The 71,388-nt window shown below is 51.2% G+C and overlaps 1 protein-coding gene across 2 annotated transcripts; it reads right to left on the reverse strand.

Moving 5' to 3' along the window:
• Window positions 1-741: 741 nt before the first annotated feature.
• On the reverse strand, window positions 742-45,990 carry TWIST2 (twist family bHLH transcription factor 2). Of its 2 annotated transcripts, none has more exons than XM_033112392.1 (2): window positions 45,323-45,990; window positions 742-1,395 (listed from the first exon to the last, which is right to left on the reverse strand). In XM_033112392.1, exon 1 carries the CDS (start codon window positions 45,838-45,840, stop codon window positions 45,358-45,360), a length of 483 nt encoding a protein of 160 aa, XP_032968283.1. In that variant the 5' UTR covers window positions 45,841-45,990; the 3' UTR covers window positions 742-1,395; window positions 45,323-45,357. The 2 variants fall into 2 exon arrangements, with proteins under 2 accessions (XP_032968283.1, XP_032968284.1); XM_033112393.1 differs by lacking the exon at window positions 742-1,395 and adding an exon at window positions 34,159-34,848.
• Between the last annotated feature and the right edge of the window lie 25,398 nt (window positions 45,991-71,388).

Consider the following 71,388-nt stretch of genomic DNA (forward strand, 5'->3'; position numbering starts at 1 on the left):
AGGGGGTGTGGGCACCCAGCACTTCAGGAGCTGCCATCCTCTGCCCACGTGGAGCAGCCTCCTGCCAGATTCTCCTTCTTGGCCCTTGGCAGGCAGTGGCTCTTTTGGGGTTTTTGATCAGGGCTCCATCTTTTCCTGCACAAATGGCTCTCCATCCTAACCCCAGGCTTGTGTGGACAAGGCTCTGGGCTGGGCAGCTGCATGTGGACATATGGTGAACATGGGGGCTGGCCATATTCAGGACAGATAGCGACCCATCCAGACAAGTGTGAAGAAGTGGCATGAATGTCACATCTGGGGACAGTCGGGAATGCCACGTGGGCTGAGGCAGTGGGGGAGGCTTTTCAGAGCTTGCACTGACCCTGGACAGCAGGGATGGGGCACAGGAGGAGTGAGTCTGATCTACAGGACAGGACATGGTCAGGGGAGCATAATCTGTAGCCGCTGAGGCTGCTGGGAAGGTGGGCACACAGGAGGGGCTGAGGCCAACCTCACCTGCTTTCCCAGGCCTGGGGCCATTAACACTCTCAACCACATTAGAGATGGTAGTTTCTAGAAAGTTCTGTGATTACATGTGGCATTAAATGTCTCACATCCTTTCTTGTCCTCTTTAAAGTGAAACGATAGTCAATTTTGTGACCTGTTCCAACTTTCTCAGGTGGCTTCCCAAGCTGTGAAGTTGAGGAGAGAACAGACGGGAGGCCAGGGCTGCAGGGACGTCTTTATTGTTCCTGGGTGGGGAGCAGTATACACAGCCATGCTGCAGTCACTGAGCTCGTTAAAAATATCTCAATAAATAAAACAAATAAGCAACATATACACTGAGACAGAAAATATAAAAAAATGGTTAGCTGAGCAAATCATGGAGAAAGAGGAGCGTTGGGTGAGAAGTATTCCAGGCTTACTTGCAAACTTCATGCAGGGGTTTGGGCGGAAGGGAACAGGAGGTGCTTGTTCTGAGAGCCTTGGTCCAGTTTAAACAGAATGGTACAGGAATGCATTTCTGTTTTATTAAAAAATATACATTACAAAAGGCACTTAGAGGGAAATGCAAATCCAAAATCCAAATCCTCGTACATGTGTTCCTGAATCTAGAGATTTTCAGAAAAAAATCCCCCCTCCCCCCAAATAAACCCCAGAAGAAAAATCCAAACAGTGGCGAGGATGACGAGGAATACGTCACCGGCGAGAAGGGCCGTGAGCGCGCGGCTCCCACTGTGGGAACCCTGTCTGGGAGAGGAGGTGCGCCGCCTGGCCTTGCTGCCACTGCGGTCCCCTCGTCTAAGTGTCTTGCTGGAGAGACGAGTGGGAAGCATGCTTGAGGTTGTTCAGGTTTCAGAAGTTACAGACTTGGACGCATCCCAGTTCCAGGTGCACCACAGCCCGAGGGGAAGTCTGAAAGACAAGGAGGCGGGAGCATGAGACAGCGCGGCCTCCCTTGGGTCGGGCATGCAGCCTCTCCCAAGGGGACCGGTGGCAGCACAGAGAGCAGCCTGCTCCTACGTGTGCCTCTTCTTGTCGGGGCCACAAAGCGTCTGCAGGCCGCTGCCCCCAGGCCGAGCTACCACCTCCCTTCTCAGGACCCTCTCCTGCTGCTCCCAGACCCGAGGGCAGAACCTCCTGCCTCCTGCACCCACCAAAGTCTTCTCCTCCACAGGGCTGTGCAGGCGGTAAGGGGCATGGGGAGGGGCCTGGAGATGAGGGGTGTGGGGAGGGGCCAGGAGGTGAGAGGTGTGGGGAGGGGCCAGGAGGTGAGGGGCGTGGCGAGGGGCCTGGAGGTGAGGGGCGTGGGGAGGGGCCTGGAGGTGAGGGGCGTGGGGAGGGGCCTGGAGATGAGGGGTGTGGGGAGGGGCCAGGAGGTGAGGGGTGTGGGGAGGGGCCAGGAGGTGAGGGGCGTGGGGAGGGGCCTGGAGGTGAGGCAATGAGGTGGCCAAGGCAACTTCTGGCCTTTTGCCTGCTGTTGAGGGATGCAGGCTGATCGCCAGTCCTGTAGGACCTCAGGCCTACGACATACCCAGCCAGCTTGCTGCCAAGCCTGAACTGATGGCATCACCCTGCCCAGGACACCCAGCAAGCCTGGCTGGGCGCCCCAGCATCCTGCTTCCCACGGGGTCATTAGCGGTGGTCCCTGGGCCGGATGCCCAGTGCTCACTTGCATGGCTGGTGAGGACACACGAGTAACCAGGTAACCGCAGACCCCAGAGGAAGCAAGGCCCGTCATTGAGAATCCCTGGAGAGCCCTCTGTGCGTCGGGGGCACGTTGGCACCAGGGGTGCCCCCACCCCAGAGGTGCACTGCGACTGTGGACCTAAGTGCTAAGACAGATGGACTAGAACTATGTCTGCACCAGCGGCTGGGTGGGGGCTTGGGCAGGGAGGTGGGACTCGGGAATGGCTTCACCAAGCAGGAGGCGGCCAGATGGGTCACCGGTCACCGTGTCACCGTGAGGAGTTTGCTGCAGGGTGGCAGGGAGAGGTCAGGGAGAGGCACCCAGGTCCTGGGACGAGGATGTGTCAAGGCACAGAAGCGCGGAAGGCGACGTCTGCAGCGGTGGGTGTGTCAGTGTGTTTGTATGTGTGTGTCTGTGTCAGGGTGTCGCTGTCAGTGTAAGCGTGTCACTGTGAGCCTGTGACCCTGGCGCTGCTCAGCGGGGGCAGCAGGCATGTGTGCTTCCTCCCGGTGCCCCCAGCTCCCCGCCCACGGAACCCCGAGCTCCACACGGACACCCGGTTCCTCAGGGAACTCGAGAGCTTTGGTGAAGCAAGACAGATCTGAAGACGCTAAGACACATTTTCCCTACAACCCGTGTGCACGAAACTCTCTCTCTCCCCCCCCCCCCCCTTTCACGTTCCACTCCGAGTATGAAGCGTTTGTAAGTGGCCCTGGGCAGAAAGTCAAAGCCGCTCTCTGGGAGAATGTGGTTGTAATTAGATAATTAATGGGGGGGGGGGCAGCTAGAGAAAGCTAAATGGAAGCCTTCCTCTGTGGGAGGAAAGCATTACAACAGTTTCTGATATATGAGCTGCACCCGCTCTCCGAGGGGAAGTACAGGCTCATCCACCAAACGCCAGAAATGACAGGCGCCGTCCCCAAGCAGTGGTGGGTTTCAGGGTGTGCTCCACATGTCCGGGGGCCCAGGGCCAGGCAGAAACCAGCGGCGGGTTCATTAGTCTTCTTGACTGAGAGCCTCAGGCCCCGGCCCCCTAGATGTCACCCTGACCCCACCATGTCTACTGACATGACCGGTGTTCTCAGCAACAAATGCAAACCATCTGGGGCCCAGGATCGCCCCTCCCCCGTCCCCACGCACTGCACGTAAGAGCCACCTGAAACCCTGTACATTCCCGTGCCTCTGCGCGCGGCTGAGGATTGGCGGCCGGATGGGGCGGGGCCTCTGCTCGGCCCCGCCCACACCAGTCCATCAGGCACCAAGAAGCCGCAACAGGTCTCGTGACACTCTACATCCCCAGGAGTGAGACGTCAATGCCAGTTCTCCACAAAGTGAGGCCGGGGTGCGCTTCCAGGGGAAGCGTTTAATAGGAGGCCTTCTGTCCGTCCATCCATCCACCCACCCACCCATCCAACCAACCAGCCAGCTTTCCTTCCATCTCCCCATGATCGTGTGTCAAGAATGCCACTCCTTGTTTTAAAAGCTCAGAGATGAACCAGAGAGATCTAGCAGGGGGAAGAAAATGTCCATAAACTAGAACACGGGGTACACTGAGCTTTTAAAAGGAGGTGCAGGTAAGACTCTGCAGGCAGAAAGGGAAGGACAAGAACGCTTGGCCTTCGCTGAACTGCCAAGAAAAGCGGGTGGGGAGCAGGGGTAGAGGGAAATGAAGACAAAGGTGACATCTCCTCTAGTCAGACATAGCAAGTGCTCACGTGTGCACGTGTATGCACCCCCCCCCCCAGGGATTGTCAGTGGAGACTGCAGGGGCGGAAGGTGAGGGTCGGAGGCCAGGAACTACCCACAGAACAGACATCAGGGCACTGTCCCAGCTCACAGCCCCTTCAGCAGGAAAAGTGGAGGGTCCTACCTCCACGGGACCCTGAATTTGCCCAGTTCACTCGAAGGGGCTACCACCGGCCAGTCTGCTCTTGCCACCACCTGTGGCTTCTTTCCTCCCACTCACTACATCTGAAACAAAGACCCCTCCACTCCTGGGCTCCCAGGTGCCTGGGGTGGGGGAATGGGCCAGGTAGAGATGAACACCCATGGCACAGTGGTGAGACGCTAACAGCTGCCACCTACCCTGGTGGGTACCCATCCCACAGGGGCATCTGTGGGGCACTGTCCTCCAACTGAGCCCTCATCCCCTCCCCATGCCTGGATGTGGCCTCCTGACTGAGCATGGCTCCCCATCGTGGGCTGGAGGACAGAATCAGCTTCAGTCACACTCCCCATAAATACAAGCAGACAACAGTGACTCACGCCAAGGGACTAGGGCCACAGAGGCCAAACTGCCAAGCAGAGCACCTCGAAAACACCCCAGAAAATGGGGACCAGACTTTCAAAGCAGCGGAATGTATCATCTGGGGAGAAACCAGAGGCCTCTGTGCCAACAAAGTAAGAATAGTTTGCTTTGAAAGAAAAGGAACAAGCAGGAAACAAGAAAAAGGCTCTTGGAAATAACTAAAGTATGGAAGTAGACATTTGAAAAAATAATGGACGCAAAATAGCAAAGTAGACACTGATGAAAAAATGAATACATCAGAGACTGACTTCTGGAGGTCTCCGGCATCTGGGCAAAAAGACACAGGAAGCAGAAAGGAGGGGGCCATGAAGACACAGGGAGGGAGGGACCCCTGTCCTCATCCTCAAGGAAGCCCTGTGGTTTCAGAGAAGGAACACTGAGTTCTGGGAAGGGCCGACAAGACGGGAAGCCGAGCCACATCACAAAGAAAGTTCTGGATTCTCGGAGTACAGAAAACCGCCTACAGGCTTCCAGACATAAAACGAAACCAAAAAGAGCCAGATGGGTTGTTTCCACGTGCTATGCCACCTGCTCACCAACAGCCCCATGACATCCACTCTCTATGGACGACGAACAGCACCCATCGCCAACTAAACCCGCGCACCGTGACCGTGGTGAGGAGCCAAGGAAACAGGTCTGAGCACAGATGGCCTCAGGAAAAGCACACATCAGGTGCTCCCTCTGGGGAAACGCTACTCGGAAAAACTTCCATCCAGATGAAGAGGACTCAGGGTTTCTGTCTCCCACTGCACGCGCACACACACACACACGCGCGCACACACACACGCACTGCAGGCTGCCAGGGAGAGTGAGAGCCAGAAGGAAGAGCCTCAGACTCCAGGCCACAGTGGGGGTTATGGGTGGCCTCTGGGGGCCCGAGCTTCCATCCCCCAAAGCCACAGTGGGAGTGAGTGGTGGCAGCGGGACTGGAGGCCAGCAGTCAGAACGTGGGCGTGGACTCAGGCACTGTGCGTCCCCCGCTGTTCCAGGTCCCACTCAGCCCAGAAAAAGCAGGAGACCTGAATGTATTAATAACTGCGAGGCAACTGACCAGGTCCTCGGGATATGTGTCCGCGCCACCAAACAGAACCAGACTGTTTCCTTCTAGGGGCAGAGCACTCCCACTTAGAGTGCTGAGGGTATTCCCGAGTGTAAAGATGAGGAAACACTTCCCATTGTATTTATTTTTATTTTGTACTTATTTATTTTGTAAAGACTGCTTTTTAGACCCATTTTGGGTCACAGTCCAGCTGAGAGGAAGGTACAGATGCCCCCCCATGCACACTGCCCCCCCCATGCACACAGCCTCCCCGGTAAAACGCTGACACCACCCCGACTCCTGTCCACCTGGCATAAGAACCAAAGGCAATGCCACGTCGGTCTGTACAGGGCCCTGGTGAGGCCGGCATTGCAAGGAGGGACCCTGGACCAGGCCGGATGCTGTGTCTCCACGTAGCTGCTCATGGGGACTGCCGCCCAAGCGAGGACAGTGGCTTCACTTCTCTGAGCCTCAGTTTCCTCATCTGCAGAAACACCGAATGGTGCTCACCCTCAGACCCCCTGCACTGGCTCTGTGGGGGTTCAATGAGCCACATCACACTGAAGCCTTGGGCCTTGCCTGGCTCGTGTTACCACTCGTCACCACGAAAATGGGCACCCCAGGAAGGTGGGGTGCTGTTTCTTCCCCAGCTGGGTTCCCACCCGGCAGACACCTGGGGACCGGCCACCCAGGAGGGAAGTGCAGGCTCTCTAGAACCTCTCCCTCTGTGCAAGCTCTCCGTGAGTCTGCTACTCACAAGGTGGTCCCCCCACAGCCCGTGTCACACACAGCCCGTGTCACACGCAGCCCGTGTCACACGCAGAGAGCAGGCCTCGTGCTGCCCCGAGGAATCAGCACCTGCACTTTGCAAAAGCCTGGCTCTTCTGAGACAGAGCAGGCACTGGGCGGCCTGGCCTGCCTCCCTCCATCCGTTCACAGTGAGCTGTGGCTGGGATGCGGCAGAGGCTGTGACTTGTCAGGCACTCACAGCTGCTTACAGACAACGCTCCAACAACAATTTGGGCATCTTGGTGCTCCCTGTTGGGGGCTGGACCCCCTGCTGGCAGCCAGTCCCTGAGGCTGTGGCTGCCATTCTGCCTGAGCCCCGCTCAAGACGGCCTCAGGCAAGAGAAGGACTGGGGACAGGCGGGACAGGCAGTGGACACACAGCTGTGCAGCCAGCCCGTGTCCGGCTGGTCTGGCTGCACAATGACCACCCATCCAAAAGGGCAGGTAGCTGGGGTGCCAGTGACAGCCTGCAGTCTGAGAAGGGTCACCCACGCAGCTGAACGGGTTCTCTTCCATCTGGGGGAGGGCTTTGAAGACACCACTGGGCCGTGAGTGCTGACTGGCTCCAAGCAGCCTCCCTACCCACTGCCAGCCCCGCTGGGATGGGCAGTGCCAACAGGTGGCTGGCACAAACCTCACTCCCTCAGCGCCGCCTGTCCCAACCGCTGACTGTGTGACAGAGGCCTCTCCAGAGACAGGAGGAAATGAGGGGTTTTCCTCTGAGATGAGAGAATGGGAGCCTTCTTTCCAGGCTGGACTGCGGGCAGCCAGCACCAAACAGGCTGAGCTAGCAGGCACAATGGCAGGCTGTAAACAGGACCGTCCCTTAGCGGACAGGTGTGCACTCACGTGGCAGATGGAAGAGATGAGGGGCAAGGTGAGGGCAGCACATGGAGCCCTGGGGGGGAGGCGTGCTCACAGTTCAGGCCCCACCCCTCCCTGCCCCTCTGTGCGGCTCTCCTGGCTGGGAGCCGGGCCTGGGGGGGAGTGGGACAAGCAATGGCAGTGCCAAACAACAGCACATACCACCCCCCCATGACTGTTTAAGAAACCTCTTCCAAAAGCTGAGACTGCAGGAGGGTGGCGGCAGCCTTCCCTCCACAGGTTGGACTCTATGAACTACAACTTATTTTTCAGAGAAGTTTAAGGACCACGTGAGCTGAGGAGGGGTGAGCAAAGAACAAACTCTGCTTTCTCCTAAGGCAACGTAAGTCAAGAAGCAATTGGACTTGTGAGATGCATCCGTTTTTACAAGGTTCCTCTGCACGGCTGGGCCCCGGCCCCCTCGTCCCCCTCCCAGGTCCTTTCCTCCCGGTACACTCTGAAGGCTGTCTGTAAGTGGTCACTGAACCTTACAGTGGCGATGACAGGCAGGACACGCTGGTCTCTTGTGGGCCTTGGGCCCTTTTTCAGACAGTGGGATAGAGGTCATGGCCATACGAGTCTCAGGCCAGTGAGTGGCAAGGAGGCCACGGAGCCACCCACAGGGCTGCAAAGCAGGTCAGAATTAAGATCCAGGAGCTTCTCTGTGGGGTGGGGCCCGGCCCACGCCCCTCTGGAGAGTCCAGCTTTCCCCGGGAATGGCTGGGTGGGCGGGACTCCCCCACGGTGCCTGATACTCCTAGGACACCGAGCAGGATTGGAGGGGGTTGGAAGGGGTTGATGGGTTGTGCTGCCTTGCAGATGTCCAGGACCAGTGGTGCATGTGGGGAAGGCTGACAGCGGCACAGGCTGTGTGTTCCCGAGGGACTGGAGCTCTCTGCTGCCACGACGAGCCCAGTGTTTGTGGACACCCCCTGTGTGGGGCCCCTGCACTCGGGTCTCGGGGCCTGGGGTCAGTGGGCAGGGGGAGGCAGGTGAGGACAGGCTGTCCTTTTCTCCTAGCTCCCCGATTCAGGCGGTGACGCCAACTCCTGCGTGCGTGAGAAAGGAATCCTGTTGGGAATGACCCCGTTTACGGTGCCAGGGCTGCTCATCGAAGGCTCCCCGGTGGCTCACAGCCGTGCTCTTGGCCTGCCCTCCAGGGGAGTGAGAGTATCCGCCAAGTTGGAAGCAGAGCACTCCCCTCGCTCCCCTCTCCTTGGGCTCGGCTCTGGGCTTGGTGATTCAGGCTGACTCTCTGGAGCGGCCTGCCTGCCAAAGAGAAGAGGCCTGAGAGCAGCCCGGGTGACGGCAAGCTTGCCTCTGCACAACCAGCAGGTCCCTTCTCCTCGGGCCTCCAGGGTCACTGCCTTGGAGAGGCCCACTCTGCGACCCCGCCCCAGGCTGTCCAGGCTAGCTGCTCACTCCCGGGGGTCTGCAGCAGGTAGGCCCCACTCCCGCTGGCAGTCTTCAGTATTTACTTGGTCCAGACTTCCTTGGGGGGAGGCCTTCCCATTTCTTCCCCATGAGTCACGGGACACTGCGAAGGGTTGCAAGATAGTGAGGGCTGGCAGTACTGAGTAACCAGATAACAGGAGGGGTGCAGCCTCTTCCCGGTATGAAGGCCTCCAGACCCGGAGCTACTTCAATCGTTGAGTTATGACTTCTCCAGATGTCACTACATTCAGCTTCCAACTAAAATGCATGAGTAGGAGAGGCTGGAATAAACAGTCACCCTGCAGGGCCCTACTTCAGCTGGTGGTGCAGGAAGTGCCTTTGGAGACGGTCCATCTGATGACGTCATTTCAGAGATGAGGAGATGGGGATGACTTACCCCGAGTCACCAGGCCGGTGCCGTCGCCCCAGGACTCAGGTCAGCTAGCCCTGGGCGGAAACGCCTTCTCTCCTACAACCGACTTTGCTCCCACCACGGCTGTCATGTGGCCCGAGGCCCTGACTTACTCAGTGTCGTGAAGGTTGACAGATGAGTGTGTGAGGGTGCGAGCCTCCCAGTGACAGTGGCATGAACTCAGAGAGCAGGAACCGCAGGCCGGCTGATGTCGCGCTCTGCCGCGTGCTGGCACGCAGTGACGGCGACCTGTCCCCATCCTCAGCCAGTTAACAGTCCACGTGGGGCCAGACGACTATTATAACAAAGATGTCATGTTTCTAATGATGGCATAAGAGTACACAGAGATCTACAACTATTTTGCTATAATATATAAATATGTATCATAAATATAAATGATTACAGCAAAATGTAGTTGTTATAACAAAGGAATAGAAAGGTACATAGCAAAGCATAGAAAAGGCAACAATTTCTGGTGGTTTTGGGGAGCTCTTCACAGACTCAGGGGTTGGGGCTGGGTCTTCGAGGACCCAAGGTGGGCAGGGGTGAGGGGACAGGGCACATGTGAGATGGGCTGGAGGAAGGCGAGGATTTGGGGGTAATGGCGAGCGGTAACTCTGGGGGAAGGGCCAGAGACTGGCAGGACCCCACAGGTCAAGGGAGACAGTGAGAAGTGGGAGAGGAGCACTGGCCTGACCCATCTGCCCTTCAGACGTGAGTGTGGGTGGCCCCTGCAATGGTCCAGGAGGAAGGGGGCTGATGACCGCAGGAAGACAACGGCCATGCTGGAGGATCAGCCAAGGGTGACCCAGGGGTCCGCCTGGGGCAAGGAAGGAGTCATGACCCCGGGAACCTAAAAAGGGAAGAAGAGAGGTGTTCTCAGGACACCCTAAGGTTAGGCTCACTCAGCGGGACGTGCAGCTCAGGTGGGGGGTGTACGGGCGGTGTTCAGACGCAGCTCATTAGGAGACTGACATGATCACCCCAGCTCATTCTCCAGCTCCCCTCCGTGACAGAACTGGGGATACACCCGGTCAGGGGCACCCGAGGGAAAGGAAGTGGGGGAGGCTGCGCCCCAGCAGTCTCGTAAGGCACGCGCAGAGCTGGCTAGCAGTGCCCCCTGCTGGAGGGAGGACCGCCGTCAGAGGGGACGTGGACTGGGCCCTGAGGGGTCAGCAGGCCACCTGGGGCAGGCAGGTCCAGTCCTGCGTGGCCTGGGCTTCTGAGGCACAGTCGAGAGACACAGTGGGTGTGCCAGGAACTGGGGCTGCTGGAGGCCCACTCCTCGTGCCCCTGCGTGTCGGCCCCCTGCGTTTGCTATAGGATTCACCCAAGGCTCTCAGCCACGTCCGGGAGGAGGCGCCCTCACGTCCCACAGGCTCAACACACACGCTGGGGGCGCGGAGGCGGCCGACTGCTCCCGGAGGAACAGCTGGTTGTTAAACCCAGATCCCCTTGTCTGCAGCATGCCACCCCGAGTCTTATGGGGGGGGTGCAGAGTCTGCAAAGTGTGAGAGAAGGTTTCTGAGGCTGTTTCTCACAAACAATGAAAAAGGGGGGTTAGGAAACCGTTTCCAGTAGTGAATCAGCTCTGACAGCACGCTCTCCATAACCACTGCCAGCTCTTGCTTCCCAAAATTAACGTCAGAAAAGTGGCCACTTTTTAAAATGTGCAACGGTTTACAGAAATAACTACATCTAAATCATTTTACTGGGCACTCCTTTTATCGAATGACCCAGATCGAATATGCTACTTTTGAAATATTTGCATATATTCATGCATATTCAGAAAAATGCAAAAAGCTTACTCAGCTTTGGAAAGAATCCTGCTATGATGCCACCCTCCCATCTTGCAAATGTCTGGCAATCCCGGTTTGGGCAGACGCTGAGATATGTGATGATTTGGGAAAACCGGCGGCGCCCAGGGGCCCTGGCATGGGGGATCTGCTTCTAGGCACTGCGGTGTCCCCGCTTTTGGGAGAGTGGCTGGGGGCTTGGCTGCTCCACCCCTTCACCAACAGGGACAAGGCCCATCCTTCCCAAGCTCTGGGATCAGTTACTTTTAGCCCATTTCATACTCTCAAACTTCGGCCCCATGTGAATAAAACTGGTCTCTGTTGGAAAACACGTCATATTTAGAAATCAACTAGCACACACTCAAGTATTGAAGACTCTGCCCCAGTTCAGGTAAAATTGGCGGATTGAAGGAGGATGAGGACAGGTGAGTGAGCAGCCCCGGGCAGGAAGGACGTGTGGCTGTGGGCAGTTGGCATCGGGGCCAGGAAAGGACCGACAGTTCTGGTGGTGGCCTGGCAAATGGCCATCTGGAGCCATGGAGTCCCAAGGGAAGGTGGGCTTGGCCTCTTTAGGGTGGGTTCCACGGACAGCAGGCAACACCCCACTACGTGACGAAATAACACAGAACGTGCACGGTTTAACGGTAAACAAGACCTGAAGAAGAATGATAAACGGCCACCTTGACGGACAATTGGAAGAAGAATGGCCGAATGGCTCATGTGCAGACCCCGCTGTTAAATTTCGGTGGTCCCTCCTCCCACCTTTGTGGTAAAGATGCTTTCCCAGCACCGTCTGATTCTCCTGCTAATTCAGACAGAAAGACACCTCAGTGAGCTCTGCAGGAAAGCACTCAGGTGTCTGAGAGAGCAGGAGAGGCAGCACAGACACTGGCGACAGCGAGGTTTAGTGGACTGGCCGGTCTACCTGGAAAACATGCAAGTGCCTTTCCTGCAGGCCCAGCTCCCACCTTCACCACACTCCCCCAGCCAGGGAGCTGCCACACAGCTGCAGTGACCCCTGACCTTTGAACGTCCCCTTTTCTTATCTCGGGCCTCCACATGCCATTCACGACCTCGCCTTCTTCGTGTGTGGGGGGTGAGGTGGTCGTAGATCTGCCAGGAGAAGGACTTTGACAGACTGCTGCTCTCACCCTCCAGTTCATCCCACAGCTGACCTCACACACCTGGGAGCCCACGAGCCCAGGGACGGCAGACACAGAAACGGAAGTCAAGGCCAAAATCCCATGGGCACAGTGACAGCAGGCCCCACATGAACGCTAGCAAGCCCTGAGTTAAGTCTGAGAGCAATGCCCCAGGACCACGCCGAGGTGTTAACAGGCAGGGCTGCTGTCAGCCCAGGGGGGGCTCCCAGGAGTCCCATCCCTCCCAAATGGTCAGGGTTACTCTGCTGATCTTAGAGAACGGGATTTGCCTCTGGAAAATGTGTTAGATATTTTCTTCCAAAAGGAAGACTCTTTCCAACAAAAACCTGGAACTCCCAACATTTCGTTTTTGAGATTCAAACTTCCAAATTCCAATGGCTTCCTTTGTCTGCATTGAATCTAGAAGGGTCTGTGAGGGGGGTGGATGTGCCGAGACTCCTAGCCCACAGATAACCTGCAGGGTCGCCTTCCATGTGGGCGAGTGTGTACTGTGGTGTCTGAGAAGGACTCGGACGTCCTGGGCCAGTCGTGACTGGTGGGAGGGCAGCTCCCTGGGGAGCAGATGCTTTCTAGAGCCTCCTCGGCCATGACTGTGACCACCAAGCAGGAGTTTAGAGAGGGATGCCCTTGTCCCAGATGGCTCTCAGCCCCAGGATCAAGTAAAGAGATATAGAAATAGGTTCACTTTTGCTCAATTTTTAAAAATCCAACATTCCTGCATTGAAACCTCACATCTATAAGTTAGAGCAGGCAAAGATAAATTTTACGGAATTTATTTTGTTTTCAAACTATTTTTGAATAGGAAAAAAGCCCAAGTCACTCTGTATTTTCCTAAACAGTGAGTTTTTACAGAAAGTGACATGGCTGAGGAATGACCATTCATGTACACACATTTCTGGTCCAACGTCTGAAAGAAGAAACAAAACCTGCATGGGAAACTGTCCCCTAGGTTGTGCAGTATCTGGAATGTGCTCCCCCTTTTTCATAGGCTTTGTGACATCTCAGCGGGCTCCTCCTCGGTGGAGGACTGTGAGAGCAAAGCATTGGAAAACAAACAAAGCCCTCCCTGGGTGTCATGCGGAAGTGCTGGCTTCTGTTAGGCTCTGCTGCAGGGGATGTGACCCAGGCCTGCCGCTGTGACGCCCTGCAGGGATCTGTGAGCATACAGCCAGGTCCCGTCTCCCTTGGCAATACTTTTCTCACTGGTAAAATAGGCTGGTTCTACCTGCCCCACAGGTGAAAGAAGACCTGGTACACAGGAAGGGCTCGCTCACTCCGTTACGAGGTCTGCAGGGAGTGCATTCAGGTTCAGAGTGGTCATTCCCAGATGAGGCCACTGTGTGAGCAACAGAATCCTGCCCCATGTCACACGTGCTGACATCACTGGGCTTTGGGGTGACGACACACTGCAGGGCAAACGACTCACAGAGCCCGATCTTATGTTATAAATACAAAGAGAGTTTTCTTTGAAATGCAACCAGTCCACAACAAACACAGAGTGGGCGTGGAGCTCTGCTCTAGACCCAGGAAGCGGGGATGCACAGAGCACAGCAGGCTGGCAGCGGCTGCAGGGCCTCGGTCATTTGTATACTGGGGATGCCAAAAAATGTACACGCATTTGAAGAGATGTTATCTATGCTCAAGCAGTAGTTCGCCGTCATCAGAAGTGTCTGGGTACTGAAGGGAACGACTTTGAGCACCTCTTGTAATTGCAGAAGTCAAAAGTGACTTGTATTCATCTTTTGTTATCGGTATATATTGAGTATTACAATTTTAATAGTTTTTTCCTTTCTTAAAATGTGTGTACATTTTTGGCACCCTCTATATATTTGATATTTATATATATGGTATATATGTGTATATATATATATATATATATATATAGTGTGCATATGTGTGTATATAAATCTATGATATTATAGATTATATTACAATCTATAATATCATAGATTATATTACAATCTATAATATCATAGATTATATTCCATGTATGTGTATATATGTAGGCATATAGCCATACACACTGTATATACATATACCACACACACACACAGACACATGCACATTCTCCTTTAAAAAAGGTCACCTTTGTCTCAAGTTTGCTCCAGTCATTATCTACTGAATTCATGGTTTGAAGGTAGAGATTATACTCTCACATCATTTCTAACTGGCCCCTCACACAGAAATCAGTGTAAATCCAGAGCATTGAGTGACAGTTTAGTCAAACCCAGCCACTCTTGTCAGCCTGACTCTTCAGATGCCTCCCCAGAACCTCTGCTGAATCCAGGGTTCCAGGGACAGCTGAGGACCTGGAAGCAGATGGGGGAGCCCCACAGTCTGGAACCTGCTGCAGCACTGGCAGGTGGTGGCCAGGACAGCCCAAGGAGGGCGTAGGAATGATCCTCTTACAAGGACAGAGTGATCATCTGTTTTCTTCCTTTCTGGCATAATCAGCTTGGGGTAGCCTCTTGTGGGAATCATAGATGTACAGTTGTGTATTTTCCCAAATATTCCTCAGCATTTTTTCATTGATTGCAACAATATTCCTCAGTTTGGAAGCCAAAAGCAGCTACGTTTATTTGAAAGCTAGCAGAACAAACATCGAGAGATTCGGAGCAAGACTCTGGAGTTATTATCAAAGCTGACCAGCTAAAGTCTCCGAATATTTGCTATGATGTTTCTGATAAACCAAGGGCTACTGCTCCTTCAGCGGGAACCCTCTTTTCCTTATCTGCCCATTTTAAACACATTTAACTACCATCTGAACTCCAGCTTAACATCCTGACCCTAAGACTATGGAAAGCAGGGTCAATGTCAGTGTTTATGAGGGAATTCAGCCATCTACTTTCAATCCTAGATCCAGAAATCATCTGTTCCCTCTTGACTCTCTTTAATCAAGCTCTGTCAATAAATAGATGTGATACAGATGTTCTGTGTCATCTTAAAGAAATGACTGGTTGAAATTCATTTTCAAATGAAACACGACCTTGTAAGCAAATACAGAGGAGCAAAGTCAGTAGAGAAGAAAGCTTCAACAAAACGTGAAATGGAGGCAGCACTGAAAATAAGCGAATACACCTTGAACCAGAGATAAGAATTCAAATAATGCCTAAGGGAAAAGTAAGATGACTAAAACATTGTATCATCTAATATGAGTTACTTTAACAAAATCTGGTGTGTAGCGATTCACATTTGGTAAACAAATAGATGAAGCCATGAGTCCACCCTGGAAAAATTTTACGATTTGTGAAAAACTTGAGTGAAAAATGCCTTTTAAAAATGAGCTCCTTAAAAATGAATCTGAAATGACTCACTTTAGACAATTTTCCTAAACAAATACCCATTTCATAAAGCAAAGTCAACCTGCCTAAGGCCCAGGACAACAAGGGAGAGATCCGTGAGTTGTTCAATTGTCTCCCTTCTTATTTCAGTGCTGTACCAGTCAGGGCAAGTGAGGTTTCTTGCAGCAACAAACAGGCCCCTACATCTCAGTAGTGAAACACAACCAGTCATTTTCGTCTGGCTCTTTCTTCTTGCTCAGTCAGGTTGGCAGAGGCTCTGCTCCATACAGTGACTCAGGACTGAGGCTGGCAGAGTCTCCACCGGCTTGGAGCTGCACCATTTGGGGTACACAGCCTTCCTTTCAGTCATTGGGGCAGTGGTAGAGACTAGAGTGCCCCACACGGTTCTTCTACACTTCAGCCTGGAAATGCTGTTGTCACTTCCTCCCAAAGCTTGTTGGCTGGGACTGGTCACATGGCCCTGCCTCACTGGAGGGGCCCTTAAGAGTGGGTGTGCCACTGAGTCTGCCTCGAGGACCAAAGTAAGGGTTTTAAACGAAGCTTTGTCCAAAACCACACAAAGTAATTTGTAGACAATCACTGGAGATCATTTAGGTTAATTGTATTATTCTCTGATAAATGTTGGGATCGGACTCCTGAAAATTCACTGACTCATGCCTGGGGAAGTTCAGTATTTTGGGGGAAAATGGTGCAGAGAGCAGTGAATGAACTTCACTTTTTAAAAAACATGCATTGACCTCAACAATAAGGGCAAAACACCAAGACGAATATAATGACACACATCCACCTTAAATTGGTAGCAGTGGGATCCTGTTCACTAGCTCATGTCCCTATTTTACGGAGGTGACGTGTTGGGCTGAGAGAAGGTGGGTTATTACTGGGCTGCAAAGCACCACCCCTGCTTTCCCCACTCTCCTCTGAGTGACTGGTTCTCAGGAGGCAGCATGATGTCCTCGGTGAGGAGGTCCCATTGTGTCCAGTAAGTCCAGGAGGATGGTCCTGGTGGAGCGAGCTGCAGTGTCGCTGCCTGACACACCAGTGTGGAAGAGAGCTGCAAGGGGCACAGTAGGCTGGCCGTCACTAGAGCCCTCTCAGTACCCCTGCCCCGGGTGTCGTACATCGTTCAGTGTGCTCTGGACGTTGCTGACCCATCTACTCCAAGTTCAATCTCCCAGGGCTGCCTGGACCAATGCCTCCCCCTCCTTTCCCAGCCTGGTGACTTCAGTGGGAGCATTACGGAAACCTCCCTCATGGGGAAGCTTCTCTTGCTTCTGGGAATCTGGGCTGAGAACAGATCTCCTGCTGACCAAACACAGGGCCCGCCAAGCCAATGTCACCCCCTTCCCGCCTTCCCTCTGATCCACATCACCCAGAGTCCCCCGTGGGCTGAAGGCGCATCTGGAGTGTCACACACACCAGCGTCCCGGGCTCAGGGAACAACCCGGAAGCATGCATTCTCCAGTTCTGAGGAAGGCGAAATCGGGGTTAGATGAGGGATTACCACCTACGTTGTGCTCATCTTTAAAACACCAGAAACCCTACGGCATCGCTGAGAAGAAACTTGAGTTCCCTCTCAGACCTTGCACTTGGGACTAGAGAACCCTAAATGCAAATTTTGAGTGAACCAGAGGATGGGGGAAGGAACCATTTCTCCCCTCCCCCTCCCGAGATGGGCTAGCTGGAGTTTCAGGTCTTTTAATTGTTGAGCTGAAGACATAATTAACACTAAGGAATGCTGTGCCCTTGAATATTTACAGGGGTGCAGGGGTTACGTCATTTCACCAGCAGCCAGGGACTCCGACCCCAGAGGAGGATCTTGGCAGGCAGTAAAACAGGGGAGCTGTTCTGCTGGCCTTTAGAATAAAGGTCACTGCACACTGTCTGTCTTAGGGGGAAATCATTAGTGCCACAACTGGGAGCTGAGATCACAAACATACTTTAAAAATGGAGAGCCCCCTTGGTTCCCTTTAGGAAATGGCCCTGAAGCGTCCCAGGGCTGTGCAGGGCACTTATAACACAGTCTGCAGGATTCCTGGAGATCTCCATGGTGAGTTCTTTCCATCGCCCTCAATACCATCAAACAGAATCTCACCTGCTGTGCTGGCACCAACCCCCGAAACACAGGAGGGGACGGTGCCCAGACCCAGACCCGGACATTGTCGGCTGGGCTGACACGACGGATGGCAGAAAGGCAGGCACAGTGGACATTTCTGGGCTACATTCTCCCCTTGGTCAAATGTGCACAACACCCAGAGGCCAGCGTTTCATTGGCCAACTCTTCGCCTGGACTATATAAAATGGGCCGAACCAGGCAGCACTGACCTTGGAGGGGCATATGTGGGCACTGGGAGGGAGCAGGGGGGGCAGAGGGGCCCACGGCCCAGAGGAGGGGACCCTGTGCGTGCGCCCTCTGACAGCCCTCCAGGCAGGCCACTCTGAAGAGCAGGGAGGAAGGGAGGGGGCACCCACAGAGGCACAGCTGCCCGGCCACCTCCACGGTCTGGGAGGGAGCTGAGAACTGAGACGCTTGAGAGGCTGAGCAGGTTCTGATGGGCCAGGACGGGCCCCACGTGCTCTGAGCTCTCGGGTTGGAGGAAGGATGTGTCTTCTTGTGTACCCTGCACTGCAGCATTTTCCTCCACCGATGAAACCCTTGGCCTTGCTCTGCCACCCCAGGGGAGCAGACTGGCTTGTGACAATGGATTTGGTGAAAGAAATCAGTGTCTGAGCTCAGACCCTGGCCTCGTCCTCTCACAGCAGTGCTGGCTGCAGGGAGCAGGCCCCCTACACCCGACCTGGTGGGGAGCCCCCTTGATTAAGCTCTGCTTGACCCTGGAGCCTCTGTCTCAGCTTCATCTCTAATAAAGGCCATACCCCAATCGGCCTTAGCCTCATCGCATGGCCCCGTACCCAGGCAGGACCAGGGTGCCACTCACCCCCACGCCAGCCCTGTTTGGTGGCAAGGGCGAGGTAACCACACCCCTCGGGCCTGTTCACTAGTCACACTATTGCCTGCGGTCTCCTGGGGTTTACACCTGGACACCTATGGCGTGGCCAGGAGGGCAGAGGAGTTTCCGAAGTCCAGTCTTAGAACCCGCCCTCAGGTGTAAGACTACTTGGCCAAGGAAGGTTCCATCAGGCCAGGCTAAGCCCTGTCATCTCCCCTTTGCCAGCTGCTAGCTGAGTGACCTTGGTCACGTCTTGACCCCAAATTGGACCTCATTTCTTCCAGGTGGAAGTGGGGGCACCTGGCTCAGGGGTATCCATGGTCCTGGGGGTCTCATGATTCTAGAATCTTAAGATTCCAGTGCTCACTCACACATTCCATCCAAGGCACAGCTGGCATTGGACAAATCTCGCACAAAACTGGTCACAGGTGTGAAATCTCCTATTTTCCCCAGAAGGTGGTTAGCATAGCGAATATTCACAGTCCTTCCTGGGGAGGGTCCTGGTTTCATGGAAAGACTGCTGAAGGGAACAGGAGGCTGGAAGGGATTCAGATAAGCACCAGGGGCCCATTGCATTTAATGCCTTGGGTACAATGGACTGAAACCGGACCCCCTGCTCTCAGCCTCCTGGTCTCCCGGAGTGACCCTTATCAGTCATCAATTCCTAAAGTCTTGCAGATGCAAAAGCACAGAAAGGCCACGTATGTGCATTTTATAGCTGGGACACCAGCAAAAGCAACCCTTGCAGCTTTTCATCCCCGAGAGCCATCTCCCTCTACCCGGTCCTCTCTGAAGGCTCAGGAGCTGGGGTGTATCTTCTTCGGCCCCTCCCATGTGTTCACAGTTCCTCCTTGGCCAGGCTTCTAGAAAACTCTTCGGCTCAAATGCTGAATGTTTTCCCTGATCTGTCTTCAAACTCGCACTCCTTTCCCTTCTATTTGAGTTAGAGGCTCGTGGGCGGTAGAGGCTGGGCTGGCCATCTCCGCCTCCTCCATTTCTCCAGCATCCCCGTCCCTTCTCCCCTCGCTCGGTTTTTCTCTCCTTATTTTTCCTGTGTAACGTCCAGTAAGGCAGCCCAGCTCCTCAGAGAGCAGCAGCTGCAGAAGCGAGCACGAGCAGATTTTAAATCAGCAGAGAATTTTTCAAGGAGTGATGAGAACGTGCCCGTCTACACCACAGCGCCTGTCTACACCTCCTTGGGGCTCTGCTGGCCCCACTGGTGCGCTCGGTCAGTGCTTCTCGGCGAGGACGGACAGTCCATGAGGACGGCTTCAGAGGGCGGAGGAAACCGTCCCCAGCCCCACCCTCATTGCAGAACTGGACCCTTGCAGACGGCACTCTCCTCCGAGGCACCTCCAACCCCACATGCTCAATAACAGAGCAGGAAATGGAGGTCCGGAAACGCAACTGCCTTGCTCATGTCCCCAGAAGAATTAGTAGAAAAATAGAAGCTGCAGGGAAAGCATCGTCTAAGAAATGTTCACATCCATCTTGCCCCAAAGCACTCTGGCCCTGAGTCCTTCTGGGGCCACGCCAACCAGAGGCTGTCCAGCCCTGTCTGAACACCCTTGGGGTTCAAGGTGTCAGGATGGGTGACGGTTTGCACTTGGGGAGGCTCCGACCAACAAACATGCCCCTTGCACCATCTCAGGTTCTGTTCCTGGGGCCACACCAGCCAAGCAGCCCCCATGCACTTGGCCCATCGTCCATGAGGGAAGGATGCCAGGTGCTGCTGGCAAACCCGGAGGAGCTCAGACGTTGGTCAGCCAAAGTCTGGCTCTCCCCTGAGCCCTGCCCACCCTGGGCACACGTCGCCTGGGTCTGCTTGTCCCTTGGCTGTTGTCGCTGCTGCCCTGGCTCTGAGCAGCCAGCACAGCCCCAGGTTCCTGCAGAGCTCCTCAGAAGGCACCCCTCTGTTTTGTTAAAAGAAGCTTTGTTCTCAGAGAACGCTTATAATTGAGTTATCACTTCATAGTGCTTGAGCAGATACGCTCCCAGTCAGTTCCCTCCCCATGGAGCAAAATGAATCTGTGAGTTACAAACTAATTTGCTCCTTTCAAGGAGTTTTCCTCATGAATTTAAGTGTTTTTACAGATCATTAGCTCCATGGTCAGAGGCCCGAGCAGGGAGGAAGCTGAACTGAAGTGTCGGTGGCTTCTGCCACAGAAGATGAACCAGAGTCGAGGCCAAGTGGCTCTGAAATTATAATAACATGAGTCCACATTAACCCAGATGAAATTTGCACATGCTCCCAAGTGCTGGTTGCTGGCGGCCTGGGCACCAGTAGTGGCACAGTGAAGGGCGTGCAGCCTCTGCATTTCTGCTCAGGCCACAGCTCAGAAGTGGAAAATAGCGCTCATCTGTTCTCCAGCTGCCCTCTCACTGAACGGTCCCAGGGTCCAGTTAACGCAGGTGGGCAGCAGGGACGGCTAGAGACAGGCTTAGGGCCTCCATGCCCTCCGGGGCACACAAAGCTGGTAAGCTCATCAAGAGAGTGCCGTCCCCATGGGCTTGGGGGTCCTGGGCTGCTGCCGGGGGAGGGAGGAAAACCCTGAGTCTTGGTGTGTGAACGGGACTCGGAGCCAGGGGGTCTGGACTTAAATCCTGACTTGCTGTGTGTCCCCTGAGCAAGAGTGTATGTGTGAGTGTGTGAGTGTGTGTGTGAGTGTGTGAAGGTGTTGTGTGAGTGTGAGGGTGTGTAAGTGTGAATGTGTGTGAGTGTGTGTATGTGTGAATGTGTGTGTGAGTGTGTGTGTGTGTGTGTGTTTGGCAGAGAGACACACAGAGAGGGGGCGGGGGAGGCAGAGGGAGAGAGAGGCCAACACCTTAGGCGCGGAGTTGCTGTGAGCCCAACTCACGTGGATGAAAAGTCCAGGCAAATGGTGGGGGTAGGGCACCTCCCCACCCCCGGCCCCTGCAAGGCCCAGTGCTCCCATCGGCAGGCTGAGAGGATCCCCAGAAAGCATTTCCTTACATAAATATTTAGGAGTGCAGAATCCCCTGTGGAACTCGCAGAGGACTGAGGACAATGGTGACACTCAAGCCCCAGGTGCTGAATGGAACTGAACTGAGACAGGGAGCAGAGAGCTCACTGCCCGGAAAGTTAGCCCAGCGCAGCCAGCTGGGGACACGGGACCCAGCCCGGGGCACAGGACACAGCCTGGGGCACAGGGCTCAGCCCAGGTAGGAGCCCAGGTAGGAGCCTGCCAGGAAGTCCCCGCTGCTGGGGATGCTGGTGCCTGTGCCTGGCCTGGTGAGGGCATGAATGAATGAATAAATGAGTGAATGAATTACTGGGACCACAAGGGACTCCACGATAAAGGGGCACTAAGTGCTCTCCACACTCCCCCATTAGGACATAGACACGCGCAGGCAGGGCTCACTGGAGAGAGGAGGTACCACACAGTCCATCGGTCTTGACAGTGGCACCCAGCGCTCGTTTAACTAGTAACAGCTGTGCCCCCTTTCTTCCCACACCCTGCCATGTTGGTGGCCCCCAGCCTCTGTCGAAGGTCCTTCTCTGCCCACAGGACGTACGCCTGCCCCAGAGACTTCACTCCCTCCCCTGGGGCCCTGAGTCGCCCAGTCTTTATCTCCGAGGAGGAGACCTCCTGGCCATGAGCAGGCCTCCGCGAACAAGAGCCACCTAAGAGCCCACCACTGCTCCTCCTCTGTGGGGAGCAGCCTCTGCCTGCCCACCTGCCCCCCGAAGCCCTTCCTGCCCCCTGGTCGGGGGCAGCCCATCGGAGTCAGAGGGAGGGATTTTCAGCACAGGCCTCCCTAGCTGGGCATGTTGGATGGGGAAGGGTAGCAGGGCAGAGAGGAAAACTCCAGGAGTGATTCTAATACAGCCCCACAAGAGAGCAGAGCATGGGAGCATAGCACAGGAGGGTGTGTGTATGTGTGCACATGCGTGTGCATGTGTGTGGTGTGCATGTGTGTGCTGTGTGCAGGCACGTGTGTATGTGTATGTGTGTGCGTGCACATATGTGTGCTGTGTGCAGGCACTGTGTGTTTGTGCGTGTGCATGTGTGCATATCTGTGCTCTGTGTGCAGGCACGTGTGTATGTGTGTGCGTGTGTGTGCATGCATGTGTGTGCACGTATGTGTGCTCTGTGTGCACACTGTGGACGCTGGACAGGATGACCATATTATGCCGTGTCTAACGTGACCCACTTTTGAGAGTGAAAGGGACACTGTTAAGAACCAGCTTGGAGAATAGAAATAAACCCCCAGTCCTGGGCATCTGCAGGGACCGTCAGCTTATTAAGCCGGCATCCACTTCTGACGCTCCGCCCTCCACCCAACTCAGACCCCTGACTGCTGGTCTCACGGGGAGTGCACTAACTCCACTCTACAAGGTGCTCGGGTCCAGGGGAGACAAGGGCAGGCCCCCGCCCGGGGATGGGGGTGCGGGGTGGGCACAGAATGTGTGTTACCAGGACGGCCCCTTCCTGCCTTTTGTGCCCGCGATTCCTTCTCTGCGAAAAGCACATTGCGACGTGATGTTCTACAATTAGAGTTCTTTTCTAATTACGGCCTCCCTTTCCAGGACTTGGGTGTCACAGCCCTTCTAGCTGATTACATGCCCTCACTTGAAGTGTTTAACAGGCGAATTCTTACTGCAGCCTCCAACATTATCATTTACACGCAACATTAAAAAAGCAAAGTCGGCTCCTCGCAGTGGTCTGCTAGAAGGAGAGAGTTCATTGACTTGGCCACACTGCCAGGCCGGTACCCTTTTCTCCCCACTGAACTTGCCCGCACGGCCACAGCCAGCGACGGGACTATGTGTGACACTGAAGCTGCACAGTTGCAATGGGCTTTTCATCCTGTGTCATCTCCTGAAGGCACAGACTCCACAGTACACTGGGGATGAGGCTTCACCTGGGAAACAGATGGAGCCGGGGGTGCTGCAACCTGCACTGTGTCCAGGTAAGTTTACAGTTCATAGTTTTGGGTTGCAATTTAACTCCAGATTAAAACATTGAGGAAAAAGTGAAGTGTTAGCATTCGTAACTCTGGAAGGCAAGAGCGGGCTGTCTCCAGGTGTTCCAGGTGGGCTCTGATAAAGGGACATGTCCTGATTCCCATGGATGGCAAAGAGATCCAGGCACAACTACTGAATTGCTGGTTCATGGACCAGGGAGGGAGCAGCCAGGCAGGACATCCCACTCCTGGGAACTGTCCCCTTAACCTGTTCCCAGGTAGGACAGCTCTTCTTGAGCTCTCTATGGCTTGATTCCATTCTGTTTTCTTTTAGTCTCAACCTGCCACAGGGATATCAGTCCTGGAGTCGGGAAACCCTTGTGGCAGCCCCAGCCCATCCTCCTCACGTGTCCCTGTCATACGTTTCTTGGATATGTCTGCTGTCTTCATCTCCCATGTGTACCTGATAATAATTTTGTTGACTTAAAAATTGTATTAATTGTATGAATTAATTTGGGAAAGAAGTGGCACGTTCACAATAATATTGTGTATTTCCAAAGAGCCTCACTGTGGTAAGCAGAGCTTCTCATCCAAAAAAATGTCCTGGTGGATTCCCCAGCTAAGACAGGTTTCTTCTCAAAAGGCCCCACGTTTCTTGTTAAGAACATGTGAGGTTTTATGTATAAGTTTTGGTGGCTGGCATCTTTCTGTTTCATTATGTGATCAGTTGGTTATTACTTGTGTGTATGAGGGTGTTTTTTAAAAATTATCTTCACTTAGTAATTGGCCTCCTTTCTAAATGGTTTCATCAGTTCTGATGGTTTTGAATGGATTTCTTTTTTTGGTGGTGGAGGGGGCAGGGTCCTCGGCAGACAACTCTTATCCCCACATAACCATATTGTTATCTTTCTGCTTTCTCCAATCCTGTCTCAATTTCACTTTCTTGATTTATAGAATCATTTAACAAGTTCAAAGCAACGTGACAACATAATGTCAGACTCTCTTGACTTTTATACAAATGACTTCACCGTCACGTCGACATTTGAAATAGATACTCTCATGGAGGTGAAGAAGAATCTTTTTATTGTGGCTTTTGGAAATTTTAAATACCAAAAAAACAAGATGTTAATATCAGATCTATACGAAATTTTCTCAGATGCATTTTCAGCATCTATTAATTTAATTATATTTATTTTTTGTTTTGATGGTAGACTTACTGAACTGCATAATTCAGGAGGAGATTATGAATAATTTCAATGCTCTTGGCATATTCCCAGAGTGTGTCAAAACCCTGGCAAAGATACCTGAATGTCATTAAGAAATTTCCCTTATAGTCCATAAAAACACTTCCCTGTCATGTGTCTTATTCTTCGGAAACATTACTGAATTTATTTTTCTTATAGTTTACTTAGAATTTTATCTAAATTCCTAATGAGATGGGTCTGTTTTTGTTTGTTTGTGTTTGATCTCTGACGGGTTTCGGCAGTGTGGTTATCACAAGTCCTCTGAGGTTTGCTTTTTTCTGACAGAGCTTCATTATGGGAGGGACTGTCCCCAATGAGAGAGGGGGGGTTTCCTGAGTCCCCAGGGGGAACGGACACACCAAGCTGCCTAATTACTGTCCCAACAGTCCTTGAAAGAAGAAAGGAGTCCCCAGACAGAAGACACTTCGAGCCTGACATCTCTTTGGGAGCAATTCATGAAACACATGACAGTCATTTTTTCCGAGGCTTTGCTCTTCCCAATTTTGAAATTCTTACGAGTAAGGAAAGTTAGGAGCCACTGGGAGTCCCCTGCTCGCACGGCAGACAGAGCCTCTCGAGTGCCTGACTGGATTTCTGTCTGGTGAGGGCTCGGCTGCTACTGCACCTCCTGAGGGGCCACTGGTCACCCTCCTGCAGGGCAGAGGCAGGGTCAAGCTACAGGCCGTAAGTGGCCACAACTGGAGCCCGGCCCCCGGGTACCCCCCTCCAGCCCTGTCAGAAGGGGAAGCCCCACAAGGAACAGACTCCCTCGTCTCTTGCTTATTTTTCTCTATTTCATCAGAATCTTCTGAAGTAAACCTCGCTCAGTGCCGAGCTGTGCAATGCTAGGTGTCCTCACCAAGCTCTGAGAGGCAAGCTTTCCATCTATTTATTGCTTTGCTTTTGGTCTCTGGGGACAGGGGAGAAATCTGCAGAGACCCGTGACCCCCAGAAGCTGAGTGGAGTGACTAACACCGGGGGGATTTGTCTGCCCTGATTTACAGCGTTCCTGTGAGCTGGGTCAGGAAGCTGAAGTTCACGGCGTTTTCTTGGCTCCCATCTCTTCCTAACGGCCAGCTCCTTGCAACCTAATCTATTTCAAGGTGCTGTGCCATTCTGCAGTTTCCTAACGAACCACCACCGCAACCACAGGAAAAACAGAGCAACAGGACGCGACCCTTGTTAGAAGACGTGGCTGTGCCACAGATCACAGACTCCGTTCTCTCTTCTTTGCTCTCTGGGGTCACTGGTGTCCCCATGGAGGAGGTCCCAGGAGGAACAGGAAGGAGTCTGCTCAGAGGGTCTCACTGTTGGGAGTCCGGGAGGTGGCCTTCCTGTCCTGGGCTAGACCTGCAGCTGGACCTTCCCGCTCGTCTGTCATCGGGGTTCTTCAAAAGGCCCGTGTCCTCCATGTCCCACCGCAGAGTAAAGACACTACAGCCTGAGACAGTGACAACCGCCAGTGACAGCCTCCAGATGGCCCGTCTCCCCAGCCAGGTTCTGACCACTTGAGTCGAAGCATTTAAGAGACGAAAAGCCAATGAATATATTTCTTATTTTCTGCATTGTTTGCTGAGTCTTCTGGTAGAGAAAATAAATTCATGCGGGCTGTCCTTCGCTCATTTTTCTTCCTTCCTGCATTCCATACCAAGCCATCAACTGACCGTACATGAGGACAAAAGTTCAGCCTCTTCTTGTAGCAGCGCAGGGTCTCACAGCTTCTCCTCGGCCTGCACCTTCCATTTTCCCCATTCATCGCCAAAGAAGAACATTAAATGACTAAATCAGACATTTGAAGTCCCAATAACATGAAACTAAAGAGGAATCCTGCGTGTGCAGTTAAGACAACCGAAGCAGGAAAGTTGAGACTTTTCAGCAAATTAGGTTTCCGTTTTCTGGACTCAGTAACACATAGGGATTTAATGAAAGCGTCTGGGCAGCTGTGTCCCCAAGTTGTTGTGTCTCCCTGGGAAAGCGGTGATCACTAAGGCCCTGAGTTCCCAGCCTCGGTCCACAGTTCCTCAGGCCCCTAATTTGGGAAGATGGCACCACCCTGCCTCAGGCCCCGTGTCTCCCAGTCGAGTCCCTCACTTCTCCACGACAGGGCCCGCCTCTCCGCTCGGTCTCGCCGTAGGTCAGCAAGTGAATCACTACTCTTTCTTGAAGCAATAGGAACCAGCAAGTTTCCAGCACAATTTTGAGCTGATGCACAAAGTCCCCATTTCCAAGAAGGGTTTGGGACCAGGGCTGTGGGAGAGGAGAAGCCCACGCTCCCACGTTCTCCCAAACACATTTCATTAGCTTGTTTTTGACGTTGAGATGTTCCAAAACATTCCTTCAGGCTCACTTATCAAATCTTTTGAAGACAAATGTGACTTTGGGTCGTTTCGCTCTGTCCTCCCCTGACAGGGTGGCTTAGCTGGACAGTGGGCTGTGTTTGGAGATGTGCACATGTGGCTGTCCTGTCCCCTCCTGTGCCACCCCCGCCCCACCCCCTGGGAACTCGCACACCCCACACTTACTGTCCCCTCCACTCCTGGCACAGGCCTGCCACCACTCCACCTTGGCAGGGCCCCCTCACTCCATCTAGCTCTCCACTCAGGAGTGGCCTCTCCAGCCCTAAGTGGCCACCATGACACCAGCCCCTGTCATTCCCCATCCTCTGTCCTTGTCTGCTTTGTGTCTTTCCTGGCACCCATGACTGCGGACCGGATGCCTGCTTCTCAGTGTTTCCCGTCTGCTGTCCCCTCCCCACCCAGGGCACACACCATGGTGGCCGGAACCGTCTTTCTCCTCACTGCATCCCACTCTGTAACGTGGAGCCCAGCACACAGGAGGCGCTCCCCAAACACCCATCGAGTGCGGGACCGAATCCACTGAAGTGCCATCCATGCCTTTGGGTGGCCTCCCCAATGTGTCCAGGAGACGACTCCATCTCCGTGTTTGCAAACCACTGACATGTGGTATGAAGCCTGGCTGCTTGCATAGCTGTCCCCCTGTCTGGATGGCGAATCCACCGGAGACAACAAATCGTGTCACCATTAGGTCTCCAGCACCGAGTGTAAGGACTGCAGTCAGCCAGAGCTCCATACGTGTGTGCACGGCACAAAGCATGGCTCTGCAAGAACAGCTCCATTGTGGAACCCCACAGGTGTGTGCTTCCGGGCCGTATGTCCACCACCTCCAGGTGTTCCACCTACAAATGGGAAACACCGGCCACCTGTCCTGCAAGCTGTCCGGGTAGCAGAAGGTGAATGGGCCTCTACAGGGTTCGGCCCACCTGCGAGGCCCACCTGTCCCCTAGGCACGTGTTATTCTATAATTCACAGTTCCTTAAACATCCAGAGACACATATCTGTATCCAGTTAATAGACAAGCCCATCTCTTAGAAAAGAAAGAGCATTGCCCTCCCCTCCATAGGACCAGCCAACAGTCACTAACCAAATACAGGAAGACACTCAGAAGCTCCAATTTCTGCAGGGTTTGGACTCAGCCCTCTCTTTTAAATGTGAGAACATCGCTCCCCCTTAGAAGGGGTTGGAAGCCCCCACATCTCCAGAACCGTGCTCCTGAGGCCACCACCCCCCATCCGTCAGGCCCCCCAAGTTGGCCTGGCCCTGCAGCTCCTCCTCTCCCTCTCACTGATCTCTCCTTCCCCTCCCCACCTCGCTCTCTCCACCCCTTCCTTCTGCAGAGAGCAGTTTAGGGGCTGTGTTTGCTCCCCTCCTGCACACTGCCACTGGCTTCCAGAACGGAAACGGCCCTGCTGAGATGAGGCTGACGCTGTTCTCAGCAAGCCCAGGATCCCCAAGTTGCCAGGCGTGCCCCCTCGGAAGGCAGCCAGGGGATCACAGATCACAGACACGTTTTCCTGTCACAGAGAGAGTGTGCTTTTGTCCCAGACACAGCCTAAACTCTGTGCACATAGGGAAGCCGGGGGTCCCGAGCCAGCGTGTCTGCTCCGTACCAACAGGCCCTCTGCACACACCTCGCGCCTGGTTGGGGCCGGGGCCAGGCGGAAGTGCACGTGACCAAGACGTGGTACCGAAGGTGCTCTGAGGACAATGGACAGTCACATGTGCCTGGACACAGCTACAGCAACGGGGCCACCAAAAATGCCACAGGCGCCCCACTCTGGAGGGGACTGGGGGCAGGGGTGGCGGTGGGCGCACCCACAGAAGGACAGCCACACGGGGCAGAGGTGGGTGTTGCAGGAGGATAAGCACTCGCATGGGATTTGCTCGTCCACACCCCCTCCCGTTTTTATGGCGCTCTCCTCTGTGCCAGGCACCCTGCAGGTGCTGGGCACAGTGTGGAAGGGACAGACTCACCCACACACTGCGGCACTCACCGGGGAGTCTGGCCAGGCCTCAGCGCTGCCGCTCAGCCAGCGAGACCTTGGGCAGCGCCAGGGTGGGGACAGGGAAAGGAGCCGGCCCTCGGCAGAGCCCAGGCAAAGCCAACACTGCGGGTACGTTACCCATATCATTCCATCAACAACTTCAGTGACTGGATGAGATCTGTGACTTACAAAGGTGCCCCTGGTGACAACGAGAAGAATGGCCTGAACAGCGATGATATATGACTGCACACCGATCAGAATGGCCCGAATCTGGACCCTGATGACACCGTGTGCTGGTGAGGATGGGGACAGCGGGTGTCTCAGTCATCGCAGGTAGGGATGCAGGTGGCACAGCTCCTTGGGAAGACAGTCTGGTGGGTTCTTCCAAAACCAACACACTCACCCTAGGACTCAGCAATGGCTCTCTGGGCATTTGCCCAAAGGAGAGGAAAACGTACGGCCATACAACACCTGCATACAGATGTTTACAGCAGCTGTTTTCATAACTGCCCAAACGTGGAAGCAGCCGAGAAGCCCTTCGGTAGGTGATGGGTATGTAAACTGTGGTCCACCCAGACAACAGGACATTATCAGCACTCCAAAGAGATGAGCCTTGAAGCCGTGAAGAGACATGGAGGACACGTAAATGCATATTGCCGAGTGAAAGAAGCCAATCTGAGAAGGTTATACACTGTGTGATTCCAAGTACATGACATTCTGGAAAAGGCAAAACTACAGAGACAGTAAGAACATCAATGGTTTCCAGGAGTTAGAGGTGGGGGAGGGATGGGTAAGGGGGAGCACAGAGGACTCTGAGGAAGTTAAACCATCTGTGTGACACTAGGACGTGGACACATGTCATTACCCATTTGTCCAAACCCACAGGACGACATTAAGAGTGACCTGAATGGACACCGTGTCCGTGTGGGTGCTCCACGTACCCTGCACTGGGATGCAGACAGTGGGGGAGGCAGTGGGGGCAGGAGGCTACGGGAAACCTCTGCACTTACCCTCAATTTTGCTATGAATCTTAAACTGCTCCAAAAAAGTAAAGTCTTAATTTAAAATATAAATAAAAACTGTACGAAGAATGAGCTGGAGACAGGGGCCACAGCTCTGAGATACAGGCCGAGCCCAGGGGCAGGGGGCCCCATCTGCCCCCCAGGCCTATGTGGAGAGAGGGCCAGGACACGTTCCTTCATTGGGGATCACACATATCACACACGGCGCCATGTGGACAGTGGAGAGTGTTCCTTTCTGATCGAGAACAGTAAATCTGCTTATTTATTTCTAGCACACATTTAAAAGCTAGTGAGGGTTCTCTGGGTCAGGGAAATGCATTTCTAAACACGCAGCAGGAAAACAAGCTCCAAACCAGCAGACTCCAAATACTACCGAACCCCAGGTTCGCCTCCTCCCTGGGCCCTCTACATTCAAAGGCTTAATCTGTGGGCACGAGGGTGGGTCAGCAGAGCCCAGAGACGCCCAGGAGGGTAACCTAGCGGGGAGGGCTTTACTCTCCTTGTTTCTGGCTCTGTGGCTGTTGTTTCTAGGCTGAGTCTGGGGGGCCTGACTGCTGAATCCTGACAACACACTTGGGGTGGAGGGGGTAAAGGTCAGCCCCATCTGGTGGTGAACTGGCGGGGCCACACCGCAAGCAGTGGGCAGAGGTGTGGGAAATGCCCAGGCGCCCGGCAGGAACGAGGCCCACCTCTGGCTCTCCCCAGGGATATGCCCTGTGCACTTGGGGATCACTAACTCTGACTCAGCACTCTCCACTGTGGCAATCTCATTTGTTAGCCAATCTGCTGAAGGAATGGGCTGCTTTCTCTGCCAGCTGGACCCCCTTAGCTGAGCTCCCGCAGCCCCTCAGTTTCCCCATCTGGGAAATGGGAGTAAGAGCCCCAGCCTCCTTGGGCCCTTTTCAGAATGAAAATAACTCCACTTGCCAAGTGCCGGGATCAGGAACGGGTTCACAGCCCACGTCGGCTATCAGCATTCAGCGCCTCTGCTTATCTTTCCCCTGCAGGTCGTGAGGGGAGACTCTCTGCAGCCCCCCTGTGGGCGGGGGGGAGCCTACCGAGCCACCCCGAATCCTGCTATCATCTCGCTTCCCCCGGTGGGCCTGCCAGAGCCCTTCACCCGTCCTGGTCCACAGATCCTGAGGCCCCCACGCCTTGCACTCTGGACCTCACAGAGGGTCCCAAGGAGAGGAAACCCTGAGGACCCCCTTTCTTAGAGCACAGGGGCCCAGACAGGGGCGACTGCTATGGGGTTGTACCTGACAAGCATTTCCGACAGGGTGGGTTGTAGGGCACGGGGTGGGCTCCTGTGTGCCCATGACGGCCAGGGCAGGTGGACCCCAGGGCAGGTGGGTTCAGGGTCAGGTGGACCCCAGGGCAGGTGGACCCCAGGGCAGGTGGACCCAGGGGCAGGTGGACCCAGGGGCAGGTGGACCCTGGCCTAGAGTCTCTGCAGAGCAACCAAGGCCTGCAACACACCCATGAGCCTTGCCAGTCTTGCTGTACCCAGAGAGCACCAGCCTCTCTACCCTGGTCCCACCCGGTCTTGGTGCTGGCCTGGGTCCCGACCGCCTGCACCCAGGCTGAGCCTCAGGAACTGGGAGCTGCCTCCCGCCCAGGAGTCCTGGCGTCCCATTCAAGCCTCCCCGCTCTGTTTATCTGCAGCCAGAGGACAAAACGCCGCGGCTCTGAGTCACCCCTGCTCCCCAGTGTGATTCACACAGGCGGCCCATGTGGCGACCAACGCTCCGTTAACCTCTTGGTTTCTTCATGTCTCCGCAGCGAGAGGCAGCTGCGGTTCTGGACTGAGGATTCACGAGCAGCTCGGCCCGCTGTGTTCCTGGGTGCGACTCAGAGAAGATATGACCTGGGGAAGGTGTGGGCCCAGGGCTTTCCCTCCTGGAAACTTCAGCCGCTTCACCCAGCACGGATGGAAACTTACAAATATTTCAGTCATCTTTCTGAAAAGGATTTGGTCATCTGGCAAGTGTGGTCCCAGAATTTGCCAGAAGAATGCATCCAGTGCAGCCCAGGGTGTGACAGAAGACAGGCCTAGTGCAAAGATACGCCTAAGAGTCTAAAAGGAAATGTGAAACTCAGAGCCTGGGGCTCTGCCTGTGGACGTAGGTTCATCTCTGCCCCAGGGAGGTGTGGGTGTAATTCAGACATTAGAGGAGGCTGCCCACAGCAGCCTGGTTCCGGAGAACTGGGCCTGCAGGGACGGGGGTGGGGGTGGGAGGTGAGAGGTGTCAATCCACCTGGCACCTCCAACTTCTCCTTCAGACCTGAACACGCGCCGTTCACCCCAAAAGGCCAGGAGCCAGTGATTTTAATCTGTTCCCAATGCCTTGCCAGCACAGACACCCCCAAAGGCGAAGAGGGGTCTTTCTTTTTCCTCCTACCAGCTTGGGTCAGTGGAAGAGTTGAGTTCACTGTATTTTCTCCACTTGCTGCACAAACCCGAAGCAGTTGATGATGAAGAGATCCCCAAATACACAGACTGAATAAGAACATAAAGACAAATGAGACTGCTGAAACCAAAGGGTGGGGGGGTCACCCCAGGGGACAGAGAATGAGCTAATTCCCGTAAAAAAGCACCGTGCACAGTTATGTCTGCGCAGTAAGGTGGAAAGCGGAAGCACACACAGCCCAGGGCAAGCCAGCCAGGGAGCCAGGCCCGGCCCGGGGGACACACTCTGGGCGAATATGATCGGAACATCACAGACACGTGTGAAAACAATGGACAGGATCCTGAATGAGGATTGCAGACCTTAGATAAAACTACAGAGGGTGCCAAAAATATGTATTTTAAGAAAAGAAAACTGCATTAAAATTGTAATACTCAATATATACCGGTAACAAAAGATGAGTATAAGTTACGTTGGACTTCTGCAATGACAAGAGGTGCTCCAAGTGGTTCCCATCAGCGTCCAGACACTTCTGGTTACGGCGAACTACTGCTTGAGCAACGCTGACCAAAGCGTCCACTTGTACACATTCTTTTGGCACCCTTGGTGTGTCATATCATGTGAGGCCACTTCCTTGTATTACTTCAGTAGTAACCAAAGTTGTGACATTGAATAAAGGTTCCATGAAGGCATTTCTGGGGGGCGTCGGGGAGGAGGGGAAGCCTTGCAAGAGCACTGCTTTACTGCTGTGGCCCTGGGGTGAGCGTAACCAGAGTCCAGAGGAAGAGATGGTTGCAATGTCCCCCCCCACCCTGTCTTTGAAATACACTGGTTTGTTTTCTCAAATTGCAAAGGTCACACGCTGCATTTGCAGAAAATTCGGAAAAATGAAGAAAAGCAGTAAGAAAGAAAGGAAAATCTTTCGTTTACAATTTGGTCTAGAGACATTCCCTCCTCACGCTCTAGACACGCACACCCATGCAAGCACACACATTTTCACATTTTGGGTTTTCAGCCTGGGATCACGTGATCTGTTCCACTGTGTCACCATTCCCTGAGCATTATTAAATGTTTACGACACAAAATTTGCTGACTGCATAGATAGTGTTCCAGTGTGTGGATGGACCACAATTTATTCAAGCCACTTCCCGCAATATTTCAAATGTTTCGCCAATATTAGCAAAGCTAGTGTGAATTTCTTGTTGCTGGGCAGATTTGCCATTATTCACACAAGATAATTCCTGAAAATGGTCTCGCTCAAAGGGTATTTCCTAGTTTTGAACCTTTTCTCACCTATCAGAGTCTCTTTAGAAAGATGTTACCATTTCCCAGCTTGCTGGCAGGGATAAGACAGCCTGGTTCTCCACACCTTCCTCAATACTGGGCTTCTCTCTATAGTTTCCCAATTTAATAAACAATAGTCTCCTCCCGTTTTGTTTTTTGATTTCTCAATTATCATTGAAGTTCAACACCTTTTATCTATTTTGGGGCCATCTGAATTTCTTCTTTGGTCAGTTCATATTTTTTGCCCTTATTTTCTACCGGGTAATTGTCTTTTTTCTTTTGAATTGTTAAGGGTTCGTTGTCTAGTTAAGAGTATTGATCCAATGTAACACAGATTGTAAATCCTTCCGGGTTCATTTAAAATTTTGATTATCAGAGCTTTTTGGTGCATAGAAGCTCAAGTTTTTAATGCAGTCAGAGTTATTCTTTTTCTTTCTTGTGCTTGCTGTAGCTCCAACAACCAGCTTTGGGAACCAAAGGCTGTGAAGGGACAATAGTCCGTGTCACGTCAGCCCATCGGGCTGTGTGGGACAGTAACCCAGGCATCCCTCTGCGTTCCATCCTTGGTGGGGCCACACATTGTAGGTGACCCCTGCTAGACGGGGCCCTGGAACCTCGATGGGACAAAACCAAGGCATCTGCCAGGATTCACCAGGAAACCTGGGTTTCTATTAGCACTGGTGGCAGCTGTTTTAAGGGAGGTCATGAGTGGGGGACTACGGTGACACCCACGCCCAACGAGCTTCAGAGACGTGAGAAGGACGGGGTGAGGGGCACTGTGTCCCCAGGGGTGACAACTTAGCTCATGTCACCTGGATGACGTTTCTGGAGACGAGTTGGACAAAGGGCTGTCGTGATGGGAGTGCTGGTCCCAAGGTCCCGGGCACGCAGTGGTGGACATGGACTCTTTGTCCCCTGGGAAAGCTCTGCTGGGCTGCAAATGTGAATAAGGTGCTAATGAATCAAAGTGTGTCTGCTCTGCAGCTGCAGGGGGACCAGCGGTGGTGAAGGATGGACGGGGGCCTGAGACGACACGAGTCTGGCTTGTGTGGGAGTCCTGTTCCCATCAGGTGGATTGCACACCTTAACGAGGGGAGCGGCCCGCAACCAGAGTCCTGCCCTTCTGTCTCCCTCTGGAGCCCTCTCGGCAGCTGGTGGGAGTCTGTCCCCCTCCCTGGTGGGTGTCTTTGCCGGGACCAGGGGACCAGGAGCAGGCACAGCAGCAACCACGGCCCCTTTGTCTTCGGCACTCGCCCTTCCCACTCAGATTCTTTGGGATTTCTTCTGAGTCCTCCTGGGCGCTTCTGGCTGGATTCCCAAAACAAACATCCACCAGCCCGCTGCGCTCTCTGGGGTCTCAGTGCTGGCTGCACAACACCATGTGGCTGACGGTGCTTTAGGAAGAAACAGAGCTGAACCACGGCTGAGGAAACACTGGGCCAGTCCCTCTCCTGCCTTTCCCTCTTGTCTGGGTCCCCAGGACACCGTGGCTCAGGAAACATGTGAAGGGTTAACAGACGGGTGGGGAGTGAGGGGAGGAGAGAAAAAGAACAAAGGGGAGAAAACCACCTACTTGCCCTGATTTGTGCCACCCTCCTCCCAGGAGTGTCCCCCTCTGGGGGACAGTGCCAGTCACGCTGCCCACTCACTGCACTTTGTTCTGCTCCCAGGACTGGACAGAGAGGGATTCGCTTAGAAGAGTGGCCCAGAGCCAGAGGCCCCACTTTTCAAGGATTATCACGTCCCTGGTGGAGGCATCAACCCTTCGAGGGTCTCTGAGCCTGGGAAGCAGCCTGAACCGGTCCGGCTTCAGGGAGCCCGTGGCTGACCATCCTCACGCCGCGCCCCCCAGCACCACAGAGGTGGGAAAGCTGATGCTGATCTGATGGGCTGGACGCAGCCGTGAGGAAACGGGGCCACTCCCTCTCGTCCCCAGCCCCCCACAGGGTGTGAACTCAGTCTATCAGGGACAGGCTCCCGAGGTGCCATCGCATGCCCCTAAAACCAGAGGGGGCAAAATAAACAGTGTGTTATCAGAGTTGTTTGGGGAACTTTTTTTTTTTTAATGACCGCATTAGGAAAGGGATTTCGAAAGGAAAATGCTTTTAGACAAGCACGGCTTGACTAGATGAAAATCATCTGATAAGCGCTGAGTCATGTGGGTAAACTGGAGAGCATCTCTGGAAAGTGGAGAAAAGTTGAAGGCTTATGATAAATACTTCCACCCCCAAGGCCTATCGGTTACCAGAGAGGCCCCTGGGCTGAGTCACAGGATTTTGGTTTTGGTGGTAAAATACCCATAATGTAAAATTTATCATTTTCAAGTACACAATTCAGTGGAATTAAATCACACTGTTGTGCAAACATCATCCCTATCTAGTTCCAGAACTGTTTCATCGCCCCAAACAGAAATCCTACATCCATTAAGCAGTCACGTCCCCTCCCAGCCCTGGTCCCTGGCAACCACAGACTGACTTTGGCCTACGCTGGGTATGTCAGTTAAATGCAATCCTACAATACATGGTCTTTCGTGTCTGAGTTCTTTAACTTAGCACAATGATTGCAAGGTCGCAAAGGAATCAGAACTTCACCCTTCCGTGGCCGAGTGACACTCCACCGTACGGCTACTCGGCGACCCCCCTTTTCCATTCCTCAGCTGATGGACACCCGTGTCATTACCCCATTTAGCGACTGTGAACAGTGGACAGGTGTGCAAACACCTGCTTTCAATTCGGTGGGGTATACACCTGAAGGGAGTGCCTGGGGTCCACTGGCTCTTAGGATTTTCGCAACTGGAGGGCTGGCAGAAACTCTCCATCACTTTCCAGGTCAGGAAACCGAGTCCCAGAGAGGCTGTGACTTCCTGAAGGCCACACACAGTTATAGGACCAAGAGCAGAAAAATGTCCGCTCCATGTTCAACATCAGTGAAGTCTCATTGGGGACGTGGATCCCCAGGCACAAGACAACCGGTTTCACCTGGTAGACGAACTTGGGGACCTAGCCTGCTCCGATGAAGGCAACAGCCTTTGGTGTCTGTCTAATTAAAATTTCCCCAAAGAGAAAAATGCCCTGCCAGAGGGCCTTCCTGGGGACGAGAGTGACATGTGATTTATTCTGGAAACAACGACTTCAGTACCCTGCAAACTCCCTGCTGTAAGCACTCCCAGCCTGCAGAACTCACGGACTGCCCCGCGGAGTGAAGACCCCAGGAGAAGAAAGCGGAGGGCGAGGGCGCACACCACCGATGGCGCCTGCGTCGCCTTCCGTCTGCTCACTCCACCTTCCTTTTCCTGGTTAGAAAAGTGAGATTATGTGATCATTGTTCTACGTTAGTCGCCGTAACTTTCAGGAACGTACACCACAAGCCAATGGTCCAAGAGCGTGGTTCAGAGACGCTGCACGTGACACGCTTCTGAGGGAGGAGCCAGGAGGATGAGGGGCGTCACCTGCAAAAGGGACGTTTCATCCCCGCTGCGGGAGTCCGCCCTGCTGCACACGCAGAACGGCGCTGTACCAGGTGGGCTTCTCTCAGCAAAGCCAGGCTCGCAGCTGCCCCTGCAGACCGCGGGGCGGGTGGCGCGATCTCCTGGAAGTCGGCCGTCTTCAGATGAGCAGAAGTGTAACTGGACTGCAGGGCTGTATCTATGGTTATGAAATCCAGGAGGAGGAAATAAATGCTGAGTTATCACTTCCTTTCATTAACCTTGGCAAACGCTGGGCTCCCGCTCAGACATCAGTCAGCTTGACCTGAAGGGGGGATGGGCGAGCAGCTCTGAGGCCCTCCCACCTGGAGGTCCAGGGAAGCACGCAGGGGTGCAGCCAGCAGGGTCCTGCCTCTTGCTCCCCTCCATGTCACTCAGGGCCCCACCCCTGTGGAGGGGGTGACCACCCTGCTCTTAGGGATCTGTTTTCTCTGGCACCTGAAGCACCTAGTGGCTGTGGCAGGGGCCGCCTCTGGGACATCTCTGATGCCCCTCTCAGGGCGATGTGGACGCCTGGGAACAAATAGGAGGCGAAGGACTGACTGTAGGTCCCTGTTAAGCCGCTGTGGCCCGTATGGCCTCTGCCTGGGGCCTTACTGCAGCAGCATTAAGGTGGCCCTGTGGGACTTTTACAAAATGTCATTTTTCTGGGAGGGCAGGCAGGGGCTTGTTTGGATAAGCCACTGTCCTCCAGGTTTCTGAGGGACCGAAGGGAGAGGCGATGGACCTGCAGCAGGCAGCAGAGCCTGGCACACGCCACGCACAAGCCTGGGTCCTTCTGTTCTCTTCTTAAGGGGATACGACCCCCTCACTGCCCCACTCATTGCGAAATTCTCCACATGTCTCTTCTCCTGTCCAAATCCTCATTTTCCCTTTTCATTTGTCATTCCTGAAAAAGTTACCTTTTTCATATTATAAATTGTAAATGACAGATTAATATTTACAGAGTCGCTGGAGACACACACGGAGATTAAATTGCTTGGCAGTGAAATTCTATGGACTTGTTCATTTGTGCAATGTAATAAACCAAAAATGGATATAGCATCATAACGATATTTGAAATGAGCAGATAAATAACATCGCAGGCCTTGCTTTTTGCTGATTGTTTAAAAGAAACTCTGTATCTTCAAAAAAAAAATAGTCTTAAAGTAAGTTTTAGAACTGGCAATAATGTAACATCCAGCAAAAGAGCCTTATGTTAATTTTGCCTGTGAAAACCTCATTGTGGTCTTTCTCACCCCTTTATTACACAACTACACACGAGGGACCTCGAGATAAGCACCGTGTGTGTGGAGAGCTGCCTAGGCCTACTGAAGACACCAACGCCAGCCCTGGATGCACCGCTGGTGGAGTCACCACGGTCCCCATGCCGTTTGGGGGTGACCAAAGCAGGTCATTTGTACAAGAGATATCAACAAAAACAACACATCAGGTTTCCTATCCATTTGGGGCACTTTTGTTCTGGTATCAACGGAACGATTTTCTTAGAAAACAGTCATGGGAGCCAATGAGGAAGCGTGAGCCACCAAGCACACAGGTGGGGAGGGTCTGACCGCACACCATTCCTGAGCTGCCCCGACATGCTTGGCTCTGAGAATGCCTATGGCTTGTACTCTGCCCCTGTGTGATGGAGCTGTTTCTGGGCGTTGCATTCATCCTTTATTACTTAGTATAATATGAAGCCTTACATAGACTTCAGTTAATAATAATAATGAGATGAGACCTTGGTGAAAGAATACACACAAGAGTAGATGCTAGGCCTAGGGTGTAGGGAGAGTGGCTGGAAAAGACAGACTCACCAGACAGAAACAACGCACAAAGGGTCAGGTCTTTCTCTCTTAGGTTCCCACCTACACACACAGATACCAGGAAAGGGAGGGAAATCGGTTGGCCGGGTGTATTCTGAAGGGTTAGAATCGTTAGGACCCAATAGTATGTAATATGCAATTTGGAATGATGTAAATTCAGGAAAATGAATCTTCAGTGAAGACGTTGGTCGTCAACCAAACCCAACTGTGTGAAGAGACATGATGGTCAGTGTGAGAAACAAAAGGACGCCTCTTCCTCCCGCGTTTCCTTTCCAATTTGCGGTAATTAACTGAAGTCCATTTCCCAAAGAGACGGGTAAGTACTTTACTGTATACTTCTCGAGGAAGTCTCGTTAAGAATGGGACTTTGAGGTCACACGAGCGTTCTGGACGTGACCCGTAACTGTACAGGTCTTGCGGGCCCTGCAGGCTAGCTCGCTTGCCTGGTGATTCCTCTGCTGAGTTTAAAGTTGCCGAGGTAACAGGCACCTTCGCACCCCCACTCACCTAGGGCACGTGGCTTTTGACTTCTGATCCCTCTGCACCTCTGCAAAAGCAAAGCGACTGAAAGCACTGAGATGAACAGAAAGAATTGTGACGCACCCTTTATTTCTAGATCCCTTACAGTGTTCAAGTAGGGACCACAAAGAAACGCACAGGCAGCCGCCACCCTGCCAGGCTCTGGCCTGTGCTTTCTTTTACAGGCTGCCCCTCCTGGAGCCCCCACTTGTCTCTGGAGCCGGCAAAATTCTCTTGAGGCTTTTCAGAAGACGGACATACTCACAGAGAAGTGAACAGAAAGGCTAGCGTGGAGCTCAACTGGTACGGCACAGAAGAACAGCAATGACAACCAAAGTTGGGGCATGTGTTCTCCACGGGCAGTCAGAGGCTCCGACTCCTGCCCTGGAAGCACGAGGAGAACCAGCCCTCAGCAGTCCTGAGCGAGCTGCTCTGCCTGACGCTCTGGACGGGCTCTGGCTGTGACCACACCACAAACCTCAGCCATGCGGCTGGAGGTTGATGTTTGGTCGCCATCAAAGGGTTAATAAAAATCAACGTTTTTGCCCAATTTTTTCCTGTCAGTCACACACAGATCTTCACGGCCAGAAAAACAAATGTGAACTCGCCACCAAATTAAGCAGTGAGAAACAGACAACATAACTAAATTGGCAATTTCCACCCCCAAAATGCCGATGGCTACTTTTTTACAGGGTGCATGTGAGCTTAAGAAGAAAGAGTATTTTCCCGAATAACTGAACTTGATAACTGAAAGTTCAGATCCATTCCTGTCTGTCATTTAATTGCTGGAGAAACTCTGAACTACAAGAGGGAGGGATGTGCCCAGTTTTAACAGCACTGCTGTTAGGATCTGAGAAGTAAAATCACAATTCCCCAGGAGACGCCATGAGGAGCTAGTCGTCTAACTGCTCCCTGGTCAAATAACAGAGGAAACGATATTATGGTAGAACACTGCGCAATAACTAGAATCTCGATAGACAGCACACACTCAGCTCTCCCAGTCACGGACTCTCTTACACCGAATCACAGAGTTATATTATTCTGAACAATCGAGTCGTGATTAAGACAATACAGGTATTCAAAGCATATAAAGCGCTGTTTTGATTTAAAATAACTCTATTTTCAACTAAGCACTAAAAAACTCTCTCATGTCAGAATAAAGGTACGTGCTGGCTTTTCCAGTGTCTAACTCAAGTCTCCTCGCTAGCGTGACAACCGTTAGAACTCACTGAAGAAAAATCCCACGGTGCCTTGTTTCCATCAGTATGGAAACATCGTTAATGTCGCTGCCTCTCATTTGAAAACAAACATAAAATTAAGGCACATTGAATGTAACTAAATTGCATTCAAAGATTTACTGCTGAACCAAAACACAAAATATGTTCCTAGGACAAACAAATATTAATTTCAAATGACCGTGACTGAGGTTAGGACTTGATATCTCCCCCCACCACCACCCCCAGCATCTCCCTCTAACTGGCTATAGCTCTAAATACTAAACCTTTCATCTCTACACTGCTTGGTGAATAATTTTTATAAATTATTAGCTTTAGAAGTGTGAGTGTGTGTGATAAAAGTCAATATAGACTTAGTATCCTAAAAGCAAATGTTGTGTCAGTTTCAAGTAAAAATTTCCTAAAGAAAAAATATTTTCTTTATTAGTATAGAAATAATTGTATTGATTGATATTTCTCCTCTCAGATTTCCAGAATTCTACTCTCTAAGAATTGTAAGAAACAGCCTCTAATTAATTACATATTGGAAATATGTTGAGATTCCTCACATCCTGAAAAGAAGTGCAACAATGCAAATGACATCAAGAAAAAATAGATTTTTGCTCAACACATATTTTTAGTTTATTATTCTGAGATACGGCATAATAATTCCTTATATAATTTGCTCATTTGAATATAGACAAAATTTGAATTCTTGTGGAGTAACTTTTTGTTTTAAGATAATTGCTGATTAACATGAAGCTGTGAGGAATAACAGAGATTCCTTACACTCTTCCTTCAGCCTTCCCCCAATGGTAACGTCTTGTAAAACAGCAGCAATATCACAACCAGGAAACTGACATTGTTGCCATCGCCAGACCTCATTCTGATGCCTCCAGTTCTCATGCACTGCGTGTGTGCATGCATGTGCATGTGTGTGTGCGCGTGTGCGTGTGCATGTGTATGCATGCGTGTGTGTGTGTGTTTGTGCATGTGCGTGTGTGTGCATGTGTGTGCGTGTGCATGCGTGTGTGTGCGTGTGTGTGTGTTCAGTTCTATACAATTCTACCACATGTGTAGACTCAGGTGACCACATGGAAAAGGAGCTTTGTAGTTTTGTTTTCCCTGTTCCATCTGGGCTTTACTTTGAATGCACCCAGGTCTGTATCTCTTAGGTTCTATTTCTTCTTTATGGCTTTCTGTTTCTTGGCTACAGTAACATGTTCATCTCTTCTTTGAATTTTATTGCCTCGTTCGTGAACTCCTTGCTAGTGGAGAGCTTTGTCTTTGGTTTGCGTTTTTGCGGCACATTTATCCTTTCCCAGGGAAAGACACAAATATAAACAGACATTCCAGTGTGCCTTCACGGGGTTTTTAAAGACACCAGTGAGAATAGATTAATATAAATACTAAGCTTAAAAACTGTCAGAAAAGTTCAGCCTTTAAAATTGGCTTATTAAAATATTTGTTTTTTTAAAGCCCAGATTTAAACTAAAGTTATGAGTTATAGTGCTCTGCTCACACAGAGGTTACTTTATGATCTTTTTGCCAGGCAAAAGGAATCTGGCATCTGCGCGCCTCTGCAGAATACAGTGCAGTAAGGATGATGGAAACTGAGTTCTTTCAGGCTCAAGACTTGCATGAAAATAGTACCGTTTTCAGAAAAGCTCAATAACGTACTATATTTCAAACGCCCTCCAACAGCCACTCTCAGAGCCCCATGGCTCCAGCCCTCACTCAGGTCAGATGAGTTGCAGCACTTGTCTTTCTGTGAGGTTGAAAGAATAACTACTGATATTTAAGGGAACAATATCTGCGTCACGGAGGTCAACCCCAACATGGATCTTACCGATTTTATAACAAAATAGTGGTCATAATTCAGGGACCTCAGTCTTTCACCCCACTTCTTCTGACCCATCAAAAGCCCTGTTGACATTCTGCATTTCCGTTCTACACAGGGAGTTAATTGGGCTTTTTTTGAGACCAGCTAGCATTCCGAATAGAGAACTTAACACACACCTCCAAGAAGTAAGTGTGCAGGAGGGCGGAAAGGGCTTACACACACACTGGATGGTGAGAGCATCGTCCTTCTCTGTTCTCCAAAGGAACTACAAGATCTCAGAAGAAAAAACAACCCACTGGTTTGTTGTGCATGGTGACCTACTGACAATCTGTGCATAGTTTGCAGAAGTTAGAGAAGATATTTTCTTTAACCACAAAGCAGACAAAAAGGGGGAAATGTCTGATAAGTAATGGTCACCTGCCCTCACCCTCCAAGCCCATGCCTCTGAGCCTGCTCCTGAGCCTCCGGCATTTAATGAAAACTCCTTGGAGATTCTTTAATTAGATGAACCCAGCTGATCGTCCAAAGATCCCTGATTTACTGCTTACCTGTGTTTTTAAATAACAGGCCAAAGAAGAAAGTCAGGATAAATAGCAGCACCATTTCCTGGGTTTCTTTTTGTATCAAGGGACAATTTAGGCTTTTTATTGTTGCTGCTGTTTGTACAGACACAGCTTTTTCACCACATACCCGAAAACATCTCACGTTTACTGCGAGGTCTAGAGATTCTTTGTTGAAACATATAACTCATGTTTCTTTAAAAGGTTACAAATAAATAACAAATGTCACCTAGCAACATTTTCAGGAAATGAAACCAATGCTGACTGTACTTATAGAGAAACTAATGGAATACAAAGTGTTTGCCTAATATGTCTGATAAGTAAAAAAAAAAAACAAGGTGCGTCCAGAATCATTCGTGTATCTAGAACTCCCATGTCCCCCTTCTCTTCCTGTGGAGAGTGGGTATCTATCTGCCTAAAGAAACTGGTTGTTGTTTTTTTTTAATTAGTCGGCTATGTTCAAGTATATAAAAATAAAAACAAATGGGCCCCCATATAGATCATTTGCTCTCCAGCTGAATGTATTAGCTGTTACATTTTAAAGATTTTCCCAAACTCTTAACACATCATTTATTTATTACAGGTACTGCCTTTTATTTTATATAAACTTTCATTGTGATCTATGTCTGATTCCCTAAGTTTTAGGCACGCAGTTATTTTGTAATGAATTTTAAGTGATCCTACTAAATTTTGCATTAAGGTATATCTCCTGGTACTTGTTTTCAATAATTTCCTGGAGGAAAATCTTAATGATAATTCTGTTGACATTTTCCTTAAACAAAGCTATACGAGTATGTTTTTAAAAGACGACATTCCTCATCTGTTTGTTCTTGTTTCAGATGTGCTGTAAACGATGGGCGGTATAAAAGGGTGAATGGAAGTGACTAATGGAAGCTCATAATTTAGGCAGCAAAACCCAGAATTAATGCATTGCCCCACTGCAGCATTTCCGTACTCAGCCGACCCAAACTCTCTTTCCTAGAGAAATATGTGATTGGGACACTTTCCATCTGTTTTTGACAAAGATCGGGGAAGATTCCCATAAGTTATTCTCTGCTGAAATTGTTTGTTAAAGACCTATAAGATGATCATTACTTTAAAGGGTTATTTCTTCAAAGAATTTTCAGTGGCACCGAAAATTAAAAAAATGAAATCCACCTGTGCTAGATCAGCTTTTCGTGGGCACAGCGAAAACATGTGCAGATATTAGGGAACCACATAAAATAAGAAATAGATATGTTTGGGAGAATGGGCGGCTTCATGCTTCTGGTTAATCTAAATTCCTTCTGTGCGAAGTAGAGACTTTTATAAAAAAAATACTAATAAAGAAATGTTTTTAAAGTAAGGTGAGCAAGAAACTAAAACACACTGAGTAGGAAGGATTTTACCCCCACGCCAGGTAAATCTTGCACCTTCCATTGCCCGCGAGAGCCACTACCCCACAGTCTTCTGGAAAGGACGGCGTTCCGCACTTACAGCTGGACTAAAGGGACTTCCAAGGTGTCTGGTGAACAGGCGCCGGCGCAGGACGCCGTCAACACTCTTCCAGGGAGAACCCAACTTCCAGGGGTCTCGGCATCTGTGTCCCTTTTGCCTGCTCCTGCTCAAGGCTGGCCTGCACCGGCTCCCATTCCTCCCAAACTTGTTTCCCAGCCTGGACCTCTGCCGCTCCCCTGCGGGGCTGGACGCTGCCGGGTCGCAGACTCTCCAGGTTCAAGGCTGGGACCAGAGGCTCCCAGCTCCAAGGTTCGCTCCACCTGCCTGCGGGCAGCCAGAGTTCCCAGCCGTGGTGGCTGCCCCAGTCTCTGCCGGGAGATCTGCGCACATCAGCCTCGGCCACGGCCCCTGCGCTCCCGGCGCGGTCGCGGGCTGCACTGGCCCCGGAGCCGCCAGCGCTGGGCAATGTCCTCCCGCCCTCCCCAGGCAAACCTGAGCGCCCCCGGTGGGCACCTCTGACCCACCAAGCCGGCCGAAGCTCAGGCTGGGACGCCCTGCATGAGCTGCCGGGGAGAACCACTGTAGGTGTTCGCATCCCGAGAAGAGGGCGAAGCCACTGCCCACACGACCCGCCTCGGACAGCGCTCTGAGGGATGCAAAGGGCAGTTGGTCCCCATCTCTCTGCCTCTGGCCAGCCCCAAGCGGTTCTTCTGAGGTTCACCCCTCTGACAGTCACCACAGACCCGCACATGGCACCAAGGATGAAAAACGCGACTGTCGCCAGTCCGCCCATTCCCGACTGACACTCTGCACGGACGCTGGCAAATGGCTCCAGGGGCGTCCCTGGGACATGGGAGCTTCCCAGCCGGCCCCCATCTGCTGCGAGAAGGAAAAGAGCACCCCATCTAAGCCGCCGCTGCCCGCTGGGCCTCCACGCGGAGGGATGCGCAGGCCCTGCGGCCCGACCCCGTGGCGGAGGGCGCCCGTCGCGCGCAGTACCTACCCTGGCGCGCCGGTCCGGACGTGGGTGGCGCGGCGCTAGTGCGAGGCGGACATGGACCACGCGCCCTCCATGCGCCACACGGAGAAGGCGTAGCTGAGGCGCTCGTGGGCCACGTAGCTGCAGCTGGTCATCTTATTGTCCATCTCGTCGCTCTGCAGGACCTGGTAGAGGAAGTCTATGTACCTGGCGGCCAGCTTCAGCGTCTGGATCTTGCTGAGCTTGTCGGAGGGCAGCGTGGGGATGATCTTGCGCAGCGCGGCGAAGGCCTCGTTGAGCGACTGGGTGCGCTGGCGCTCGCGCACGTTGGCCAGGATGCGCTGGCTCTGCAGCTCCTCGAAGGACTGCGCGCTCGGGCTGCCCTTCTTGCCGCGCTTGCCCGGGGTCGGGCTGCCATCTTCGCTCGACTTCTTGCTGTAGCGCCGCTTCCGGCCGAAACGCTTGGGCTGCCGCTCGAGCTCCTCCTCGCTGGTGCCCAGGCTGTCCACGGGGGACACGGGCGAGCTGGAGCCCTCCTCCATGGCGCCCGCCCAGCGCGCGTGGGGCTCGGGGCGCCGGGCGCCGAGCGCACGCCGCTGGCCAAGCCCGCGGTCGCCGAGCACACGCTCTCCGAGTTGTTCGAAAGGCTCTGATTTCAAGGCCGGCTTGTGCAAAACCGAGGTCTCTGGGAGAGGAAGTTATTCTAACTTTTTTGGAAACTCTAGCCGGGCTGGGTTGCTAAATAGTTGTCAGGAGCAAGGGCGGCGCGCTGATTGGCCGCCGCCACCGGGGGCCGGACAAGTTCTGGGGCCATCGCCGGCCGCCCCCGCCCCCCGGCGCGGCACTTTCAGTTTTGCCTCCCCCTTCGGCCCCGGCCGCGGCTGGCACCCCGGAGGCCTGGCTCCTTGCGTGCAGCCCACGCCTCCACCCCGGGTTCTGGCCCCTCTCTGGCCGCCCCGCGCCCTGCGCTCAGCAGACCGGGTTTTGTCTGCTCTTTAGCATGGAGATCGGGCTCCGCCCGACTGCGTGATCTCTCCCCGGGCGCGAGGGGCGCGGGTGGTGAGTCTTACCCTCGATACACTCCTAGGAGGTGAGGACGCCGCTGCGGGGAGTCCCGGGGGCTCCGGGGCCTGTGTGCGCCTTGGCTGCCCCAGGGTGCGCAGCCAGTCCGCGCCGCGGCCCGCATTCTCGGCCTGGGGTAGGGGACTTGCGCGGGCAGCGGTCCCGGCGCGCTGACCGCGAGTGTGGGGAAACTTGGGTTTCCTTGGAGACGCTGCTCCCCACGCACGCACCACGAGGATCCGTGGAGATGCCGCTGGCTTTGCTCAGGCCGTGTGCTGAGGGCCGTTTCTCACCCCAGCTTGTTGGGGAGCCCTGGCTCCGATGTTCTTCGGAGACCCTCCTGTTAAGTGCTTTAAAACTTCAACGCCACAGCGAGCCTCTGCGGGAGCGCCCGGTGCCGGCTTCACGCACCTGCCTGGCCCTGCCTGGCCCTGCCTGGGGTGTGGGATTCAGGCCGGGGCGCCCATAGGCCGCGGGTGCCGCAGCCCAGCCGCTGCGCTCCTCCTTCGCTTCGCCAGCCCGCAGTGGATGGAGCGGGGTGGGTAGGTGGGGGGCGGGGATATCTGGGCAGCTGCGCGGCCTCCCCTGCGCTGGGCGCCCCCGGGCAGCCCCGGGCAGGAAGGCGTGGGGCTGCGAGAGCGCGGGGCCGGGTCTCGGCGGGCAATACCGTGGACCCCAGCCCCGCGCCATCTGGACGCCGAGCGCGGGCGCGTTTGAAGTGGTTCGGGGGGCTCTTTGTTTGCCAGGCCGCTCTGGCTCGGGGCCTGGAGGTGGTTTACGGCTTCGATGCCTTTGAACCTATTCCCAGGTGACCCGGGCTCAATTAGGCCCGGGCCTGAGCGGGGCTGTCAGGAAAACCGTGTGATCAAGGGCGGGTCGGGCCCTTTTATTGAAGTTGAACTCGGGGCCGGCGCAGCGCTGGGCCTGGGCAGCTCCTCGGGTCGGGTGCGACTGCAGTCGGTGAGCGAAGGCAGCGCTCTGTGAAGAGCAGGCCTCACACAAACGTGCTACGTAACAGCGAATTGTTTGTAGTTCCTTCTGACCCCACGGGCTTCACAATCCTATGACCAAAGGTTCCTCTGGAGTCGCCGCACCCAGCCCCACCCCGCCTGACCGCCCCCTTCCCCCGCTCTGGGAAGGCCCGGGTTTATCCAGCGCAGCAAAATAACTTTCGGATCTCTTTCTTTAAAATTACCAACAAATTTTTAAGGAACAAAAGAGAGTGCGCGGAGCCTGCTCCCTTGGGGGCCTGTCCACGGGTGGGGGTGGGGATGCGCAGCCCCTCCTGCGCTTGGTACCTCCGAACTGGCCCGCGCATTCCCAGGTCCGCCCTTCACTGACTGCTCGCCTCAGAGCAGGGCCGCAGAGATTCTCAGCTCTTCGACTAACTCGCGTGCCACTGGGGTGGGGAGTTCTAGGACCCAGACCCGTTTCCGGCCCAGTTGAAAGGCGCCCAGCGATACCCCTCCCCCACAGGGCCTGCCTAGGATGCAGCCTGCTCCACCCCACGCTGTCTCTTCTGCTGCTGAGGGCCACCAGGAAAGTTCTGGAAGTCAGGTCTAAGAGCCCATCATCTGCCGAAACAACAGCAGTGACACCAGCAGCGTGGAATTGCACTCAGAAAGGGCTGACACCTAATGTCCAAGGCACAGGTCACACACGGGCAAGACTGTCCTTTAAAACCCCTTTAAAGATTTCCCCTGGAAAAACGGCCCAGGCGGGCACAGGACAAGCCTTCACTACAATGGCTCCACCACCCTCCATGCAGTCACCACCGCAATACCTAAGGGCATGGTTCCTCCCGGGGGGTGGTGTGGGGGGTGCCCACTCCCCTTTCCTCCTTCCTCTGCTGCCCTTCCTGCATTGCAGGGGATGGGAAGCTAAAAATGACCTTTCTGACTTGGGCCACCCTGGTGGGTGCCATGCATTGTGGTAGTCTGTTCTTGTTAGTCCGGGGGTGGACAGGTTTGGTTTCTCTCTGCAGCATGTTCACCGGATGTCCAGAGGTAGGGGACCAACGTCCGTTTTTTTGGAGTGGCAGCTTGGGAGCTGGAAGCAGTGGCAGTAGCGGCAGCCCCCTGATTCAGGACAGGTCGGGGATCACTGCTTTCCTGAAGCAGCAGCTCCAAATCCGCAGTTGGGTTTGGAAGTCAGTCCCGAAAGCTTCAGCTAGAGCCTGTTTACTCAGCTCCACAGCAAGTCCATTGGGCTCTCTAGTAAGTTGTTTCCTTCCCGAAGCAGCCAGCATGGGTCCTGTTCTCTACAATGGAACCCTGACGGAGACACCCACACTCTGCCTGTGCCTTGGAAGAGGGGACACTGGAGGTCTCCCAGGGCGTGCTGTCTGACATCCCGGACCTTCACCTCTGACGTGCAGCTAACACTGGCCTTTGGCACACTTTTATAAATGCCTGAGATCTAATCAAAGTTGTTCTTGCAACAAATTCACAGTATGATTTTTTTTTACTTGGAATATATGCCAAATTTCAATTAAAAAACAATAGAAAGATCAACCATGACATAGGTACCATGGGAGAGAGAGAACAGGGTCTCGGGGTTGGGACAGAGCCAGGCACCTCTGCATAAAACAGCTTTTGTAGATTTGACTTTTACATAATTATAAAAAATACATCAAAATGAATAAAATAGAAATCCCTAAAAAAATCAAAAGCAAAATCAAACAAATTGCACCTAATTTTGTATCATTTTAGTGGCTTAACCTTGCAGACGGGAATAATTTAAGATAGCTTTAAAGCACTATAATTTGACTATACATCCCTAGTGGGTTATATTCTAAAGGGGAAAAAAAAACTACAAAAAAGTCTTAAAATGTTTTTGGTGTTCACATTTCTCATAACAATATTGCTATTGTTATTCTGAAACTGTGAGCTACAGCAAATAAGGAATTATGTTTATATCTTTGGGAACCAAGATTTCCAGCTTGAAGGAGAGGTACAAGTATAAAATGAAAGAAGCTGGGTCAGACCATGGCGTTCTCCGTTCTCAAGTGGTTGGAAAGGTCAGTGTGAACTCATGGTGTGTTTTACCTGAAACAATGTGTGTCCTGCCCCTGAACACTGAAAAGGCCCAGCAACCCTGAGCAGCCCAGGGCAGTGACCGCCGCTGGTGCCCAGACTGCTGTCCGTCCTGGAGGGAAGAGCTGGCGTAAGGGCTGCCACGCACGTGCACGAGGAGCCCGGAGCACTGTGTTGTGCCAGAAAGCAAGGAAGCCACGGCGACTGCTGGGGTCATGTCAGAAGGCCTCGGGGAAAGGACCCAAGGATGCCTCCACAGGCCAAAGGTGGCACAAGATGCGTGTCCATAAAAAATAACTGCAAGTGTTGGAAATACATCAGAGGGTAAAAACCCAGGAGTTTATAACGTCCCTCAAATAAACGTATTGGTCACCTTTGGCTAATAACAGGATATTGACTCACGATTCCGAAGAAACTCGGTAAATGAAGGGAAAGAATCAAGCATGTCACCAGCCTTCCTTATCAAATTCTGCCTTCAAGTGACATCAGAGTTGCTGAGAAAGTGTTTTGCTCCACAGCCGTACTTCAGATAATACATGGAGGTGGAACAGCAGCTTTACAACATCACCATTCTGCACACCTCTTCCATGGTAACTCATCCTGGTGAGATAGGGCACGGCCCGGCGGCAAGGTCAGCAGCAGCCGTGAGGGCTTCCTGCTGAATCACCTCGCGTCTGGCTCTACCACGTCCAGGAAATGCAGGGCACACGGCTCAGACAGGTTAAATGCTGCCATGGGGATTCGTTCGGAGCTGGCCCCTCCTCTGCCCAGAGCCTCGGAAGGTCCTCTCACTTGGTGTAAAAGCCTGTCTTGACGCCATGTGTAAGGCTTCCCAGTCTGGCTATGTCCCAGGCTCTGGCCCACTCCACTCAACCCCCGCCAGCCTCCCGGGAGCTCCTCCCCCACAGAGCAGGCACCTGTACTAGAGCCATCCCAGTAACCACGTGGCTGACTTCCTCACACCGTTCAGGTCTGTCCTGGACATCTGTCACCTCACAAACCACCCATTTCATCTGCTCACCACAGCACAGGCCAGAGGTCTAGACTGCTCAGCTGGGTGGGTTTTCTGGCAGTCCTGCCTGGTGCCACCCCCGTGCCTGCAGTCATCTCGTGGCTCAGTCACAGCTCTGGTGGTCGGAAGGCTGTCACGAGGGCACTTCGGTTCTCCACCACGTGCCTTCTCCAGCAGGTTAGCTTAAGCTCATCCTCATTGTGGTTTCAAGATTCCAACCACAGCCCAAACAGAGTGTAGGCCTCATTGCACAGGCTGTCAAGCTTCTGTCTGTCTCATATTTGTTAATGTCCCATAGGCTAACGTAAGTCACATGGCCACGCCCAGATGCAAGAGTTTGACATTGAAAAGTTGATTGGCAGCTGTGTGTGCACGCACACACGTGTGTATGTGTGCACGTGTGTGTACGTGTGTAAGTGTGCGTGAATACACACTTGTGTATATGTGCATGTGTGTGTGCACATGCATGTTGGTGAAGAGGGCCTCCTGTCACCCACAGACTAACATGGTCACTCAGGGGCCCTGTCACATTTAGGGCACGGCCCCTGCGGTCATGGGTATTTGTCCTCTCCCTTGTGGCCGCCACACTCTGCAGAGAGGAACTCTGCTCCCTCCTGTCTGGGACACCAGCCTGGGCTCCAGGGTCCTGGGAGACCAGGGAGGGCAGAGGCCTGCGTTCTCAGCATTCAGAAGGTGGGTTTTCACACATTCACCCTGTTTTCAGGGCAAGCCCTCACACTTCCTCTCCGCGCTGCCTGGTACCCCCAGTCTGAACCGTCTCTGGCTCAGATTCTCCAAAGTAACTTCCACTCCTTCCAAGGTTGGGGAGGATTTGGCACCTAGCTTGTTGGGATGGGACGGGGATCCCAGAGACGTGACTGGTCTCGACATTGACTGAGGGGTGGGGTGCTTCTGCAGGGAGACCGAACCAGCTGGCTACTGGGTGCTGTCCCCCGGGCCTGTGCTCTGGCTGCCGTGGCCGCTAAGTGGGTCACCACTCCCCCGCCTCGTTCCATCTTCCCAAGTATGTCTGCTGTTGACTCCTCTCTCCTATTCTGTCCAAGCGCTGGGTTTGTTGCTTCTTCAGTTCCTTTAGTCCGATTTTAGATGGATTTAAGAAAGAGAGCAGAAATAAACACATACATGCAATCCATCATTTTTCATTGGCAGTTGCTTGAAATAATTGTTAAAGAGCTAAAATGCAAGTGCAGAAATAGCAGTTGCGGATGGAGGTGGTTTGGCATTGTCACTCCTGACCTTGGTGGGCGCCAGGTGGACTTGGGAGCCAGGTTGCCCTGTGACCTCTGTATCAGCACAGTCCCGGTGGGCAGCCGCTGACTACTGATCCCTCAGGTTGGGAGAGCTGAATGGCCAGAGTGAAACCCCCTGCAATGCCCTGGGAAACTGAGGCCCTGAGAGCCCTAACCCCCCCCCCTTCTCAGCTCCCCGCAGGCCCACCTCCCCACCCTGCTGGGAAGGCCTCAGCGCAACTCTCCAGTGATGCTCTAGGAGGGGCTGGGTTTAATTTAGCTTCCCTTGAATTCGTGAAGCAGGAAGGCTTGTTTCCTCCCCTGCACCCCTGACCCCTTTTGCAAGAAATGCAACACATAAATAAAAGTCCTGATTACCCAAATGAAAACCTCACATTCACTGTTTAATATAATTTGAATAGACATTTGCTCCAATGGTCCCTTTAGGTTCTCAGTGTCCTGCCCTGTTTGTTTTAAATCTCCCGCCTCTGTCTCCTCTCCCCGCCCCCGGCCCCTGCTCTTCAAACAGAGGCCGACAGACGCTGTTGACTGGGATTGGTGGAGAGATAATAGGACACGTGGTTGACGTATCTCCCCATTGAATACTGCGGCTATGTCCTAATAAAAACACACTGCGTTGTACGTGTGAGAAGAAATTAATTGAGGAGACTATTAACACACGCCTTGTAATTACTTGTCACTGACTATGTGTTTGACACTGTGCTCAAGTGGAGCAACAGCCACATGGACACACCACGCATACAACACACTGAGGGCTGTAGTAAAGAACCCAGGCTGAGGGGAAGATGGAGGAGGGCGAGGCCAGCTGGTCGGGGCACCGGGAAAGACTTCAGCAGAGGGTGAATGGGTCTTCCAGGCAGAGGTGGAAGGAAGAGCTTTCAGACGAAGGGGCGAGAATGTGTCAAAGCACACAGGTGAAAAAGGCATCGATGTCCCCTCAACGGGTCGGTTCTGTGGCTGGGAGCTCAGGTCCCAGTGACTAGCAATCTCTTGGGTCACAAGTGATGCAAATGCAACCCGAATCTGCTTACCAGATTCACTACTTGGGAAGCTCAGGCTCCGCTGGCTTCAGGTGCAGCTGGATCTAGGGGCTTCAGTGATGTTATGTCCCTCTTCTCTCGCCCCACCCTTCAGCTCTGCTTCTCTCTATGTGTGAGCCTCGCTCTCTCTCGCTGCCAGGGGCCCTCTTGTCCTACAGGGACAGCACCGCTAATTCAATACAGTCTTTCCCTCTTGCTCCAGCAGAGAAGGACATAGGACGCTGACTGGCTGGACTTCCACCATGTGGCTGGGGAACTGGGGGCCCTGATCAGCCAGCTGTGTAGTGTTGTTACTCCCATGACAGCATGGGACCAGAGGGCAGGCTTGGGGACCTGAGCGTGGGGAGGTTTCCTGCTGGGAGAGACGCCAGGCTGATGAGCAAGACGTGTCCCCTGCAGTGTGTGGAGGACCATGGAGGAAGGTTGGACCGAGCTAGCTGACCAGGAAACCAGAAAACCAGGGAACCAGGAAAACAGGGAACCAAGGAACCTAGAAATCAGAAAACCAAGGAGCCAGGGAACCAAGAAACCAAGGAACCAGGGAGCCAGGAAACCAAGGAGCCAGGGAGCCAGGGAGCGGTGGTAGTGGTGGTGCAGGGACTGTGTGGAGAGAATGAGGGGATTTAAGAGAAAAAAGCTGCAGGATTTGACTTCTCTTAGCATAAGTGTGAACAGCCTTGAGTTAGGCTTGGGATTAACTAGGGAAGTTACACTCACCCATTTCCCCTCTTGCATAAAATTATCGTTTTGCTTTTAGATATACTAGCTGGGAACAAGGAGACATGCTATTTAAATGCTGCTTTATCATGTAAGAAAACAAATTAACACAGCAGAGCCACAGCAGCAGGCTGTGCGTGAAAGCAGAAACAGAACAGGACAGGGTGGTGTCGGATTCTGTGTTCTCTCACTGACTAGGGAGTGACCTTGGATTAGCTCCTTCCTGTATGTGGGACTCAGTTTCCCTTCTGAAATAACAGGTTGGAATAACTGATCCCTATGGGTCCCTCAAGATGACGACATCTAAGTTCTATTTTCAGAAACTGAAGTCCCTGTTTGGTAACTTAAAAATTCATGTCACACTTGTTTGATTCTTAGTGGCATTTGAGAAAGGAGGGGCACTGCTGCGACATGGGGAGTATGGATTTTCTTTAATCTGTCTAAATAATGTGCAGGGGAGCCTTTGGTGGCCACACATGCCGTGACCCCTCATAAAGTCCCTGCCCAACTGTGGCCTAGTCATAAACTTTCCTGAAAAGGTCATGTGAATTTATCGTCCCCAATACTTTATAATTAGAAATTATGGTCACTCTTTCACATGACACTTTTGAGTTTTAGCAGATCTTAAATTAAAACTATATACTACATGTTTTAAAATGTTCTTCAGAAAACTCTAAAGTCATGAGTTGAAACTTTGATTTAAAAAGTCCTAAGTGTTGATGTAAATAAATATACAGGTTTAATCCCAAATGTTATAAGGAATAAACTTGGAATTAAACTGGTGTGTTAAAACTCTGATTATATCTTGAATACAAATAGGCATCACAGAAGGCTTCCGGGGGAAACACTTGTGGGTGTATGGCAAATTTCTCTTTTATGGAGGTCAGCAAAGCAGTGGGGAGCGGGGCTGCCGAGCTGTCCCCAGTGACCAGGACAGAGAGCAATTGCATGTCCGTGTTTAAAGAAGAAAATGTCTCTGTGTGTGTGAGTGTGTGTGTGTGTGTGTGTGTTTACATAGGGATATGCAGCAAGTTGTAACTCCTCTGGGCTGCACATTCGTCAAAAGGTTTCTAATGATTTCACTTGACTCCTTTTCTCCACTTTCTTTCTTGATCTCCTAGAGGGAAGATGAATAAATAACAACCCAGGAGTCCCCCAGACTTCCCTCCTCACCCGTAAAATGGAGGGCACTGGGTTCCCTCCAGCTGGAAGCCCGCTGGGGGCCTGTGGCCTGCCGGCTCCAGGCTTCTTCCGCTTGTGGCCCTCCTCCTCTTCCAAAAGGGCCTCACTCTGAGCACACACTATCTGAACTCAGAAAATAAAGTGAAACTAGCTTTATTGTATTTTATTTTTTACTGATACTTATTTTTTCCCCTGAGGAAAAGTTAGCGAACAGCAACATCAAAGGATGGAAGTGCCTCCTGTTTCCCAGGGCCACACAGGAGTATTTTGTACTTGGCTCCTCTGGGTGGCCTTAGAGCTCCTCGGCCCTGAATCCCGTTTGTAATCCATGGCCAGCTAACTCATGGCGAGCAGCTTGTACCACAGTCTACTCATAGCTACTCTGTTCAGCATGGGCCCGACAGCTGCTTGCAATTTAAAAGGAAGAAAATGTTTGCATTAATTTTTAATTTTTAAAATTATTTGTGCAAGGACTCTGGAATATTGTGTTTTCTTCTAGGAAAATGTCACAAGTCATATTTGGACATATAATCAATAACAGTACAAGGAGTGGGAATGTTCAAATAACTATATTACCTTTATGCTCACAGCAAGGGAAATGGTCAGCTTGATGAAGAGGGAGGAGGCGGAGGAGGGGGCGAAGTGTGGGATCTGATAATATCAAGTAAAACACAAAGAAACAAAACACAGCCTGCAAGTCCAGCCGCAGGGCTGAGTGAGTGGGGAACTCGTCCCATTCCCCACAGACCACATCTTCCTCTAACTCCCTTGTCTGTCTTGAGATACTAGGTCCTCAGCCAGCCAGTGAGCATATTCCCAATCCCACCAGGAAAGTGGATCTAATTATGAGATGGAGAACTAGGTCTCATTCTCATCTTTCTCATCCACCATTTCTTAAGGGTATCATATGCCTACGTACAATAAAATGCACCCATGTGAAGTTTAAATGTGACGCCTTTTGACAAACGTGGAACTTTCCCATCGCTCCACAAGATTTCCTGTGCCCTCTGCAGTCAGTCGCCTCCCCTCTCCAGCCACCAGGCACCACGGGTATAATTTACATTCCTGTTTTGCTTTTTCCAAAAAGTCATCCAGGACATAGTCCTTTATGTGCGGCTTTTGACATGTGGAATAATGTTCCTAAGATCGAAACACACTGTTGCATGTATCTACATGTTGTTCCTGCTTGTTGCTGAGTACTGTGGCATGGGGACACCACAGTTTATCCATCCGTCACTTGATGGACATTGGGGTTGTCTCCAGTTTTTGGCAATTGTGAATAAAGACGCATTCAGGTCATTACTTACACATCTTTTTTTTTTTCCTCAGGTAAATACTTAGGAGTGAAATTGCTGAATCCTGTGTAAGTGTATGTTTAACTTTAGAAGAAACTGCCAAACTATTTTCCACAATGGTTGGACCATTTTCCATTCCCAACAATGTATTTCCACCAACAAATTCAACTGTGAATGGCAATAATAATAATATAATAATAATAAAAAGCAAGATCCAAGATGGTAGAGTAAATAAACACTGTGCCTGCTTCCTTCCGTGAACACATTAAAATTACAGCTAAATTATAGAGCAATCAACCTGGAGAATGATTGAAGTCTGACTGAACAGAAATTTTATAACTAAGGATATAAAGAAGCCACAACGAGACTGGTCGGAGGTGAAGAGACATAAACCGGGCTGGTCCCAAATCTCCGTGGGACAGTTGAAAATAGGGACGGGTACGTTGGCAGGAGAGGTTTCCCCCAGAGCAAGGGACCCCCAGCTCCACACCAGCTTCCCCAGCCCGGAGTACTGGTGTAATGCAGGGTTTCTGGTACCGCTCTCTGCACAAGAACGCAGGATATGGTGAGGCCAAAAAGGAATAACAATGGAGCAATGGATAGGGGGTTCATACCACTATATTCTCACTGGAGGCTGGGTTGGAGATATAGGAAGCAGGAGCCACATGATCCGCAATCCACCAGCCGCGTCTCTGCCAACCAACCAACACCCCAGCATAGCAATGGCAGTTATATCAGTAGCCAATGGGTAACAGCTGACGGCCAACTAGTAACAGCTGATGGCCATCTACTACCCGAGCCAGCACCTTTCCACGTGAGGCCGAGAGCCTGGAAACTGCTCTCTGGGGCTCTGTCCCCACAACTGGGGTCGGGAAGAGGAGCCCCACAACATCAGGCTGTGAAAAACAGTGGGGCTTCTGACAGAAAGAGTGGGATGGAAGGTGGCAGGAAACCCAAGCATCCTCTTAAACAGCCCACACACAGACGCACTCGCTCACAGGCACTCACTTTGTGCTCCAGTGCAAGGGCGGTGACTCGGAGGGTGTCAGAGATATACAGGGAGCAGAGTGAGATGGGTGGCTTCATGGCGAGTGCTGGAGGACAGTCTGCATTCTCCCTGTGTGAGGTCTTCTTTCTGTGCAGCCGGCAGGCAGGCACTATCTTTCCTGTGTTGAGCCTGCCCCCTACACTTCCGGCCAAATCTGAATCTGATTGGCCTGGTGAGCTCCGGGACTCTCCCCTGCTGACACACTGGGACCCCGCCCCACCGAACTCCCCCAATGCAGGAGGCATTTCTCTGCAAGGATCCAGCCCCACCTGCATTGCACTTGATCTTGAAAAGTTCTCTGAGTCCAGCAGGCCCCAGGCAGGTGATGACTGGCCTCCATGTGCTCTAAGACTTTTGCTGAGTAGCTCCAGGCTCAGCACTAGCACCAAACCAAATCTACATTAACCTGGTGACCACAGCTCTTCCCACTCTAGTGACTCCCTGAGGCCCTGCCTCACCCAACTTGCATACAGCACGAGGCTTTATCAGCAGCTGAACTTTAAGGGAGCCAGCAGGTGGCAGCAGGCCTCAGGGTGTCCCGACTTTTTGCAAAGCTACCCCAGGCCTGGTACTGGTGGCAGCTGTCCTTGGTTCTCAGTGTGGCCTCTCCCACATGCCTCCAGAGTTAGCACAGGCAGCGAACAACTGTGGATCGCTTTGTACCTCCTATCAGATAGTCCCTGGCTGGTTACAGGAAATGGATGTCCTGGGCCTGCACAGGAGCCCCTCCTAAGAGGCCCCAGAACCAACATACTTGGAGGTTGACTTCAGACCACAGCAGAGCACCACCCAATTAGCCCCACAGTGGCACACACAAAGGGCAGTATCAATAGTCACCAGAGCCCATTGGGGTGAATTCCACTCACTGGGGTAAACCACCCCCACAGCAGCCTCTAAGCTTTGGATGTGACAAAACCCCACAGCCAATCAGCCCGAGGGTCAATCCCATCTATTGATGTGCCAATAGCAATCAAGGCTCAATTATAACAGGAGGGCACACACAACCCACACAAGGGACACTCCTGGAGCACCCAGAGGTGATCAGGGAGACTGTGCCAGCGCCTCACTGGGCACCTACTACATAAGACCACCTGGCCAAGACTGAGAGACAGCAGATCCACCTAATACATAGAAACAAACAGAAAGGCAGCCAAAATGAGGGAACAAAGAAATACATCCCAAATGAAAGAACAGGAGAAAACTCCAGAAAAAGAACTAAATGAAATGCAGGCAAGAAACCTACCAGAGACAGAGTTCAAAACAATTGTTACAAGCATGCTCAAGGAACTTAGTGAGAACTTCAACAAAGAGGTAGCAAGCATTTTTTTAAAAAGGACATAGAAACCATAAAAAAGAACCAGTCAAAAATGAAGAACACAATAACTGAAATGAAGAATGCACTAGAAGGAATCACCTACAGACTAGATGAAGCAGAGAACTGAACCAGTGATTTGGAAGACAAGGCAGCCAAGGTAACAGAAAACACTCAATTGGAACAGAAAAAGGAAAAAGAAAGAAAGAAAAAAAAAAGAATCCAAAAAAAATTAGTATAGTTTAAGAGACCTCTGGGACAATATCAAGCATAACAACATTCATAGCATAGGGATACCAGAAGGAGAAGAAAGAAAGCAAGGGACTGAGAACCCATTTGAAGAAATAATGACTGAAAATTCCTAATCTAGTGATGGAAATAGACATATAAGCCCAGGAAGCACAGAGAGTCCCAAACAAGATGAATCCAAACAGGCCCACACCAAGACACATTATAATTAGAATGGCAGAGGTTAAAGACAAAGAGAGAATCCTAAAAGTAGCAAAAGAAAGGCAACTAGTAACTTATAAGGGAGCTCCCATAAGATTGTCAGCTGATTTCTCAACAGAACTGCCAGGCCAGAAGGGATTGGCACAAAAGATTCAAAGTGATGAAAAAGCAAAGATCTATAACCAAGACTACTCTACCCAGCAAGGCTGTCATTTAAAATTGAAATGACAGATAAAGAGCTTCCCAGACACGAAAAAGCTAAAGGAGTTCATAACCACCAAACCAGTATTACAAGGAATGTTAGAGGGACTTCTTTAAGACGAAAAAAAAAATCAAAATTATGAATAATAAAATGGCAATAGTTACATATTTATCAACAATTACTTTCAATGTAAGTGTATTAAATGCTTTGATCAAAAACATAGGATGGCTGAATGGATAAGAAAACAAGACACTTACATATGCTGCCTACAAGAGATTCACTTCAGATTGAAAGACACACACAGACAGAAAGGGATGGAAAAAGATATTTCATGAAAATGGAAACAAACAAACAAACAAAAATCTGGAGTAGCAATACTTATACCAGACAAGTAGACTTTAAAACAAAGGCTGTAACAAGAGACAAATAAGGACCCAATAATCCCACTTCTGGGTATTTACCCAAAACACTACTTTGAGGGGATGTGTGCATCCATATGTTCATTGCAGCATTGTTTGTAGTGGCCAAGATGTGGAGGCAGCCTGGGTGCCTGTCGATAGAAGAATGAATAAAGAGGAGGTGGTGCATATATACAAGGGAATATTGCTCAGCCATGGAAGGGAATGGGTTCTTGCCATTTGTGGTAGCATGACTGGACCTGGAGGGTACTGTGCTGAGTGGAGTGTCAGACAGAAAAAGACAGAAGCAATGTGATGTCACTTATATGGGGAATCTAAAGAACAAAATAAACAAACAAATCAGAAGCAAACTCATAGATACAGAGAACATTTTGATGGTTGCCAGATGGGAGGGGTATTAGAGGTGTGGGTGAAAAAAGGGGAAGGGATTAAGAAGTACAAATGGGTTGTTACACAGTAGTCAGGGGATGTAGAGTATAGGAGTAGTCAATAATATTGTAATAACTATGTATGGTGTCAGATGGGTACTATATTTGTTGGGTTGATAGATGGGGACGTTGGGGGCAGGGTGAAATAGCTGAAGAGATTAAGAAGTACAGATTGGTAGTTACAGAATAGTCATGGGGATATAATGTACAGCATAGGGAATATAGTCAATAATATTGTGATAGCATGGTACAGTGTCAGATGCTTGCTGGATTTATCACTGTGATCACTTCTTTAGGTCTATAAATGTTGAACAACTATGGTGTACACCTGAAACTGATATAATGTTGTATGTTAGCTATGTTTTTAATAAAAATATTTTTTTTTAAGTAGAAAATAACAAGTATTGACAAGGATATGGAGAAATTGGAATTCTCCCATTGCTGGTGGGAATGGAAAAGGTGCAGCTGCTCTGACGGTGGGCAGTTCTCAACAGGTTGAACATAGAATGACCACATGACCCAGCAATTCCACCCCTAGATATACCCAAAGAACTGAAAATGGGTGTTCTAACAAAAGCTTGTACAGAAGTGGTCACAGCGGCATTCTGCATGACTTTCCAAATATGGAAACAACCCAAATATCCATCAATAGATGAACAGATAAACAAAATGTGTTCCAGCCACACAATGGAATATTACTCAGCCATAAAAAGGAATGAACTTCTGATACACGCTACAACATGGACGGACCTTGAAAATATGCAAAATGAAGGAAAACAGGGTAAAGGGTCACATGATGTACGGTTCCATTTACAGGAAACATCCAGATTAGGCAAATCCATAGAGACAGAAAGCAGGTCAGTGGTTGCCAGGGGTCGGAGAAGGGAGTGTATTAATCGTGGTTTTTATTTTCTGTGTTTTATGATGTTTTGATACCTTGGGGGCTTACAGACCCAGAAAGGCACTGTCCCTCCCAGATTTAGCTAATCCCTGGAGACAGCAAACACACCTGGGTACACACCTGTGATGCACAAACTAACCAATCCTGAGTCTATGCTGCCACCCCCCTCATTTTATCAGACTCCTGCCATCTGGGACACACTCCCCTGCCCTAGGTCACCCAGGGCCAGTTACCAGCAACCAGGGACCACTTTGCTGCCCACAGCCTGCCAGAAGCAGTAACCATTTCACCTGAATGTGCTCAGCTTGCTAACTGTACCCTTACCCCCGCCTGGCCTTTCCTGCAAAACCCCCATAGAAGCTCTCACCCACGTCCCCCGCTCTCCTGCCCTGAATACCCAATGCTGTCCCCGTGCCCGCGTGGTGTGCCCTGCCTCCTGTTCCTAGGACCTGGGAGCGTAAAACACCTTCCCTCATGGCAATCATTTCCTTCCGGTGTGTCTTACCGTAGCTGATTAGACAGCCCCAGGTACATTTCTAAATGGGCGGAGAGGTAGGAAGTGACTGCTTAGCGTGTACACAGCTGACGTTTGAGGTGACACAAATATTCTGGAATACTGTGAGTGTGCAAATTGTCCCCAGTCGCAAATTTTATGTTCTGTATTAGTCAGGGATCTCCAGAGAAGCAGAAGAAATCGGAGATGCAGATACGGAGATAGAGATGATAAAGGAAGAGAAGGTGGAAGTGAGGAAGGGAGAGAGAGAGAAAGAGAGAGAGAGAGAGAGGAAGATACTTATTATGAGGAATTTGTTGACACAATTATGGAGGTTGAAAGACACCACAATCTGCCATCTGGCATCTGGAGACTCAGGAAGGCTCTGACATAATTTCAGTCCAAAGACAGGCAGCCTTCGACCCAGCTCAGCAGGCATGCAAGAAGCAAAAGGACTGAATTTGTCCTCCCTTCACCATTTTTGTTCCCATCGGGCTCTCAACAGATTGGATGAGGCCCCTACTTTTCTGATGGCACCAAATCGAACGCTCATCTCATCTGGAAACACCCTCACAGACACACAGAGAAATAATGCTTAACCTGGGAACCCCATAGGTTAATCAGATTAACACATCAAATGAGCCATCACAGTGTATTCTACCAGGATAGAAAAGGAAAAGCCAGTTTCTCTACAGCTTTGTAACCACTTGCTGTTGTCAGTCTCGTGAATTTTAGCCATTCCAGGGGGTGCATAGTATCTATCTCACGGTAGTTTTAATTTATATTTTCATAATAATGAATGATGTTGGCATTTTTTCTACCAAATGCCATTTTCACTCTGAAATAATTATAGATTTACATAAAAGGTGCAGAAATTGCTCAGAAAGTTCCCTTCAGTCTCCTCCCATCTTACAAAACCAGAGTGCAGTTGTGGAGACCAAGACGTGAAGGTGGGTACTGCCAACTAAGCCACGGACCTAATTACGTGTCACCCATTTTCCCACTAACGTTCGTTTCTTGTCCAGGCTCCGATCCTGGCCGCCACATGGCGTTTCACTGTCAGGGTTCCTCGGCTTTCTCCAATCTCTGACAGTTACCCATTTCTTTGTCTTTCATGACTTTGACACTTTTGACAAGTACTGGTCAGGTATTTTAAAGACTATCCCTCAAATTGAGTTCTGATGTTGCCTCACGAGTCGGCTGCGTTTGTACATTTCTGGCAAGAGCTCCACAGAAGTGATGCTGGGTGTCGGGCTGTGACATGCTGGCGGTGCAACGCCGATCGCTCAGGTCAGGTGCCTGCCAGGTTTTCTCCACTGCAGTTGCCCTTCTTACGTTAGCAAGGAAATTCCTAATTCCAGACTGTACTTTGAGACTAGGCAGACACCCTGTTTTTCATCAAACGTTCACTCAATAATTTTAGCATCTATTCATGATTCCAGCCTGTGGCAACTATTATTACGTTTGCCTAAGAGTGATTTTCTGTGTCCATTCTTTCTTCTACCTTTATTAATTAGAATTCTACTGGGAGGAAGAGCAGTTCCTGATCCTCCATTTATTTATTCAATTGTTTATTTATATTGGTACTGACTCATGGATGTTTATTTCACACTACGGGTTATTATCCATTTACTGTCATTGTTTATTTTATGGCTCTAATGGTCCCAGCTGTGGTGACTGGGACCCATTGATTCCTGGGTCCTCTGGATATGCTCCCATCATTTTCCAAGCACATCTTTACTTTGTGGCATTACAATAATTTCCAGACGGGATGAACCCCTCTGCCGTTTGGATGCCCGTCTCTCATTGGGTCATTTGTCTCCTTATTGTTGAATTGTAAGAATTTTTAATGAATTCTCGCTATAATTCCTTGATTTAACATGTATTTTGCAATGTTTTATCTCCCAGCTTTCAGGTTGTCATTTCATTTTCTTAATGATGTCTTTCAAAGAGTCAGTTTTCAATTGTGAAAGTCAAATTTGTCACTTTTTCTTTTATGGTTTGTACTTTTCGTAGTATATCTGAGAAACTGCCTAACTTAAGGTGAAAAAGATCTTCTCCTATATATGTGTCTAGAATTTTTATTGTTTTAGCTCTTATATTTAGGTGTGTGATTCCTTTAAAGTTACTTTTCAGATACAGTGTGAGTTAATAGTAGTTGAGGTTCATTTCTGTTGCGTGTTGACGTCCAATGGACCCAGCACCAACTACTGAAAAGAATATTTTTTCCAGTTGAATTTTCTTCGCAAAGTTGTCAAAAATCAATTGCCCCAAGTTCTGCAAGACTATTTGTGGACTATCTATTGTGTCCCCTGGCGTGTGTTCCTGTCCTTCCATTAGCGCCTCAATGTCTCGGTTTCTGGAGTTTTATAGTAAGGTAGTGGGGGTCCCCGACTTCAGTCTTCTTTTTCAAAATTGGTCTGGCTACTTTAGGTCCTTCGTACTTCCATAGAAATTTTAGAATCTGAATTGCCATACAAAACAATGCCTGCTGGCATTTTGATTGGGACTGCATCAAATCTACAGGTCCCGGGGGAGGTTTAAAATGCCAGAAACGTACTCTCTCACAGCTCTGGAGGCAGAAGTCCGACAGCAAGGTGCCAGCAGGGCCACTCCCTACGGAGGCCACAGGGGAGGAGCTGCCCCTTTGCCTCCAAGCACTTGCTGGTATCCTCGCCTGGCCTCATTGCTCCAGGCTCTGCCTCTGCTTTCAAGCACCTTTGTGTCTGAGTCTGTCTCCTCTGCGGTGTGTCCCTTATAAGGAAATCTGTCATTGGCTGTGGGGCTCCCTTGTCCTTGTCTCCAGACCTGTAACTGAAGTGCACCTGCAAACACCCTTTTTCCAAGGAAGGCAGCCCTTTCCAAGTCTTATGTGTCTGGGAGTCCAATTTAAGCTAATTCGCCAGATTCAGCTGCCGAGGAATCATTCCATTTCATCTGTTACGTTTTTGCCTCCTTTATGGTAACTACCTCTTTCTATGCTCTATCAAACATGAAATGATCCATGTGTCCCAAGTCTCCCCAGGAGGCTTGTCACACTTCAGAATTTTGTTTACCTGTTGCCTTGTGACCTCAGCTCTTTAAGGGACTTAAGCAAAATTCTGATCTGGTAGAAGCCCTGGCTTTTTGTCATGGTTGGGGCACGAGCAGTGTCCGAAGCAGAACAGAACTGCCCTCGCTGAACTGGGGTCTCACTGAGGTCTCCTTGCAGCTGTCCCCTGCTGCTCATAGCCTCAGGCACATGAAGACACCTGGCTGGGTGCCTCATCAGTCTGTGAGTGTTTGCAGTCAGCAGAAGCACTTGCATTGTTTTTACATCACTTGGTGCCAGAGCTCATGTTCACTTGAATCTGATGAGTCTATTTGCCGGAATCATTTTGCTAGTCTTTCAACTAATTTGTAAATTCTAAAAGGTGGGATGACGGGTTTTCCGTGTGAGCTCTTTCCCCTGTAAAATCTGGTACCACAAAGGGCATCCTGCACACAGCCCGTTCCTCCTGTTCAGGACCCAGCTGGACAGAGCCGTGTGTGTCCCCACCTGCCTGTGCTATAGGTGAGCTAGGCCCACCCACAGACGCCCCAGTATGTCCCTGTCCCTCCCCTTTTGTCACAGCACTAGTGAAGGGCTAGCACCTCACACATCCTGCTGTGAATGTTACAGCATGCCCTTTTGCTCTCAGAAGTGTCATTTGGGGACAGTAAATGAAACAGGCACCCATTAGGGGACCAGGTCCCCCACACAGCCAAAGCTTCCTGGTACATGGTGCGTCTTGCCCCAGAACGGCTCCTGCATTTCCCTGATCCCTGACCTTTTGCTCGCACCCATCCTCACCCTGGGCACCGACACTTACTCTCCTTGGCTGTGATTCTGTTGTTGGAAGCAGCCATGGGGAAGTCTCCTGCTTGGCCTTCCCAGGTCCCTTCGCTGGCCCTGGCTCATGTGGCTGCGGCTCTTCCTGGACCCAGCCCTGGCCAGGCTCAGCACTGTCACAGTGAGACAAAGCCCAGAGCCACAGAACTCTTACACCGGAGTCCACACTGAGTGGAACAGCTGGTTTGCACATTGGGGTCAAGATCCTGGAGGGCACCTCGGAGGTGGGGCTCTATCAGACCCAGGGGACATTGGACGCCTTCACTTCCCTCCAGATGAAGAGACAGCAGTGGCCGGTGCTGGTCACTCAGCAGCTGATGCTTGTCCTTTGGCTCCTTTCTTCTCTACATGCCAACATCCCTTATCTTACTGGATCATGAAAGAATTTCATGCCATGTAAATTTTCCTTTGACTTTTTCTCCTTTTACTCAGTGGAGCTGTGTTTCCCCCTCCTGTCGGGAAGGGAGCCCCAGAACCCCGAGCGTAGGGCGGGACACATTAGAGCACGCACAAGCTTTGATATCTTCGCCGACACATGGCACATTAATCATCCTTACAAACTCGCATTGTCTATGGCTTACATCATGAAGCATGGTCCTGTGAAGAGACTGGATCTGAGGAACACATGAAGCAGAGAACGCACATTGTCAAACTGATTTAAACTCAGAGGGATCAGCAGGAAGCTGTCGGCATCGTGAATCACAGGCTAAAGACCTTCGCGTCACAGGCAAAACGCTTCATTCCAGAGTCTGAGGGGCTTAATCTGATGGCGCTCCCAGCAAGGACGGTCTATTGGAAAGTGGTCATGAGAAATGCCCCCTTTCTGTGGAAAGGGTGCTTTCACGATTTCTTTTTTTAACACTGTTTTTAGAGCAGGTTTCGGTTCACAGCAAAATTGAGAAGAAGGTACAGAGATTTCCCTGCACACATGCTCAGCCTCCCCTGTTATCAACACCCCCACCTGGTGGGACGTTTGTTACAACGGATGGCCCTGCATTGCCACGTCTTCCCCCCAGAGTCCAGGTGTACCTGAAGTTCACTCTCGGTGTTGTACTTTCTATGGGTTTGGACAAATGCACATGTATCATGACATGTGCCCACCCTCCTAGTGTCACACAGAGTAGTTTCGCTGCCTAAGAATCCTCTATGCTCGGTCTGTTCATCCCTCCCCCACCTCTAACGCCCAGCAACGACTGGTTTTTATTGTCTCCATAGTTTCGCTTTTTCCAGAATGTCATAGAGTTGGAATCACACGATGTACAACCTTGTTGAGATTGGCATCTCTCACTCAGGAATATTCCTTTAAGTTTCCCTCATGTCATTTCATTGCTTGAAAGCTCATTTCTTTTCAGTCTGAACAGGCTCTGGGTGCAGCAGTTTACTTATCACCCACAGAAAGGCACCTTCCAATTGGGGGCAATTACGAGTAAAGCTGCTATCAACATTTGTGCAGGTTTTTGTCTGAACATAGTCTTCAGCTCCTTTGGATAAATACCAAGGAGCATGTTTGCTGGATCATATGGTGAGGGTGTGTTTAGTTTTGTAAGAATCTGAGAAACTGTCTTCTGTAGCAGCTGCACCATTTTGCATCCCCACCGGCAATGAGAGAGAGTTTCTGTGACTCCACAGCCTCGCGAGTGTCTAGTGGTGTCAGTGTCCAGGTTTTGGCTGTTCTAACAGGTGTGTCGTGGTATCACTGTTGTTGTAATTTGCATCTGCCTAATGATGTATGAGGTGGAGCGTCTTTTCATAGGCTTGTTTGCCATCTGGAAATCTTGGCGAGATGTCTGTTATAGTCTTTGGCCCATTTTTTAATCAGGTTGAATTTTAAGAATTCTTTATATACTTTGAATAACAGCCCTTTATCAAACGCTTCTTTTGCAAATATTTTCTCCAAGTCTGTGGCTTGTTTTCTCATTCTTTTAACAGTGTTTTTTGTAGAGCAGAAGTTTTTAATTTTAATGAAGTCAATTTATCAATTATTTCTTTCATAGATGATACTTTTGGTGTTATACCTACAAATCATCACCATCTCCAAGGTCATCTAGGTTTTCTCTTATTCTAGCTTCTAGGTATTTTATAGTCTCACATTTCACAGTTAGGTCTATGATCTATTTTTTGAGTTAATTTTTGTGAAGTGTATAAGGTCTGTGTCTAGATTCATTTTATTTTTTTGCATGTGGATGTCCAGTTGTTCCAGCTCCATTTGTTGAAAGGACTACCTTCGTTGTCTTGCTTTCACCCCTTTGTCAAAGATCAGTGGACTCCATTTCCGGGCTGTCTATTCTGTTCCATTGATCTTTTTATCTATTTTTTCACCAATAAGACACTGTCGTGATGACTATAGCGTTATAGTAATCGTCCAGTTAAGTAAAGCCTGTCCTCCAACTTTGTTCTTCTTCAGTGTTCGCTTGGCTATTCTGGGTCATTTGTTTATCCATATGAACTTTATAATCAGTGTGTAAATACCCGCCAAATAACTTGCTGAGATTTTAATTGGGGTTTCATTGCGTCTATAGACTAAATTGGGAAGAACTAACATCTTGACAATATTGAGTCTTCTTATCTATGAACACGGAATAGCTCTCTATTTATTTAATTATTCTATATTTCTCATCAAAGTTTTGTACTTTTCTTCATCTCCGTCTTACACATATTTTGCCAGATCCATACCCAAGTATTTCATGTTATTGGGGTACTAATCTCAATGATGTAGTTTTCCATTTTAAGTTCTACATGTTCATTGCTGACATATAACAACTGATTAACTTTTGTATATTATCCTTGCAGCCAACCACATTGTTATAATTGTAAATAGTAACATTTATTAGTTCCAGGAGTTTTTTCATAGATTCTTTTGATTTTTCTATATTGACATTTATGTCATCTGCAAACAAAGATTGATTTCTTCCCTCCCAATCTGTATACCTCTTATTTCATCTTCTTGTCTTATTGCATTAGCTAGGACCTCTGCTTTCATGAATCTGAAATATTAAACTCACCATAAAAGAGAAAGATGGGCATTCAGGCCTCGATTTGTATTCAGACCCCACCACTGATGACACAGTTGTGATCTTGGACAAGCAACTCAAACTTTCGTGGGCTTTCTTTGTGTGTAAACTGTGATGACAGCGGTATGCATCCCAGTAAGCTGTAGTAAGAACTGAGACAAATAATGCAAAAGAGTGAAACCTAATGTGGGTGTGTATTGTTCTCATTTTCATTCTCACATGTGCTGCCTTAAGTTTTCTAGGCCATTCCTTCAACGACCGTATTCCTTTTCCACAAGGAATTCCCCGGGCAGGCCTCATGACTAACACAGCACTTCACTTGTGATTCCTGTCCCAGAAGGAGCCCCACTGTCCTCAGACTTCAAACTCTGTTCTTATGGAAGCAGAATAATGCCCCGTCCCCCACTAAGATATCCATGCCCAGACCCTGTGACTATGTGACCTTCCATGGCAAAAGGAACTTTGCAGACGTGGTTAAATGAAGGGTTTTGTGAAGGGGAGAACCTCCTGGATTTTTTGGGTGGGTCCAGTAATCAAAGAGCTGCTCAGAATAGAGAAGCAGGACAGTCTGAGTCAGAGAGATGGAAATTGGACAATAGAAGCAGAGGTCAGATGATGTGATGTGGCCACGAGCCAAGGAATGCAGGCTGCCTCTAGAAGCTGGAGAAGCAAGGAAACGGATTCTCCCTTTGAGCCTCCAGAAGGAACAAAGCCCTGCTGACATCTTGATTTTAGCCACATGAGGCCAATTTCAGACTTCTTACTTCCAGAACTGTAAGATAATAAATATGTGGTGTTTTACACCTCTAAGCTTGTGGTAACTTGTTACAGCAGTGATAGGAAACTTATCAGCTCCTGTCTGGGCCGTCACCTAGGGTAAATTCAAAGCACCAGGGTTAAGTGGTTCAGAGTCTCAGCCCCATTAATGCAAAGCAGTACTGGGCACAGAGTAAGCACTCGATCATCAGCCACTCTGCTTTTAGAAGGTCTCACCACTGCTAAATGCCCCCAGCAGATGAGCTGACCCTCTTTCCACAGGGGTAGAAGACACATCATCGGAGCCCCACAGAGGGGGAATCTATGCTGACTTGGCCTGCAGCTCACTCAGAACTCTTGCCAAGATTGTGCTGTAACCTCCAAGAGACTGTGAACCCCACAAGTAGGAGAACACAGGAACCAAGGCCGACATCCACGGACTAGTCCATTCTACAAGCTCCAGCTCCTCCACACTGGTTCTCACGGCGCCCGGCAAGGGAGGGCTGATGTTATCTGCAGTTTACAGTGCGTCTGTGTGTTACCCAGGACCCCATGGAGCATGCAGACGCAGAGCCAGCAATGGAACCAGGTGTCTGCCTGAGAGGTTCATTAGTGCTCCATGGGTTAGACTTCCTGCTCTGGTTGGAGGTAGGGTGTGAAAGGTGGAGGCTTGGACCCCCATCAGCATGGGCCCATCTGTCCTGCCCAGAGGGACCCCAGAGAATGCAGAAGGTTCTGGAAGCATGGTCTAGAGTTCCTAAGATAGGTGGAAAGAGAAATGAGAGTCCTAGAAACAAGCCAGCATGTCCCTATACACCAGGGAGTCCAGCGGAGAGGGGCAGCTCCACTGGGCTGGGCTGCCAACGACTCCAACGGCAGAATGGTGAGAGAACGGGACGACGAGTCCACAAAACGGCTGAGAACTCTCTGTGCAGGGACAGAGAAGGAGGATGCACGCCTCGACCTCAGCGTGTTCAGACTAAGTGGAGAGAGAAGCAGAGCATCACAAACCCCTGAGATGCCATAGGAGTGACATGGGGGTGAATGCCGAGAGCCCCGTGTGCCCCAAAGTGCTCCAGAAGGTGGGCTCTCACTGGTCCCCAGGGGTGGGCAGGAGAGTATACAGGGAAGCTCTCCAAGAACAGGGACAGGCTGTGGTCTGTCATATGACACCATGCACATGACAAAAGAGGTGGGGGGACTGTCCTGGGGACAATGAGTAGAAGAATCTCCTTAAAAAGGAGGGTTGGTGTTGGGAGCTGAAGGAAAGTGGCCAGGATGTGGGAAAGGGTCAGACTAGGGAGGGATGGGATGCTGGGCCAAGGTTTTTTGAGCTTGATTCCTTAAAAATGTCGAGAAGGAATTGCTTTTGGTGATGATGGATGGAGGTCGTAGACTAGGAAATGCTGGAAAAAGAGGGAGTGGCCAGGAAGCTACTGTGACAGCCTGGGGGAGAGGGAGGATGCGTGATCCTAAGCCAGACCAAGAGGCAGGAGCAGAGGAAACAGAAGGATGAGCTGAAGAGGAAAGAAGCGGAAAGGCTTGGTCCAAATCCTGGTCCCTACCTACTCTCAACACAAATTACTCAGCTGCCATGAATCTCAGTTTTCTAATCTTTAAAACGTGGATAATCTCCTCCACTTCCTCCTCTTATCTTCATCATCAGCGCGATGGTCCTGCCACGCAGGAGTGTCAAGGGCTTTCTGAGAAGCTGTAGGTGACGAGCCCAGCACGGTGGCTGGCACTCAGCAGTGAATGAAATGTCACTGTTGTCAGTATTCAGGAGGCCCGAGCGGGACCTCTGACTAATTGGCTGTGATGTTGAAAGATCAGTGAAAGAGGCATGGTGTGAACCATGTTTCCTGGAACCAAGGGTGGGACCATGGACAAACCCACGTGGGGTCAGTCCCACGCACATCACTAGGATGAGGAGAGGGTGGCTGTGACTTCCCGCAGCCCCCTGAAAGAGGGGGAGAGTCTGCAGGACCCCAAACAGACACGAGCATACTCCATCCGATGTACTTTCTCTCCCAAATGCCCGACTCTCCCTGTTTGCTCCGACTCTTCTACAATCGAAAGAACCTGGAGAACTGGTCAACCACTCCCACTGCCTACAGCTGCTTCTACAGAGAGCAGTCTCCCCTTGGAGGTTTCTTATTCAGGCTTTCAAACACAAGCAAACGAGGTAGGAACAGGAAGCTCTGTCCGGGGCTGTTTACTCAAAGTCTCTGGTTCTTTGTACGGGAACCACACAAGAGGTGTGTCATGCTGTGTGTCAGGCGGGATCTCAAGTCCCTCTCCCCACATAAGAACGCAGGACATGGTGAGGCCAAAAAGGAACACCCACAGAGCCATAGATAGGGGAGTCATACCACTACAGTCTCACTGGCGGCTGGGTTGGAGACACAGGAGGCAGGAGCCACAAGATCCGCAACCCGCCGTCCACTTGTCTCTGCCAACCAACCTCACTTGCTACCTGCAATCTGCCGTCCTAACTGCAATCCATGCTTGCTAGCTCAGCCACCATCTCCTTGCTAGCCCCCATTTGCTGCTAGTGTAGCCACGACAATTATATTAGTGGCCAA

This window comes from Rhinolophus ferrumequinum, chromosome 8 (assembly GCF_004115265.2).
Source record: "Rhinolophus ferrumequinum isolate MPI-CBG mRhiFer1 chromosome 8, mRhiFer1_v1.p, whole genome shotgun sequence".
Classification (NCBI taxonomy): Eukaryota; Metazoa; Chordata; class Mammalia; order Chiroptera; family Rhinolophidae; genus Rhinolophus; species Rhinolophus ferrumequinum.

Bases quoted from the DNA above. Each gene is read 5' to 3' on its own strand.
- TWIST2 (XM_033112392.1), bottom strand. From the start codon at position 45,840: ATGGAGGAGGGCTCCAGCTCGCCCGTGTCCCCCGTGGACAGCCTGGGC.